Source organism: Lynx canadensis, chromosome D1, assembly GCF_007474595.2.
Source record: "Lynx canadensis isolate LIC74 chromosome D1, mLynCan4.pri.v2, whole genome shotgun sequence".
Lineage (NCBI taxonomy): Eukaryota > Metazoa > Chordata > Mammalia > Carnivora > Felidae > Lynx > Lynx canadensis.
Genome location: NC_044312.2, coordinates 76324271 through 76396131, shown reverse-complemented (window position 1 = coordinate 76396131; position 71861 = coordinate 76324271). Strand labels below are relative to the sequence as shown.

General features: G+C 47.6%; 1 protein-coding gene across 1 annotated transcript; it reads right to left on the bottom strand.

Annotated features, from left to right (window-relative positions):
* Nucleotides 1–11872: 11872 nt before the first annotated feature.
* Nucleotides 11873–65194, bottom strand: SLC6A5 (solute carrier family 6 member 5). Its single transcript, XM_030333768.1, has 16 exons — nucleotides 65174–65194; nucleotides 63612–64166; nucleotides 60625–60763; nucleotides 57791–57922; nucleotides 57271–57444; nucleotides 48779–48920; nucleotides 46142–46274; nucleotides 38226–38360; nucleotides 36392–36495; nucleotides 33360–33484; nucleotides 28344–28456; nucleotides 27464–27595; nucleotides 26416–26515; nucleotides 18911–19011; nucleotides 14229–14396; nucleotides 11873–12028 (listed from the first exon to the last, which is right to left on the bottom strand). Exons 1-16 carry the CDS (start codon nucleotides 65192–65194, stop codon nucleotides 11873–11875), a joined length of 2430 nt encoding a protein of 809 aa, XP_030189628.1.
* Nucleotides 65195–71861: the final 6667 nt, after the last annotated feature.

The window sequence follows — 71861 nt, the reverse complement described above, 5'->3', positions numbered from 1 at the left end:
CCCAAGCCCCTCTCCTTTGTCCAAACAGCTTTTCAACTACCTTCGCATTTATGGACCCATAACAAGCTTCCTTATAAAACTGGAGAAAATCAGAGGATATGGTGCTGTTACAGATTAGATCACATCCCCCAAAAGGGTATTTGAAATCCTAACCCCCGATACCTGTGAACGTGACCTTGTTTGGAAATTGTGTTTTTGCAGATGTAATTAAGTTACGATGAGGTCATCAGTGCGGGCCTTAATTTGCTATGGCCTTATAAGAAGTGGAAAATGCCATGTGAAGGAAGAGACACATAGGGACTCTGAAACACTGTGGGACAAAGGAGGCAAACAATAGAATGCTGGAGCTGGAAGCCAGGGAGTGCCTGCAGCCAGCAGAAGGCAGGGAGGCAAGGAAGGATCCTCTCCCAGAAGCTTTGGTGTGTATGTGGGGGGCGGGGGGGGGGGGGTGCCAACACCTCGATTTCAGACTTCGAAGCTCCAGAACTATGAGAGTCTAAGTTTCTGTTGTGTTGAGCTTGTTCTGTGTTCAGTTTGAATTGCTATGACATGGCTGCCCTAGAAACTAATACGAGGGGCGCCCAGGTGGCTCATTCAGTTGGGTGGCCAACTTCGGCTCAGGTCATGATCTTGCAGTCTGTGAGTTCCAGCCCTGCATGGGGCTCCGTGCTGACAGCTTGGAGCCTGGAGACTGCTTTGAATTCTGTGTCTCCCTCTCTCTGCCCCTTCCCCATTCACCCTCTGTCTCTGTCTTTCAAAAATGAATAAATGTTTAAAAAAAATTTTTTTTAAAGAAATGAGTACGAGTGCCAATGTGGTGGCAGAGCCTAGGAAAATGCAAAACCCCCCAGTCTCCTTCACAAACGTAGCAGCCCCAGTGCTCACTATGCAACCCTAACCTTTTCGTGGGCATTTTCATTTCCTGAAACATGCATGCAATCATAAAGAGGGGTTGAATGAGTACATCCATGCACATACTTCTGTTTCGACATAAATCTATGAATTCTACAGTCACTTCCAGTGACTACATTCAGACTTAACTGACATCCAAATTAGAGGGACTTTTATTTTCCTAAGTTAACTATTGTCCTTCAGCCTTGCAGCCACAAACACTTTTTAGAACAAAGCTAGATGTAGATGTGCAGGAAGACAGAGAAATCTTGAGAGAGACAGATAGATAAAGGCACCTTATAATTCTCTAGATGAAACCCTCCTAATCTATAACACCAATAATCTTGGATGCGTTTCAAATGTCTGATGACACGAACCAAGGTATGCACAGCCCCAGGTTTTGTTAACTGTTGTACAAGCACATGTTGTCCATTCCTATAGACCAGGGAAAAGCAGACAGTTTACCCTCAAACAGGATAGTTTCCCCCTAGAGGCAGACCTTGCCTGAACCCTGCCCAGTATGAAAATGGCTCCATTTATTACATGTAACTCTGGGTGGGGTCACTGCTCTAAGTGCTTTCCCTGGATTTACTCCTCAGAACAATCCAGTTAGGTAAGTGGGATGATTATACCCATTTCACAGGTGTGGAAACTGAGCCATTTGCCACATAAGTGGCTTAGCCATGCTTCAAACCCAAGCAGTATGCTTGCAGAATCTGTCCCCTGAACTGTTATGCTACACTTCGTCTCCTGGGATGACACCCGTGAATTTGGTCTCCTTGTTGAGGCCTGTGGGAAATGAATCAATAGCAGCTCTGTTCCCTGCATAAGTTTTGACCAGTCGATAAAATAAAAGAGTTAGCAGGAAGCAGAGCCTGACTTTCATGACGACAGAGACGATGCTGGAAGAGCATAGCCTGCCGTGGAACTCCAGATGGACTGACCATCTGCCCTCTCTCTAGGCTGGACCTTGGCATGGCCATCTGCTCCCGCTGCTATGGATAAAGCGAGAGAGTAGAAGAGAACCCATTGAGAAATGAGGACCAGTGGCTCCTACTCATCCTCTATAAGGAGTAGGAAGAACAGGGAGTGGAATAAAAGGCAAAAAGGGTTTGAGGACCATTTCTCACCATGGAGATGAAAAGTGGGGGGAAGAGATGACGCCCCTTGATCAACTTTCAAACTTGCCTCCATGAAGGTTCCTTCTACCATCCAGTGTCGCTGGGCTGCCCACAAAATCGTGTACCCAGTCTTCTTCTCCAGGCCTTAAAATGATACTTTATTCCGGGGAGAAGTCCCATGTGCTCAACACTGCAAGAAAGTTAGGAGGAAGGCATCCTGTGATACATGCTCATACGGAATTAGGAGAGATGGAGAAGTCCTCACTAAATTATGGCTGCCACCAGCAGGCCTGATGACCTAGAGCAGTGAATATCCACTGAAGGAATTTCGGGCCATGGGATGGCAGAGTGAGAGACTTTTGAACCAGGAGAGCCTGCTCTGGCTACTTTAGGCGACAACCTAGCACATCAATCCAGGACACTGGCTCTGCCAGCAACACGAAATGGAAATTGTCCTCTCCGATGCTTTTTAGACTGCTGGCCAGAGTCACAGGCCACAAAAATTCTCCTTGCCAACAAAGTAACATTAAACTCTCCCACATGTCCCGGTGGCCCCCTGGGTCTCTTTCTAGTCATCCTAGTTTATCTTATGACCTGTATCAGTAAGGATTCCATCTGGCTTCGTATGACAGAACAACTCCCAAATGGTAATAACTTCAATAAGAGATGTTTGATGCTCTCTAAGGTAAAAGAATTCTAGAGCTGGGCAATCCAGGTTTCATCTGGCGGTTCTATGAAGTCTTCAGGGAGTCAGGCTCCTTCCAGATCTCTGTTCCACCATCCCTAGATGTCGTTCTTATCCCTGTGATTCAATATAGCTGCTGTCACTCCACCCATTACATCCATACTCCAGATAGCAAACGTGGAATAAAGAGAAGAGCATACTTCAGTGTCCCACATATCACTTCTACTTATCTTTGCACAGAACCTAGTCATGTGGCCACTCTCCATATATCTGTTAGCTCTCACTGCATTCCAACCAACCACAAAGTTGCAATGGCATACAACACTAACTATTTATTCTCACGTATCTACAGGCTGGCTAGGGATCAGCTCATCTGGGCTGGTCTCAGCCAGGCACTTTTGCTTCAGGCCACAGGGGCTGAGCTGATTGAATTCTCACAGCAGTTCTGTGTGGCAGTTGAGTGGCTCTGTCCCACATGCCTTTCAACTGCCTTGGACCAGTGGGCTAGCCAGGACATGCTTTTCTCATGGCACAAAGGGTCACAAACGTGCAAGTGGCAATAGGCCAGGTCTCCCAAGGCCTACATTCAAAACTGGCACACTGTCACTACTGTTGGCATGCTATTTAATTCAAGGAGCAAGAAAGACAATCTACTTACAATGAGGACATGGCCCAGATGTGATTCAGGGTTGGATAGAGAAGTAGAGCCAGTAGCCAATCTACTGTACCTGGCTACAAGGGGACTGGGAAATGTCACATTTGGCTGAGCGACAAGCCTAAAGTTGAAGAAGTTGCTAGAAATCCAGAGAAATTCAGTCTCCACCAGTCTCTCTCGCATTCTACCAACTTTGCAAAATACCAATGCTGGCTTAATGCAAGTTCATCTTACCCCCACCTCAAGACACAGGGTGTATAGAGTTGGGAAACACTCCCAAGAAGGTAAGGGCAGGGAGGGAGTGCACGTCAAGACTATCGTGGGCTTGTGATTAGCGGTGCTCTCCACTTTTGAGCAGAGTGAGTTTTTTGTTTGATATGGTCTATGTCAAAGCTCTCAGCCAAAGGTCAAATTCATGCTACCTCAGAAGGTAGGGCCCAAAGCTCTCTCTTTGCACCTGTTCACAACACCAGCATGGGATGGACGTGGCAGGTAAGTCATGCAAATGAGTATCCCTCATAAATAACCACAGAATCCCTCAGCCTCCACCAGCTGAGAGGAGAAGGCGTGAAGAAACAAGTAGCGAGATAAAAATATCCAGGCTGTCCTGGGCCACCTGAGCCACCTGCCCTGGACTCCAGACTTCGCCAAGATCCAGCAACCAACATGGCAGCCCTCAGCAGGGCAAGAGTCTCCAGGACCATTCTCCAGCCCCACCACCATGTCTGTTCCTATTGGTTCATGCCATTTCCATGCTGATTACTCTTTTAAATGTAGCCTCTGGTGGCCCCAGTCATGTAAGTCAGGAAGGAGGTTACCTGCTAAAGACCCCCTATATTTCTAGAGTTATGACCTGGTTGGTGTCTCGGAGTTCACATGTGACATTTTTGAAAAGGCTGGTTTCTTGCAAAATCAAACCAGTGCTCTTGCCTCAAGTTTGTCCCCACTCTAATCCATCCTTGACACAGAGACCAGATCAATATTCCAAATGCACAAATCTAACAGTAAATACCCAACATTCATCTACAGTGTTAAATTTTCACATACAAACTTCGGTGGACTCCTCAGAGCAACTGTGTGAGATGAGTATAAATGTTGCAGTTTTACAAGAGAGAGAACGGAGACATTGTGAATAAGGAAAAGGAGCTGGCACTCGATTCCAAGACAATGCTTTGTCCCTGGCATCAGAGCTGCCTCTGCCAGGAAATCTCTCTCCGCTATTCAACAACCTTCCATGGCTCCCAGGGGCCTGTCAGACAGCATCTGGACTCTTTGTGTTGGCATTGAAGGACCTTGACTGTCAAAGCATACACTGCATTTTCAGCCTTCGTTCCCACTTCCCACACACATACACTATACTCCCAGTTTCATCCATCACTCTCTTGAAATGGTCTGTCTTATGCCCATGCCATCACTTACGTGCTTTCATTCACCCGGAGAGCTCATCTTAATACCCTCCTCACGAACAACATCCTCTCTAGGTCCCTATCTCATGAAATCTTGCCTGATCCTCTCAGCCAGAAGGAATTTCTTCCTCCATACCCCCTTGATATGTTCTTATCCTAAATCCTTTCATGGCACTTGGTACTTTCCACTATATATTATGGCAACGTGTATACCCATCTTTAAAGCCCCACTCACTCTGAGTAAACTGGAGGGAAGGATCTAGTCTTACTCATGTTTTCCTTGCACATTGTTACACAGAGCTCTGTTCCTTTGTACAGAGCCAATACTCAATATTTGCTCATTCCGTTAAAAAACCGCATTACTGAGTATCTACTATGTGTCACAAACTCTTAGGTCCTGGAAACATAAATAATTAAGACCCTCGGTAGAGTGTAAAAGTAAATTAATGAATGAATGAATGGATCGATGAATAACAAAAATGTGAGTCCGTTTCAGTGTGGATCCACACTATATACTAGTCATTATTTTCTCCTAATCCTACAAGTGTCTGGGGAAGTTTCCCAGAAAACAGGAATGGGGCTGAGCTAAATGACTCACAATATCACAATTCTCATAAAATCACAGTAAAACACAAGAAATGACTATCCCAAACCACACATGGTCTCTGTTTCACACAGTAGAATGTGTAAATCAGAGAAGTAAATCCAATCTTTGTAAAGTTCAAGTATCTTAGAAGTAAACTGGAGGCATTTCCTGTTGTAAAGAGCCCCCAAGGTGAATCTTCTAGGCAGTGACTACTCATCCCACATGGATCTCTTTGTAAATCCAGTTCCCACAAACAGGCGTTTGTAGAACTTGTGTGTCACAGAGACTGCAACGAATGGCCTTGGAACTCCTTGCAACTGTGGATTCTAAATCTCTGGTTCCAGGAGAGACATCTAGAGAGAAGGAGGAAGGAAGCATCAGCAAAAGCAGAGGGGTGTCAAAGGAAGGAGCTCAGTGAGAAAAGAGTTGCAAAGTCCAGGAGACAAATAGCTGTGAAACAAATGGCAACAATAAGATAGATTGGTCGGAGGAAGACAGAAGAGTTGTAAGAGCAAATGCCATATTAGCTCCTTCCAGGCAGAGCCCTGCAACACTCTGCAGCCCACAGTCAATCTGTCCTGCCATAGATGCATGAGCTCTGTGCTTCCCACATCTTGTCATTGTCCCCATTTAGGGAAAGACTATTTAAAAGGGGGTATACGAACACATCAGAGCATTTCCAAGTAAAATTCTAGGGTTTCGGGGATCTTTTGAAATGTTCCAAAGAAATACCACAAGGTCACAGTTCAGAGTGGTAACAGGGACAGGTGAAATAAACTTGAACATGAGTTGATAATTATTGAAACTGAATGACAGGGACATGGGAGTTCATTATTCCACAGCCCCCACTTTTGCATATGCTTGAGAATTTTCAAAACAAAAAGTCAAAAGAAAACACAACTGAGCAATGGGGTTTCGAGAAAGAAATCTAAGATGACAAGCCAGCACCAGACTCTGATCTCACCAGGCACTCTTCTTCATCTCTCAAGACAAGGTCTTACACTGAACTTGGGACTTGCCACCTGGTCTGCCCGCTGAAGTGCATGGTTATGGACAAGCCTGAGTGTGTAGGTCAATCTCATTACACAGGACGGACATGCATGCTCTCGGCAGGTTTTGAGTCAGCTTGTAAGGACATTTCTTTTCCCCCTACAGGTGGCCCAGCACCCCCCCACCCCCACCCCACCCCCTGCCCTGGAGCCTGCCAACACAGAAGCTAAGGATAGATCAAGCTTCTGGGGTGGCAGGATCAGATAGGAATGCCCAGCCACCAGTCTCTGCACATGACCCAGGAACTCAGGGCCCATCTCTGGGCAGGGAACATGGGGGCTCCACCCTCTTAAAAGGGGAGAATGGAATTCATTGATTTAACAGGAATAGTCTTTACACCGGGCTCTGAGTTCCTTGAGATCTGGGGCTGTTCTATTTCATATTCTGTTTTGCCTGGGGTCTAACTCAATGCAGAAGCTACGTAAATGTTTGCTGAGTTGAAATACAGTTGAAGACTGACAAAGTGGTCATTCAAATACACCCAAGGATTTAACTCGCCCCGTCCCTGTGTTCAGATGCACTCAGATTCTCTCGCTCCCTCCCTCTCCTTCCCTATGAGGGATAATTAATAATTCAGCAAACAATAGTGTGTTCTGATGATTAAGAATATAACAATTTAATTGATATTTGTTTCTGCAGCGGCGCAATATCTCATTTTCCCGGGAGGGCAGTTTTCCATTTCTGTTCCAGCTTTCTCCCAATAAAACAGATCAATCCTGGGGATACCTGAAGGCCATTTGTTAAGAAAGAAAAAATGTGGGTAATGGGTTTGAAATAAACACAATACTGTTATCATCATGTTTTAAACACTGACATTTATTTAGGGTTTGTGAACTCATACATTATTAAGATAAATTCTAATTTATATTAGTATATAATAGGCAAATATATAATACAATAAATTGCATTTGTAGACATAAATACAAAATTTGAGGTAGGGCCTCAAGAATAATGACTTTTTAAATGAATAATGCACAGTATATAATATGTACTCTGTAAGATATATATATATGATGCATCATTTGTAACATATTTTCTTCATGTACAGTTAATGAAAAAATATAAGGACCTGATTAGGGAACACATCTTTATTCATAGGCAACAGTACCACATACGATGCCTGCATTTAGGATATTAGCCAAGTACACAATTTCAGAATAAACCTATTCCATGATAGGTCCATAATAAAGTGCAAAAAAAAAAAAAAAAAAAAAAAGACAAAACAGTTCCTAGTCAATTACTAAGTATCATCCTAACAATAAAATACACCTATAAGGCAAATGGTTACCTGAAGATGTATTTAATCCATGGCAGGCAAATCAAACCTCTGCTCTCAGAGATGATTCATGCCCAATCTGAAAATACTTTCTCTTTGGCTGCAGGCTGCTCAGAGGTGATCCAAGCCAAGACCACAATTCAAAATTACTTGGCCTTTCTGTACAGTTGAAGCAAACTCTGGGAATGATAGGGAGCTTTGCTTTTAGAAATCCCAGGGACACTTCGTGGAGAAATTACTATTGAGATTAAACTCACCCAAGCCTTTGCTCCCAGCCTGGAAGTTTCGTGCATGACACCCACCCAGTGTGAAACAGAGGAAATGTTCCTTTGCTGGCCTTGGCCTTCAGTGCCTGCAGGACAACCTGCCATACAGCATGCTCCCACTGGAGTCAGCTGCCTCAAAGACGAGTGTCACAAACCCAAATCCAGGTACGGCAGCAGCAGTGTGATGTTGCCATCAAGCACACATTAAGCAACCGTTATTGTGCAAGTCTCTGGGAAGAGGACGATGACTGATGGCCAAGGGAACAAAGAGGAAAGAAAAATTCAAATTTTAGGCATGGGAAGACCATGCTGACAGGTGAAGGTTGTCAGGCAGCACTGAGGCACATGTAGATAACAAAATAAGGACTTAGTTAAGGAAAACTCAACTCTAATGCAATATTAGCGTAAAGACAACCCAAGTCTTAGCCATTTAAAGATCATTGTATTAAATTATTTTTAAAGTGCTGCTCACTGAAGTACAAGTTACATTTCTTACACATTAAAAACACATGGGAAATTTCAAAGACGTTGAGGTCCAGATTTTGCACTGACCACAACTTTCATGCAACAAATGAATATAAAAGCAACAAACAAAATAAAACCAAACTGGACACATCTGTACATGACAAACACACAGCCCTAAAGAGACTAAAAGTTACTAATACGCAAGACAAATATTTGCATAAGAAGCCACAACACCAACAGTTAAGAAACATACATTTTTTTTTTTCTCCTTTAAGGATATTACAAGGTTACTGCTTTTAACATATGGCTTTTGTTTTTCTCTGAATGGATTTCTGGCATTTGTCGGTGTTAGGAAATTATCTCACAAGTGGAAAATACCTCACCATTCTGCCCAGTAAAAACCAACGAAAATTCTTCCTCAGCAACTTGGTTTTTAACTCAGTTTGAAGGGGAATGCTCAAGGAGCCGTTTTTGACAATGCCCTTCATTTTCTTCTTACTCATTCATTTTTTTCTCATCCAATTGACTGTGGAAGAAAACACATAGCATGGAAACATCCACCTGGTTAGCATCCCAGCCAAGTGTGCGGGGGGGGGGGGGGGGGGGGGGGGGGGGGGGATGTGGCAAAGGTTGATACATGATGACGAAGCAGCTTGGATGCTGAACACCTGTCTGCCAGGGAAAGCCTCAAAGTTGAACATGGCTAGAGAAATGGGTAAAAACGGGGTTTACAAAGTCACCATTTCCAGATAAGTTCGGAACCTTTCACCTTTCAGCAAATTTTACATGAAAATTGGCAATTGTAGGGAAAAGGAAAAACACTCTGGCTGTTCAGGGAACAGCTACTGGGTCTCAGCCTGGACAAATCTCGACAAACACAAATGTAGCTGCCTCCAACTGTAACATTCACAGCAGAATGTAGCTAGCAAGGAGGCCCCTGCCCTCACAAGTCAACTTGCAGTTCAAGTTCATATGAGACAAACCTGGCAGCAGCCGTCGGGTACCCCCCCCCCTTCTTTTAATCACGACAGCAATAATCAGCAGAAATGGGGTTGGCATCCAGCATCGGACTCCAGTTTTAGCCAAGAGGCGAGAGAGGGAAGCCAAAATTATTCGCCCTGACACAAACACACCAGTCCCGTGAGAGAATGCTAATTGATTTCAGCTCTTTTCTTCAGGCTTCAAATTGGAAAAGCTAGAGATAATTTCCAAACCTAAGTTTTTCCTCCCTGCCTCTCCAGCTCCACCAGTTATCACCTGGAGACGCTAATTTTCGGTACCACTATGTGAAATCTGCTACAGTAAGGGGTGCTCTCATCAATATGGCTTTCCTGGGGAGACCAGTGTTCATGGCAGACAAGTCACTGTGGGAAACACGGGGGCATTTGAGGCCGCAGCTCAGGTTCCTAACACTGTGTCTAGAGGAAGCTCAGTTTAGTCTCTGTGATAGATTCTAGTAAGTTCTAGCTTTGGGAAATAGGCAGAAAAGGAGAACAAAGAGGGGAAGAACGAACAGGCACTGCAGACAAAAGAGATGAAAACCTACAGTTCAAAACCCATCTCTGTTTCCTTTTCTCCCATCCAAGTACTAACCAGGCCCGACCCTGCTTAGCTTCCAAGATCAGACGAGATCGGGCACGTTCAGGGTGGTATGGCCGTAGACTCTGTTTCCTTTTCTAAAGTTTCCACAGGCAGTTCTCAAAAACGGGAAAATCACGTCAGTGTTGGCAAATGACAATGATATTTGCCCTAGAAAAAGAAGAGCTCGGTAAAATGAGTTGAGACCTCTTTTTAAACCAATGAAGTCATTTAAAGTAAAACATGTTACATTAAGGTCTTTTGTTAGGGTTCACTGCTGTTGAACGGGATGAAAATGTCACATCAATATACAAGATTTAAACTGAAAACTTTGCCTGAGACCCTGTAACATGACGACAAACAAGTAAGAAAGTGATTGAGATGGTATCCCCTAAAGAAAACAATTTTAGGTTCAGATATTATTACTGTAAGGAAAAAAAAATCCGGACTACACTATTCTAAACTCACCATCTCTACAGTGATTCTTAAGATATTTATAAGGACAGAAATCACCACTACGCATACAGACTACATGAACACATATCACATTTAAAAATCTCATATATGCATGTTCAGGATACAAGAAGATAATAAAGGTCACGGCTTCGCCAATCTCTGCAGACGTATGATTCGCTCTCGTTAGAGCACAGTTAAGAGTATCGTGAATTGGGAAGTCTTAAAATTGAATCGGCTAAATGTAGTCTTAAAAGCTATAGTCTTAATTGGCTCACTTGCTACTTACCTAAGCTGTATTTACCAGAAATTTCTGTAAATACAGTGACCTAAAATGTACTACCAGCACATGGACTATCGTGGTTGCTTTCAACTAAACTCTCCGTTTCTTTGATTTCTCTATGACCACAGTTGGCATTTACTGTGAATGAAAAAGAGTAAAAATTGAGAAGTGTTCTGTCTTGTAGGAGGTTATGTCTTATATATAGAAAATAAATAGACACAAACGGGTAAGTCTTGTTTTCCCCGAGGTTGGAAGACCAGGGATCTACAGCTCATAGAAAGACATTTTGAGGAGAAGAAACATGGGATTGTGACACTGAACCACGGCGTTAAATGTCATGTAGAAACTAGAATGGAGCTCTGCTATGACCATACAGAGGCAAATTACAGGATGGCTCCTTGTGCACAGGCGGAGGAAATGATGAAGAGAATTCACAAATATAGTTACTTCAGAAAAAAGAAAAAGCAGAAGACAAGTGAAGGAAGAAAACTCTCCACTGAGATTCGCAGTGTGCAGAGACAAGTCTCTGAGTTCTTGGCACACTTGAGACAGTTGGCCCAAATGAGGGAAAACAGATCCCCAATTGTAAATGGAAATCTACAATTGGACACCCCAGCGGTGTCCGCATCCACTGGTTTGTCTTATCCTAAACCATTTTCAGACCCCTGCCGACCATCTAAATATACCCTCCTAAACTTCCTGCATCTGAATGAAATCACTACATTGCTCAGCTCAGCAACACTATGGAGCCCAAACAACAGTCTTGTAATTCTGCCATTTTATATAAGCCTCCGTGGCACCACCAAGGACAACACACAGTGGATACCCCCGCCCGACCGGGTCTCGCGTACCTACTCGTGACTTCACCGGAAAGTGCCCACTCACCTAGTTGATCCACTCCTGCCGGGTAAAGCCTGAGCTTCCAACCCCTCTGGAAACTGACCCCATGGACACAGGCAAAGCGCCTCAAGTGGTCTGTCTAGCTCCTCACTACAGCATGCGACACCGTGTCCTACTTTTCTATATAACCATTCTCATGCATGGACATGAACCAAGATGTGAGGAGAGAGAAGAAAATGGGAAGAAAGCCGGGGAAAACCTTAGGGGAGGCAGAGGGGAAAAACAGGATCAAGTCTGGGCCATCCCATGCCATTGGACTAGCACTGGGTACCCAGTTCCAAATCCTTCACTGGCAGTTTGAGTCCCAGGGAAGAGGTTCCCAAAGGGTCGATCATGTTCTTGTAACGCTCCCCACGGTGCTGAGCTAAGAACGGGCCCCAGTCCGGCTGTGGCGAGCACACCAACTTCAGCCTCTGCAAAGAAGCCAAAGACACACAGGGTCACAGAAGTAACACGCCACCCCTCCCCTAGGCACCACCCATCTATCCCCAAACTGCTTGACACCACTTTTGCCAGAACCTTCCTTAAGCCAAGAGGTCCCCGGCCAAGAGAAGCGGTTAGGAAGATAGCCCTCTTAATTAACGAGGTCAAGGGACGTTAAAGAGGAGACGTGCTTTGGTTCGCTTGAAGTTATTTACATCTCCCTGCAAGCAATATAACAATTGCTCAGAGTTTGCCTTGCACAAGATTAACAGAGGATAAAGGACCCAGATTTTAATTATACATTTTTTCCTTCCAAATGAAGAGAATTCGCAAGCTTCTCTCTCCACTGCCAGACGCAGTCTGTAAAAGACACGCGCTCAGTTACTTTTGTTCCATAGTCCCAACAGTAGGTTGTTACATCAAAATAATTGGATTTTGTTTAGCATATTTCCCCAAAGTATATAAATGGCCGGGAAAAAAAAAAAAACACAACCCCAAAAACACACTGCCAAGAGTGAGCAAAGATTTTAATTATCTGTTGACAAAAAATATATGCTCCTGACTCGGTTCAGCAGTGTAGGTGAGCCAGAAATAATGGGACTGTCTCTGATCCTTCAACTGAACTTTTTACAGAAAACATAATGTGATGGGAAAATTTTCTAGAAAAAAGTTAAGAAAACATATTTCAGACTCCATAAGGGGGAACAATTATATGTTTATTACCTATTAAAGTGAAGCTATTTCTTATAGCTGTTAGTTTAATCTCCCCTTAATCATCAGTTTGCAACCTTTGTGTCCCAAATCAACCATAATAAATTTATAGAACCAACTCATCAGTTTAGGGAATTTCAGCCTAAGACAAAAGTAGCAGAGGCTACACTAGCTTCTGTTCAAAGGGAATGAGATTTCTGGGTCAGTTGGTGGGAGGTTCATCTGGCGCAAGAGGGAGACAGCCCTGGGGGTAAAGGGGCCCACAGTAATTTACCTCAAGGGGATAGCAGACAATTTCCTGAGGATGCAAACTGGAATACCGCTTCAGTAAGGAGACTCCTACATTCCCTTTGTCAACTCTGTCTCCATTTTCAGTCCATTGAAAATAAAAGCCACCCCCTCTGTGGGATGTTCCGGAGACCTCTCTTCCTCTTCTCAATCTGACCAAGAGCCAAGCCCATACACCTGTTCTTCGCTGCCCTCTATTGGCAGGTGTTTCTTTGCCTTGGTCTATCCCAAGGCCTCTGAAACTTGAGTGTGCATCAGAATCACCTGGTGGGCTGGTTAAACTACAGACTGGGGGTGGGGGGGGGGTGATTCCCGTTCCCCACCTCTGGTTCAGTGGAGCCAGCTGGAGCCTGCTCATTTGCATTTCCAACAAGCTCCCAGGTGGTGCTGATGCTGCCGGTCCGGGGCCAAACCCTGAGGAGCACCGGTCTGGTCCAAAAGGTCCAACCTCTGGATTTTCAAGACAGAGGCAGTGCTGATCTATCCCTAGCACGCCTGAGCCAGCGACTTCTCATAAGTAACAAAAGCCTGACCACACTTCACTGGTGGCTGAACAAGTGGCAATGCGTTCCCAGACAGCCTGGAGTCAGGGTGGGGATTTTTTTTTTTTTCTTTAGAAATGAAGGAAGTATCCATCAAGGGATTAACAAGGACAGGTCTCACCTCACACCAGCCATGCCCCGGACCTCTCATTACATTGTATGGGGATGGTGACATGTTTGTGAGCTTGGACCCCTCAGCCATCCTAATACCAGTCCAACAGGAAGGGGTAGTGATTTAAAACGTAATGGGAATAGATGTTTGGAGGGAGAAGACTTGGACAGAGATGCACATCAGGAAAGCGGGAATCTGACGTGTGGTTAAAAACCAGATATCAGATGTAAACTGTGGGTAAGGGGAGAGGGGGAGGGGAACTCCAGGAAAAAGGAGACATGACCTCTTATTCCCCAGAGCTGCCAGGGCACTGAGGAAGAACATAACAGCTTGGCCTGTGGATCGGCTAAGTCTCTCCATTAGAGGAATAATACATAATAAAAACGGGTTTAGTAGAAACGGTGGCAACTGTGATCACTTAATCACCAAGTCTCCCTGGAGAATAAGTTTACCGAATCTGTTGTTTTTTAATGCACGGAGCTCTGAGAGCTTCTCCCTGGGGAGGGGATGGCAGGGAAAAGGAGCTGATGGAATTACCTCAATAAATCTGCCAGGGGCCAGATGCATTTTTATCACAAACATAATTGGAATCCAGATAACCGAACAGGCGAGCATCAGCCATCCGAGCACCATGGACCAGTTAGGGTAGCGATAAGAGCCATAGGTCATGGGCTCCCACTGGTAAAAGCTGAAGCAAAGGATAAACTAGGAAGAAAAGAGAAACACATGTGTTAGGCTGGTGATGCGAAGTGTTCATTCCTAACAGCCAGGTATTGAGCCCCTGCCATCAGTTTGCTGCTTTCCTATCTATGATCCCATGTTATATCCAGACCAACCCTGAAAGAGGTATTATTAATAATCCATTTTCCAAATGAAGAAACTGAATTTCAGGAGAAAGATGACACACACTTGGCCAGCTGCATTTGCCATCTCCCAGAACTGAGCAACGTGTATGGGTACACACACACACAGGCTGTGAAGACACTGTAAGGGCCTTACATCAAGGGGACTGATGCGTGGAGCTGGGCGTATTTAAAGGGTTGTCTGTACTTTCTATAGTGGATAATCAAGCTTTTGTTGTGAGAAAGAATCCATTCAATGTATGTATTTAAAATTTTTTTGTTAATGTTTATTTAGTTTTGAGAGACAGAGAAACAGAACCTGAGTGGGGGAGGAGCAGAGAGAGAGGGAGACACAGAATCTGAAGCAGGCTCCAGGCTCTGAGCTGTCAGCACAGAGCCCGACGTGGGGCTTGAACCCACGAACCGTGAGATCATGACCTGAGCTGAAGTCGGATGCTTAACCAACTGAGCCACCCAGGTGCCCCTAAATGTATGTATTTTAATATTTTTAGAAATGAGTTGATGGGGTCCCTGGGTGGCTCAGTCGTTTAAGTGTCCTACTTCGGCTCAGGTCATGATCTCATGGTCTGTGGGTTCGAGGCCCTCGTCAGGCTCTGTGCTGACAGCCCACTCATGCTCGCTCTCTCTCTCTCTCTCTCTCTCTCTCTCAATTTCTCTCAAAAATGAATAAACATTAAAAAATAAAAACAAAAATAAATAAATAAATGAGTTGAATCTACCTTGACTTCTCCTTGAATGGGGAATGGCCCGTATCCAGGCGCTGCCTTTAAAGCTGGCAGAGTGAGGCCAGGAGTGGTTGGCAAGCAGTGACTGAGCCTGAAGCTGAGTCCTATAATAAACCATGGGGCATAGAGTGGGTGCACAGCGCACTCTCAACCGACTCAAGATGAACGGGCCATGTCACCCAACAGTGGGCCAAGAGCCAAGAGGCCAGCAGGCTGATCTCGGTTCCACTGCTAACTAGAGGAGGGACCCTCATGTCTCAGACTTCTCTGCTATAAAATGGATATATTTCACACTGCGTACACAACACACAGGGGCTTTCTGGGAACAATGGTCTGATATTTACTCAAAAGTCCCCTCTCAATTTGAAGAGAGGTGATGAGTCATTTTCTGCCCATTATCTGCATCACTGCACACTTCGGCAGGAGCAATGAGCACCCTCTGAAAGCAAGTTTAGAGCAGCTGAGAAGGAACAAGGGAACACCCATGGGAACAAGGGAACACAAAGAGAGGCACTGGAAAAGACAGAACAGGGGTTCTAACTGTTCTTGCCACACCTTTGGGGAGCACTGACCTGAGAAACTGTGTTCTTGCCCATGTTCATAGTGGCAATATAGTGGCAGCCGAGAATAATGTACCTAATAACGATGACATAAGTCCTGCCTTCCCCCCCCCAACCGCCCCACACATCTCATTCTATCTTAAGCAGTAAAATAATGGCCCAAAAATGATTGGAGGGAATTATGTCAGCAAAGATGATATATGGAAGTGTTTTAGAAAAGCATGAAGCACTATACAAATGTAAGGCATATCTATATTATTGCTGCAAAGCCCAGGCTGCTGGGCCAAGTGATTATTTCAATGCAACAATAATTCAATGTATTGATCTGAAGCAACATGAGCCTGAAGACTGCTGTTGAAAACGCTGCTCCTACGGAAAGAGATGCCTTACTCTAGGCCCCTTTTTAAACATTTGCCCCTAGAGTTATAAACTTTATTAACCAGTCTATTGGAAGTATGGCCTAATGTAATTATGGTAAGTTACTCCATTTCATTTACTATATAAATAGCAATACATCTGCTTATGTGTGCACATAATTCAGTAACGTGATCTGACTATGTATACAATAATTGCATGGGGAATATTTATAGCTCTATAAATCCAAGAAGGCACATATAAAAATGATCAATTTCATTTCAGAGGTTTCTAAGTTATTTAAACCCATAATCTCAGTTCATTCCAGCATACCACAAATATTCGCTTTACAGAGGGCAAGTGGCAAAAAATAAGTGTTAGGCTTGGTCCTTTGGTACCCATTTCCAGTTGCACAAATTCCACATCAAACTTATGTGTGCACACCTGTTCTTGCCATAAATTTCCCTCTGCCTAGCTAACTTTGATAAAACCCTGCCTCAGACAAGCCTGGCCATGAGAGATAATAATTTAAGCACTGAGTCAGGCCCACCCTGACATTTTGCTGATGGCAGCCAAGGAAGGAGAGAGGTACATCAGTTGACAATGGATTTGACTGCTTCTACTTGTCCATAGCTCCCAAACACAGAAGGGGAATCTGGATCAGGAGCTTTTCTGGGATCTCTACAGGTTTCTGATGGGAGTTTCATAATTGAAATCAAGAAAGCACAGCATGGTTGAGAAACTTTCTCAAAAAACATAGCAAGTCCCTGCAATTTCTTTTCCCTGACTCTCTGCTCACAGAGATTAGCATTATTTTAATTCCAAACTGGCCAAACTCCACTTAGAAATGAAAGCACTGAGTTTCTAGAAATTTATTAGAGTGTGGGCTTGAGGCCTAGAAGCCCTGGATTCAAGTCTCAGCTCTGCCTCCTGAAAGCTTTGTGGCCTCGGTCAAGCTCCTTAGCCTCCCCGGGCCTCAGCTCACATAACTGTAAAATGGGGGGAAGAATCACCCACTAAGCAGAGTGGTCGGAAGCTTTAGGGGCAAAGTGCCTTCCTTCAAACAGACCTCCACAAATGGTGGTGCCGGTTCTTATATTTATGTGATATGTTTCTGCAAAATATAATAAAATTCTCTGAAGCTTAATCTCTTCCAAGACAGGAAGGAAAGTCAGGTCTTGATTTCACCCAAGAATAAATCATGTGGTGGTGACTGGGGGAAATGGTGAAGCTCAGGAGAGCCAGAGAATGCCCCCAGGCAGGAGAGTTTCAAAGTCCCCCCCCACCCCCCACCAATTAGGTAAATCTGAGCTCTTCATATACATTTCAGTCCTAAACTCAAGAAACTGGAAAATCCATTTTGATTCTTTTCACCCCTCGTGCCCCAGATCTAGTGGGACTTTTCTGACAAATTATCGCCTCTAAAATGTGAGCATTGATGTGGGCCTCTCAGTATGGTGTTCATGTCAGTGCAGAGGGAGATAAATGCTGAATGGTTTTTCTGTCTAAACTTATGTCTTTTCGGAAATCAGTTGAGGTGTTTTGATTAAAATTCACTCTGTGACAGTTAAAAAAAAAAAAAAGAGGGGCGCCTGGGTGGCTCAGTTGGTTAAGCGTCCGACTTCAGCTCAGGTCATGATCTCACGGTCTGGTCCGTGAGTTCAAGCCCCGCATCGGGCTGTGTGCTGACCGCTCAGAGCCTGGAGCCTGTTTCGGATTCTGTGTCTCCCTCTCTCTGACCCTCCCCCGTTCATGCTCTGTCTCTCTCTGTCTCAAAAATAAATGTTAAAAAAATTTTTTTTAAATAAATAAAAAATTAAAAAAAAAAAGGAAATACATATTTTCTTTACAATTTTACTTCTGGTGCTGAAGTTAAACAACGGTCTTAATCTGGTTTCCACTGCCACCTGCCGGCTGCAACCAGAACTACAGCCAGCTTCCTGCCGCCTTGCTTTGATAACACCCATCACAAGCCGGGGAAGCGGAGGAAAGGCAAGGTCGAGGTCAATTACTGTGCTTGGAGGGTGAATTAAGGCAAAGCCTTCAGCCTGTATCACAATAAAGGAAGGGACGGGATGTGCATGCAAGTCCCTATGCAGATTTACTGACACATGAAGGGCTCTGATCTTTAAAAAGATGAATGTCAGATGATCTCAAAATGTCATTGTCACACTTGAGGATGATGAGATAGTTCTCAAAAAACAATAAAAGTGAACCATAAAGGTCTAATTTATGCTATCTTGGTTGTAGAGCAGCTCTACTGAGTAGTGGTTAAGAGCAAGAGTCCTGGAGCCTTTTGCCTGGGCTCGAACCCAGGCGGTGGTTGCTAATTATTAGGTGTGCAGTGCTAGGTAAGTCACATAGCCTCTGGGTGTCAGCTTCCTCATCTGTGAAATGGAGGCGACTGCAACGCCAGCCCCGCAAGGCTGCTGTGAGGGAGAGATGTGGTGACACACATAAAGTTCTCTGAACAGAGCCCGGACCGTGGGTAGCATGTGGGAAATGTGACTGTAATCTGCTAACAGTACATGAGGAAATGTTCTGTAAGGTTGCTCCAAACTGCATGAGTCACCGCTAAGCACCTTCAGGTGGGCCACTAGATCTCTCTGAACCTCAGTTTCCTCTTCTGGAAGGCAAGAATAATACACCTTGTTCAAACGTAAAGCACCACATACATAGGCGAGATCCAACTACATGATAAAGCGTGCAATCCTTACCGTTAAAATGGTTGGAGTTACAAATGCCCAGCAGACTTTCCAGAAAATGTTTGGCTGGAATCCAATCATCATTTCTATATCTTCACAGAATCTTTGCAAGCCTGCAAATAGACAAGTGGAGACAGCATGAGGTGCAGTGGCAGGGGGTTGGGGGAAGGGAGGGTAGAGGACAGGGTCTAGAGGCCCTCACTCAAGTAAGTGCCATTGGCTAGGGATGGCCCCAGACTGGTGTCAGCATGACCCCTATTATGCAAGAAACCATCAGACAAATGATTCGCTGCCAGGAAGATTAGGGCAAACTGAACATTTAAATAGATATTAAATATGCTCTGCAGTGAGGGTCAAAAATGTCATCCCAAGGTAACATCTAAAAAGCTCAGTTGCAGTCTAGCCCAGGCGTCTCAGCACTGCCACAGCCAGGCATAGTCACCCGTGCGGCTGTTTTCACAGATGGCCTTATGTGCTTAGCAACAACTTCGGCAAAATCCATTACGATCGTGGTCAATAAGCACAGTGTATTACGAAAGCCTTGGGATTTAGAGTGAGAGTCACTACATATTAGTTTCTGTCCACACCCTCCCAAGGACACTCTTCCATGAGCCAATTTATCTTCACTCTGTGTAAGATGGCAACGGCCATTGCCCACTCTGTTGGAGCTCAAAGGACTGCTGTCCTGGTCACCGATCAACTTCACTGAAGTATCAAGCAGAGGAGATGGTCATTCTCATGGCCACACATAACTACCATCCCCACACACTCACAGTTTACCAAGACCTTTAAGCTACTCCTTGGACGGAGGGGCCACTGAGTAAGGTTTTGGAAAGGGACAGCTTCTCACATTGTTTCCTGAGCTCATCAGAAGCATGGCTTTCCCCCAAGTGTGGGTCGCCATGCTGATGGGACAGGAAAGCTCCCTGAATTCAAGCTTCAGTGAGTCAGTAGTTCTGACCAGGGGCCCAGGAGCCTCAGCTTAAATCTCCCCATTCCTTTATCCTCTGGTCATTTATGTGAAAAGTAGGTACCCTGCAAGTCAAGAGGAGCAGAGGCACTCCTCGGGGAAAGCCCCCATTTCCACTATGCCTCCTCCTTTCAGGAATAATCCCTTGCACATCTTGAGACCTTCTTGTTTGAGACATTGGCCACTTGTTCCTCCAGTTCCCGGGCTCTCCCAACCTCCTTAGGTTTCTGGGTCCTCTGCCCTTAGCCCCATGCGGAGCAGGGGGATTCAGTTTCTGGGGGTTCCCCTTCCAGTCCTCACTTGCTATCTCTTACCCTTGGCCATCCCCTCCCTGTGTAGCACCTGTACGAGCTGCCTTCACCTGACCTGTGCCCCTGTCCCCACCTCAGCCCAGAGTTATCCTCTAGCCTTGTCCCCTCAATGCCTGCTCTGTGCTGCATGGCAGCAGGAAAGAATAATGTGATATGAAAAAGCAATCTCTTGCTGGGGTAGAAAGCAGACACTGGTATTCCTTCAAGGAACAAAATAGTTCATCTCAACCCCTTTTTTAAAAATGACCCTGATAATATTCTATATCTTGATCTGGATGCTGGTTACCTGGGGGTAAAAATTCATTCAGCTGTACACTCGGTTTTGTGTTCCTTCCTGTGTACACGATGTTATACTTCAATATTAAAGTTTACCCTCAAAAGTCCACTCTAGCCATCATCCTCAAAATAATGGATCCTGAGACCTTCCATAGTCCTCAGCTCCTGTTATTTGCTTCTACTCCATGCCAAGCCCAGACCCAGAATGTCAGCTAACTCTCGTGATCATGAATCACCAGGCCCTGCTGACAGCAGCCATGAAGGAGGACAGCCAAGCCTGAGGTTAGCTATAGAGCAGCCTGCTCTGGGAACGGTGTGGGAGGTTCACCAAAGACAGCTGTTCTCAACTCACTCTAAAGTTTCTCAGGTGGCAGCTGAGCTTCCTATTCTATCTTAAACCCTGATCAGGGTCAATCACAATGTGGTACAAGGGAAAGAGTGCTGGATGGGGAGTTAGGATCTAAGAATTGAACCCCTGTTCCGCCTCTAATTCACGGTGTGATCTCAGGAAAGGTATTCTGTTTCTGAGCCTTTGTTGGTTTGCTGGGGGGACTGGAGAGGTCAATCCATGACACAAAGAGGCCCAGGTTGCTTCCTTATATTCACAGGCAAGAACTTCATGCCATGAGCAGCTGACCTGACCCTCTTTGGATTTGTTATTTGTGCATGTTCTTTAGTGTTATCAAATGCCTTCAAATGAGTGGCCTCTCCGAGCAGTGAGGGGAGAAACTCAAAGGAATAGAAATCAAAGCTAAGGCCCAGAAAAATAGACATAAGACACTGAAGGAAGCCTGAGTGTTTAAAAAAAAGATTCTAGAAGTTTCTGCTATTGTTTTCAATTCTGTTACCAGATTATTCCTCTCCAATAGACCATCCCCAAGAGATGATGATGTACAGCTTGACTGGGAAACTGATTTGATGGAGCACAGGGTTAGACACGAGGAAGACACAGAGATGGCCTCCTATAGGAGGAGAGGGATGGTGGTAAAGAGCACTCCAGCTTTCTCAGAGGGGTAAAGGAGCTAGACGCAGAACTGTAGGAAGGGGCAGATGGGGGCTGCTCAGATTCAGCAAGAGGCAGAGTTTGATGCAGAGAGCATGGTGCTGGGATGGTGAGGGAGGAGGCTTGGGTTCCAGGGCCAGCTCAGTGTCTGGAAAGTCATGTCCCTCTCTGGGACTCACATGAGGGCTCTGGACACCTGGCCTTGGCCTCCCACTAGCTCCAGGTCCCATGATGGGTCTGCCCCTTCTGCCAACTTGTGGGCTGGCCCTGCAGGTATAGTGCAGGAGAACAGGCTGAGAGCCACCAGGCATTCGTCCTCCTGCCTCCCACTCATTCCTGATCAGGCTCTCCAACCCTTCTACCCTCTGCTGGCTCTAAACCCAGTCCAGTGATACCCATCCCATGGCCAACTCACCCAAGTCTCCACCTGGGTCCCTTACTGTGTCAATGGCTACCTTCCTCTCAGGCCGTTGTTTATGTGGCTTCCTCTTCCTGCTCTGTTCTTTCCATTGACCCAAATCCCCCTCACCCTCAAGGCCTAACTCTTCTTTTTTAAAAATTTATTTGTTATTTTAGAGAGAGAGAGAGAGAGAGAGAGAAAGGGAGACAGTGCATGCGAGGGGCAGAGAAAGAAAGAGAGAGAGAATCCCAAGCAGGCTCCATACTGTGAGTGCAGAGCCCAATGCAGGGCTTGATCTCAAGACTCTGAGATCATGACCTGAGCTGAAACCAGGAATCAGATGCTTACCCGACTGAGCCACCCAGTCACCAAAGCCTAACTCTTGATAAAAGAATTGTTCATGGAGCCTGGGGCATATGCATAGGGACTTGCCTGCTGCATGATCTCGAGTCTGGAGGGGTAAGATAGGCTCCAAAAGGGATCTGAGCAACTGCTTGTTACTGAGTTAGCAGGAAAACAGCAGGAAAAATGTGGTAAATCATGGCTACTATTCTAGACTCAACAAACAGATTTGGGGCTCAGAAATTGGTTCCCACAAGCTCCTTATAACCAACTAACCCTAAACTGAGAAATAAAAAACTTGTTTCAACCAACCAATCATTTTCACCCATGCAGCTTTGTGGCTTCTGTGTTTATAAACCATACCCTTGCCCTTGGTCTAAACATGATCTTCAGGGGGCTGCTCTCCCTCCTGTGCCACAGCCATAGCTGGCCTCCAGGCAAGTGAGCTGTGCACTTGTACTGGGCCCCACACTCAGAAGGGTGCTGCCCCTGGATTAATGGTCTTTGGTTGCCATCTTGAAATTCTTAGTACATTTTTAATGAGGGGTTCCACATTTTCACTTTGTACTAGGTCCCACAAGTTAGGTCTCTGGCACTGTGTGTACCTCAAATTACTCCTTTATAATGAAGGCCCCATCTCTAAAAGCCAAAACCCTATGTGTTAGCTCATATTTTTCCCACCTTGGTTACCAATAAGCTCAACACTCACTAAATCTCAGTCTTTATTTTCTTTTATATCTTTTTCTCTCTCAGACAGTACCTTCTTGAGATTTTTCCTGGCTACTCTGGCCCTCCTTTATCTTTGGGCAGCAAAAGCTCCTGACCGGGGATGTGCAGCTTAGTCCTGACCTTACTCTCAATGTTAAGTGTGAAGTGGCCTTAGTCTTCCTGGAGCTAGCTGGCAAGTCACTGAATATCCCTCCCCACCTTCCTAGGAGCACACAGGACATACAGTAAGCACCTAATAAATACCTGTTCATTTACTCACACATTTACCTGTGTGAGTTATTAATGGACTGCAGCCTGTCTTTCCTGTTTACTGAGCCCCAGCAAATGTTGCTGGGGGAATTTGCACTCTGAATGAGAGGCAGACAGTGACATTTCAGTCAACAATGTTCTTAAAGAAGGTGGAGTCATGAGGAACAAAGTTAAGCTTGCATGCGTAGAATTCTGGAGAGACTTGGTTGTTTTGTTTTGTACTACAAAACCCTCGATGAGTTCGGCCTGCAGGATGGGTAACAAGAATTGAAGAAGGACATATTCCATCACGTAAAAGCCACTGTTTGGTGTGAATCTAACATCCCTCATGAGGATGTGGAGAAAGACAGTCTGGGGGCTGAGATATGGAACAAGTAACTGACCAAAGTTGAAAACACAGCAAGATAATTTAACATGTTGCAACTTAGAGGAAACACACAATGTAGAGTCTAGCAGATAGCAGACAGGAGGTCTTTGTGATAGCAGTTCAGGCACAAGGTCCCCCAGACAGAAGTCTCCTGAATTGATGAGCTCCAGGAAGGTACAAATCATTTTTTCCAAGTGACTCTATTTATTTAAAAATCTCTTAAAGGGATCAACCTGGATCCCGCAAACCCAGATATTGGCCTTTGAGGAATCCTGACTGCAGAACCTGAATCAGCTACTCAAATCCAAAGATAAGACTTGCAAAGTACACCCACCATATTTTATGTGTTCAAATGACCTCTTCCTCCTCTGGAATCTTGAGTCTAGAGACTATTAGAACCAAAAAGAAAACACAAATCTCTGCCATTCACTTGCTTAGTCAGGAAGGGAGAGCCTCACATCAGGCAGGTTCATTTTCATTCTTCACAGGTCTATGTTAAATGGCCTAAGACTAACTTTGCATTAGTCTGGCCTCATCATCTGAGTAAAGAACATACCACTTTCTGGAGTATAAATTATATACATGTTCAGGCTTTTCCTTTCTTCTAAGATTCACTTCTTAATATTCTATCCAGATCTAGGGCACCTGGGTGGCCCAGTCAGTAAAGTGTCTGATTCTTGGTTTCAGCTCTAGTCATGATCTCATGATCTCACAGTTTCGTGAGTTCGAGCCCTGCATCGGGCTCCATGCTGACAGTGCAGAGCCTGCTTGGGATTCTCTGTCTCCCTCTCCCTCTGTCCCTCCCTGACTCAAAATAAATAAATAAACTTAAAAAAAAATCTTAAAATTCTATCCAGGTCCAAATCAGAGGTTCATGCCCACTTACTGCGCTCACCCTGAGCTCAACACAGAGTCAGCCTGGTTCTGGAGGCTGCTGAGCGCCAGCTCTCTTAGAGTCCAGATAATTTTCTTGATGGTCCCAGAAAAATTAGCACAGCTCAGGGACTAAGGCACTCAGGGTTTATTTTTCCTTCCGGACCAAGAAATCTACTATCAGATTTATAATGGGGAGGGGGCGCAATTTCACTTCTAAAAACAGAAAATTTTAAAGGCCTCTATCTTCATGATGTATGTAATCCACACTGGGAAGCACTGTTTTATAGAATCGAATTGTGTAAGCGTGCCTTTTGTGGCAGTTGGCAGTAAGGACACAGAGTAGAGGAGGTCGAGACAGCTCTCTGCACTTGGTCCAAGGTTGCAAATGAAGTTCCGTCCTGACTCTGCCAGCGGACCACCATGAGGGGCTGAGTCTCCAAAAGGGGGCCTCTGGGCCTCTTCTTGCCTCTCCGTGGCAAAGCCTTTGGTGTCTGGGCACAGAGCTAAGATTCACAGTGGTACATTGACTGGGTTCCTGCCAGTGTCTGCTTAGGTAGAAGGCTCTCTGACACTTCACCCTGACTCAACGGCAGGTCCTCAATCAGCCTTCACTGCGGACTCCAGGCTATCTTTTCCGCCCAAAGTGCTGGCCCCGTGTCTCTGGCCAGCAGAAACTAAACTCTCCCGGCAACGGGGATGTGATTTCTAGACTGAGACCAATGTCCCTTCCACCAACACCCAAATGACTGTAGTATCTTCCTGTTTCTGGGGCACCCAAGTTTTGCACCCAAGACGTTTCCTTTTCACATCGTGATCATCACCACCACCCCTCCATTTTAATGAAGTTTTCAGGAGAGCAAGAAGCTGTTGAGCACCTGTTGGGCAGGAAGTTAACAACTGCGTTAAAAGCAAGATGCTCCTACCAACGATAGATACCTGGCTGTACAGTGAAGTTTTCTGGGCCCCCAGCTTTAATTGAAAGGGGGAGTTCTGCAGAGTTGTCTGGCCTGACCCCTCTTCCTCCAGACATTTGTCCTTTATGTGTATCGTGTGTTCCAAGTGATACCCTGCATTTCTTTTTAGTTTAGAGCATGCTCCTATGTCTTTTTGGTTTTAATATACAAATAGTCTCTACTGGCATTGTTCACATTCCGGGTTCTGGTGACCTTATCTATGTTAGGGAGGCCTTAGTCTGTGGATGGTTCTAAGACTTCCAGGTACGGAGAAGTCATTAGTGCCTTGAACCCAGTAGGGCTTGCTTGTGTGACTGGCAGTGCACACAAGGGGGCCAGGAGATCCCCTGGTGAGACACCCCCCCACCAAGCACAAGCACCTCCACACAAAAGGCAAAGATGGCATTTGCTGCCCTACCTTCCTATTGTTCTTGATAAGAGCCCCCATTAATTACGGGATGCAGGTTGCCATGGTGATAACATGGCACAGACTTTAGGACAGACTAAACTGTAAGGAAACTGGAAGTTCATTCCTGGGAAAAGCTCGGATTGAGTTCTTGCATCACAGACTTCCATTATGTTAATAAAGTTTCCTAAGACCAGCGAGCCTGGTGGTCTCTTTTCTCATTGTGGTATCTGAGGCCCAGCCTTGAAGCTACTTCTTGCCTCAAGCTCGATGAGGATTGCAAGACCAGGAAATAATTTCACACCTGCAAAGCAGCTTTCCTCCTCCCTAATCTGGCCACGTCCACAGATCCTAACTCATCACGTGTCAGACCATACCCAAAGGCATGGTCTTAGGAGTTTCTGAAACAAAGAGGGATTTCTGAGTTTCACCATCAGCCACCTTTTGCTTCTCAGTTAAATTCGGATCACGGTGGTCCCGAGGCAAATTTGGAAATAAAGGTGCAGCCCTCTTATGTTTCCCAAAGAGCCGCAATTAAACCTGTCATTATCTTATTAAATATGGAAAACCCACTTGCCACGGATGCCTTATGACACTAAGTCCTCCCTTGGCAGTCAGCATGGCGATCTCCTTACCGTACACGTAGGAGATCCCCACAAGCTCAAAAATGGCAATGATGACGAGGGCGTAGGACGCGGCATACGTGTCCACAAGCTGAAACATGTAAATTCCGCCCTGGTAGGTAAAAGAAAACGATCAACACCAGTGGGCTTGGATCCTGGCTCTTCCCACTTAGAACAGCCAATCCTTGCCTTGTGGGGAGGAGAGTCAGATACAAGCAGGAGTCAAAGGCTCTCCCCTCCCCTCCACAGTGGTAACCTAATCCCAGTCTAGTATGCAGGCTGGGGGCCTTGCCATGTGAGCAAAGCAATTCCTCGAGAGACTCTGAGCCAATCAATAAAACAAGCACAGAAAAGTGATCTAACATCTCACTCTTAAAAGGCAAAGGTCAACATCTGAAGACGTATATGTGAAAGCAGGCAGATGGTTTCATTTTTGCCTTAAGCAATAGACAGCTCTACCCCTAAATCTGCACTCCCCTGACCTTCATATGACCTTTAGGTGTCATTGGGCACTCCTCACACATCCCCCTGCACCTTTACCTTGCTCTTTATGCCTCTCCATAACAGATGAAGCTTAGAGACAATCTTATGCCAATTCATCATTTTACAGATGAAGAAACTAAGGCCCAAAGTAGTGACTTGCTCAAGGTCACAGAGAGAGAGAGAGAGAGAGAGAGAGAGAGCAAAAGCAATACGTATACTGAGCGAGCTAACGTGCAGGACTAGAAGGAATCCAGTAGCTGTTTGACTCCTGTGTGTAAGGAGTAACCAACTGGGAATTTCTCTGGTCAGTAAATTTGGATTTTCATGTATTCTCTTTTCTTAAAAGTAGGACACACCTGCCTTGTTGGCTCAGGGAAGCGACATCTCAATTATGAAGATGCTACAAGTAACACTAGTAGCCAAGGTGACGGGTTTTTATCTGTGGCCAGAATCCCTCATGACTGGGTGCTGTCCACACTGGAATGGCAGTGACTCGGCTACTACTAAGAGTCTCGAGCAGATAGCCATCGGGCCCCCACGTGCCCCACCCCAAGCCTGTGGCCAGCAGGCAGCTCACCTGAGTGATCATCGGGAAGCCCATGATGAAGAAACAAATGCAGCAGCCCAGAGTGAAGACCGGCTTGTGTGTGCGCAGGTACTTGGGGAACTCATCTGAGATGGAGGTCACGATCGTCTCGATGGTGGCAAACTGGAACGGTGCCAGGAGAGGGGCATCTGAGACAAACCACCCAACCCAAAAGGTTCCCAAGGTCCTTTGTGTTTCCCACCAGGGAAAGAGGTATTTGCATGAGGTTTGGTTCCTAGGACTGCATTCCCCTGATGGATCTAAAAGGCTTTGTTGGGGTCCAACCCACAAGGCCAGCAAGGGGAATCCAAAAGGATGTGAGCTCTAGAAACTGCATATCCAGCCCCGAGAGACTGCATACACTCATCCGTCAGGACATGTGAAGCTTCACTTGGTATTCATGAGATGTAAATTCCTTTCCTCCAGTTTACCTCGAATTTGATCTTCAACTTGAGGAAAACCCCTCTTTGTGCCAACCACTAAAGTCTGAGCCCCTGCCAGCAAGATTTGTGGCAGTCTCAGCCCCACGGCAATCTCCCTAAAATCGGCTTCATATTATTCCCCCTTATCCAGCCCCACAGAATTTGCATTGGCAAAGTGACACCAAAGATGGAAGTCCACAGGCTAAAACTTGCATGGAGAGTGGAGGGAAGGAGAGGGAACGGCTTCTTTGCACGACCCCACGAGTCACCCATGAATACAAAGTTGTCCTGAGCCCTGGACAGGTACCTCACCATCCTACATTGCTCGGGGAAACATTCAGAGACCACCAAGGCCAGCCTGGCCACAGGCTGCACAGAGGAAGCAGGCGAGGGGGTCTTCAGGAAGGGCCTCGGGCAGGCTCTTCCTTTGATAAGGGGACGCGGCTCACCATAGTGTCAAGTCCAAGAGTGAGGAGCATCAGGAAAAAGATGATGGCCCAGAACGGAGAGAGGGGCAGCCTGGTTAAGGCTTCTGGGTAAACCACAAATGCGATGCCTGGTCCTGAAAAGGAACAAGACAGATGACTGCACACAGGCCCAGCTCCAGACCCCCTCCTCCTGGAAGGAAGCCCACAGGGGCCTCTCCATAGACATATTATATGCTGCTTCCACTGGTTTTTTTTCTTCATCTCCTTTCATTTCCCCAGTTAGACGTCAAACTCCTTGAAGGGAAGGACTAAGGGAATCAGACCCACACTTCAGTGAACTCAGAGGTGAGGCTAAAAATAGTGCCACAGCAGAAACTCAGACTCCAAGGCCAGGCTGTATCCCACACATATGCCACAAAATCCCCCATCTCTGTGTTGATGAGTTGGGGGAGCATATATAATAATTACCCTGTAGAACAGTGATTCTCAACCAAGGGTGAGTTTAGGCCCCCACCCCTGACCCAGGGGACGTTTGGCAATATCTGGAGACAATTTTGACTCTCACTACTGGGGTGGGGATGATTATTGACACCTCGAGGGCAGAGGCCAGGGATGCTGCTAAAGATCCCTCAATGCACAGGACAGTCCCCATGACAAAGAATTATGCAACCCAAATGTCAGTAATGCTGAGGTTGAGAAACCCAGCACTAGGTTAGACCACACCAAGAATGACATCATTTCCTGCCTTTCACAGTCTTTCCTCCTAGTCACTCCTCCAGGAGAAATCTTTTGCATAAATCATGAATCCATCTACTGCTTTTATTATCTTGCCTTCAAAGGCTTGGTAGAGACAGGGCTACATCAATCCACAGGTAATTAGTTGGGGAAAGGGAGCTGTGAGACACAGTGTAAAGGTTAAAGGAAATTGGACTCTAATGGTCAGACAGATCCAGGTCCAAATTCAGACTCTAGGACTCCAGCTATGCAACTCAAGACAAGCCATTTCATTTCTATAAGCCTTAATTTTGCCCATCTGTCAAATGGGAATAACAAAAATACCTCACAGGGTGTTTACGAGGAACAAATGAGACAGCACAGGCACAGCACTGAGACCAATGCCTCGCACATCATCAGAACCCACAGATTATTCACTGTGATTATGAGTGGACAAGGAACTTGGAAACTAGCGGTTCTGATTCAGGGTTTTCAGCAAATACAACACGTGGCCTTGGCAGAGGAGGTCTGAGCTGCCATTTCTCTGCTCTCACAAAGACTGCCAGACATTCCTACCTGCCTCGCAGCCTCACTGGGAAGATTACTGTGACCCACGATCGCTAAAGACCCAGCAGTTACAGATTTCCTTGTAAATAGAAAACTAAATCATAGTGGCAGAGACAAGCGAATGCCAGGTTAATCCACAGCCACCGCACGTTTGGAAATCAGATATTGTAGCACCTGGAGTTTTTATAACTCAAGCATAACAGCACTTTTTTAAACTGGAATTTATCAGGTTGTTAGTTCCTAATGTTGCCGAGGGCCTTGGGGTATTTAAAATATAAAGCCTTGAATGCTTAAGATACCCCCACTTTATGCATTTATTGAACAGACGGCACAGCCAGCCTCCGAAGGCTTCCTATGTGAACCATAAAAGTCTGTATTAAACTACAGTTCAAAATAGGTCTCAAATGCAGAACACCAAGGAATCCAGTTTAGTGCTCTGGCGACAGCCGGGCCCATAAAGCGGACAAGAAGGTCTTGAAACGGCCACAACACGAGGACCTGGTTGATTGCTTTAACAGGATTTGGCCCTTTGGGCTTTACTGCTTTTTCAGGGGGCAGGAAATGATTTCAAAATATTCGGCCTGCTTCTATTACATCTGCCTCCCTGAAGTGCACAGGTGAAGGCATCACTTTCAGCAAACTCAGTGTATCTAAGGTGGCTGGGAAGTCGATTTTTTTTAAATACATCTTTATATTACTTTGTAGAGTTCAGGGTTTTTTTTCTCCCCCACTGGAAAAATGGATTGACTGAGCCCCGGCAGAGTTTTCCCCAAAGAGGCCCTTATGTCCCATAGAGTCCAAGTCCTGTTCCTCTCCTCTCCCACTGGGAGGCAGTATAGCCCAGTGGCTGGAGGGCATACTCCATTTCCCTTGTGCACTGAAAAACTGGCTCTTCCTCTTGCCAGCTGTGGGACTTTAGATGAGGCTTGTTCTCTCTGGACAGATGTCAGTTTCCTTACCAATGTGGATAATAGTACCCACACTGGGCTCAGAACAATGCCTGGACATAGTGAGAACTCAGTACGCAAAGATCGTCAATACTCTTCCCATGAGAGGGGATCAAAGAGGTTCTGCATGTCAGCAACTTGGACAGGAGGTCTCTGTCTTGCTTTATCCTAGAGAGTCTCTAAAAACACAACCAGGGCTCTGGTCAATGCAATGCAACCGATCACAACACACCGGGTATGGCCACTCTGCTGGGAAGCCTATTACGAATGGAAAAGTTCTCAGAGGATACACTGCCTGAACTGTGCCTTTGGAAGGAAGGACTGGCATCCAGGTGATAGACAGTTGGATGGATGGTCAGTCCTGTTTGAGAGTATTCATTTTGATCCGCAGTGTCTCTGAATGATTAGGGACCTAGATCTGGGAACTCTAAATCCAATATGCACATCTGTGTTCATCTACTCTGGTCTAACCCAGTCTATCTGAGGGTAGATGAGCATTTCTGCTGCTGATAGAGCTTCTGGTTGGATTCTGACCATGAGTTTCAGCTCCACAGGCAGCAAAGAAAGTGGTTGGCAGGTGATCCTAAAGGTTGACTTCCCAGGAAGGTGCTTTACTGAGGTAGATGACTGAGAACATGCCCCCTTCCCTATGCTCATCGTAAAAGCAGAGGACAGCTGGTGTCATCACTAATCCCATCCTCAGTTCCCCCCAAACCGATATGGCTGAGATGTACAGCAATGACTTTGACAAAAATGCCTCCCTAAGAAGGGAGTGGTAAACAAAATAGAATATTGTTAGGTCACTAAAGATAACTTGTTTTGGAGTAAAGACCAAAACACAGTTACTAGTGTTGGGTCAGCAAAAATGTACCCGATGTCTGCATGCCAACATGGCCCAGCTAGGAGGGGGTGGGGCTGACATTGACTGCGGGCCCGACCCCAGATGTCTCTCCTGGATTCTGCATAGCATCCATCATACCTGAGAAAATCGCACATCCTGCCAATCACATTTAAGAATGTGTGTAAACTCAGATGAAGGGATAGCTGCCCCAGGGGGTCTGAGAGGAGGCCTTATGAGCCAGTGCCCACTCCCTCATGCGGAATGAGGCACTCTGTCCCTGTGCCAGTGACAACCAGAGATTTAACACATTAGAACCTGTAAGAAGTGCTCTTCGCCCCATTTAAATCAGAGGAAGTGAAAAAAATCTGGAAAGGGGAAGTTTTCAGAAAGAAACATGGGCAATTGTCTTAGTCTTTCTTTATAAAGGAAAAACAAAATTCTGTTTGGGTTTTAGCAACAGGTGCCTCCAAATCCTTTTCCTGGGGCAGGAAAGAGCTCAGAAGAGTTAGCTAAGGTGGCCACACATCTCAGGAATCATAACCCTGCAACATGGCCACTGGCTCACGATGAGCTCAGGAATGTCACAAAACTCATAGACACTTCAGATCTGCTAAAAAGTGGGCCAGAACCTCCCTGCTCCAGCTACTCTGCTTAGAGGAAATGAGGACAGCTGGGGTGCACAGGCACCCCCCGCCAGGACAAGGCCTTCTCTCCCCTCCCTCCCCTCCCTGCTCCCCGGGGACTTGAGAGGTTTCAAGGAGGTCAGGTGGGTAGCATTCACTCAGCAACTCTAATTTAATGCAGTGCTGAAGAACCAAACACCCTGGGGGGTTAACATTGTCTCCTGGCAGAGGTAATTACCCCCCTGGAGTATGCCAGCTCTTTAACTCTTTGAGGCCCACTGTGCACCAGCAGCATCACTGAAGCCCTAATTAATTATCCTTGGGGAGCCAGCAGAGAGCCCAGCAGCAGCCCGAGGAGAAGGTGACATTTCTAGGGCTTAGTTCCCTCAAGTGCTCGCATTGGAGCATGATCTGGGAATGGCAGTGAGCTCCCTGAAGGAAGCCCTGTCCTGTCCCCACAGTCCCGGTGCAGTTCCAACACCAAGGCATCCCACGAACATCTGGTTAGAGAATGACTGAAATGACAGACAGTAGCCACAATGAAATCCCTTAATCACGGGATCCTTTGTGGAGTAAGGCTGGGAGGAAACAAAGAGTTAAATAAAAATATTAAACACTATCTACAAAAACGCTGTGCTGGAAATAACAGATTGAGATGAAAATGAAAGCTCTCTATAAACTCACGAGTACCCATTAATATGGGGATCACTTGGATGGAGAGTAAACATTTTTTTCTACATCCTTCCCACCACCACCATCCAACCTTTCCACTCACTGGGAAAAAAAAAAAAATTGCAGGTCTGCATTGCTAACTAAGCAGAAGGCCCTGAGAGCACACCTGACCTAACAAACAGAAAATGCTTTGTCAGGAAAAGCTGCTTTGAAGTCGGTGCTCCGGGTAGTAGGCATCAGCACTCGGTTTCCACAGACCCTCTGCGAGGGATGCCATCGTGCAGCGGGCTGTGTCCACATCAGCTCCAGGGTGCTGGAGAATCCTCTTTGGGCGCTGCCCAAAGAATCCTCCACCTGCCCCTGACAGGCATAACAGGCATAGACCTTACTTATTCAGGCTGGAGCTGCATTAAGAGAGGAAAGGGAAAACCAAAGAGAGGAGAGGAAGCAGGAACGGGGCTTCTCTACCAGCCCCTCTGGTTGGGAACTGGCCAGCTCTGACCCTGCATGAGCTTCCTACTCAAGCTTGTCTGAGTCTCTCCACAAGGTGGTGCTGGGCTGTCCCACCATCTCCTATTCCAGAAGGCCAGTTTCCCAGGGGAGCACAGGTCAGGAGCTCGTGAGGCGAGCCTGGAGCCTGTCCTGCACCAGCGGGGTGACAAACGCACCGTACCTTGGTCCGCCACGTTCTCAATGTTGACCTTGCGTTCATTGGCCATGAAGCCAATAACCGAGAAGATGACAAACCCGGCAAAGATGCTCGTGGCACTGTTGGTGCAGGTTACAATGAGAGTGTCCCTGGGGAAGAGATAAGAGTTTGCCATTAGGTGTGCTCTGTGAGCAGGAAGGGACAAGGAGAAGGGCACACAAATGTGTGCCCCTGAGTTTGAATGCACATGTGTATGTGTGTATGTGCCCATTTCTAAACATGTCTTCACTGTGGGCCGGAAAGGAACAACCAGTCTTGACCAAAGATTTCTCCTAACTGCCCTACTCCAGGGCCCCTGGGTCAAGACTCTAGTTCTACGTGCTCTCGAACCAGGGCTGCCCTCATCAAAGTAGCAGAGGCAAGACTGTCCATCAGAGCAAAAGCGGACGGGATGGAGCCTTTCAAGGACTCCAGGACAGGAATCATATATGAGAGAAGAGAAGGCGGTGGGACCATGAAACGCCACCAGGGTTTGAGGACACCTTGGGGTGGGGCACACAAAAGCTCAGGGGTTGAGGCAGGCTAGGAGACCAGCCCTCTGCCTTCACCCCGGCGCCCTCTACTGGCAATATAATTGCAGTTTCCCAGCCTGCCTGTCCAGCCAACCTGGCCAGACTCAAAAGAGAGGTCAAGCTAGATGGAACCTCAGAGAAAATTCAAATCCTGATTCTCCCACCTGTTGGTCACGTGACCTTGAGCAAATTATTTCCTTCCACAGTGATTTTAAATGGTGGCAATGACCCCACCTTTCTCATAGGTGGTTGTGAGGAGAGAACCATGTGATGTTCTGCACAGTGCAGAGCCTGGCACGGAGCAAGTGTTCAGTAAACAACCCACCTTATCTGGCCCCTTAGTTTACTGATAAGGAAACTGAGGCACAGGGAAAGAAATAGGCTAATTAATTGTGGGTCAGGATTTGAACCCAGACCTACTGCCTCAGCCCATGTTCTTTCTGCCACATCACAGAGCCTCCTTTCTACCAAAGCACAGAGCCATGCGTCCCCTTGGACAGTGTTCAGACTGATTCTTGGCTCATAAGTTCACGAGCAGCCGTGACCAGAGAAGTTCACATACCTTAGCTGGCATTCCGGCCATTATGGGCTGAATTGTGTGCCCTCAAATTCATATATTGAAGTTCTAATACCCCAGCTACTCAGAATGTGACTATATTTGGAGATAGGGTCTTCACGCAGGTAATTCGGTTAAAAGGAGGTGATTACGGTGAGACCTAATCAAAATGACTGGTGCCCTAACAGGAAGAGATTAAGACACAGATGCACACCCAGAGAGAGGGCCTCGTGAAGACCCAGGGAGTAGAAGGCCATCTACAGGCCAAAGAGAGGCCTCAGAAGAAATCAACCCTGCCGACACCTCAATCTTGAACTTCTAGTCTCCAGCACTGTGAGACAATTAATCTCTGTTGTTCAGGCCACGCACTCTGCAGTATTTGTTATGGAAGCCCTAGCAAGCTAGTACAAAAGCTGTCTCCAACCTGGCCTCCGCCCAGCTCAGGCCCATTTCCTTCTAGCCTCCTGCATACACACCTTCTGTTCCAGTCCCACAGACCCGCTCCCACCTCACATCTCCATCACATTCAGTCTCATTCCCACCTCTAGCTGTTCCTGCCACCTGAAATAAACTCCCACCTCCCCTGCACCTGCTGAAATTTGGCCCAGTAGAGATCTCACCTCCATGAAGCCATCCCAACCACCTCAGCTCACAGCTTAACTATAATCTTTTCCTCTTCATTCACAAAATACCTCATACATTATTAGAAAATAATAATAATGGCAGCTTCCATTGATTCAGTACCTACTATGTGTGAAATATTGTTCTACAAACTTTGCATACATCATCTCTTACCTCTCCATTTATATATATTATATACATATATAGATATATATATATATATGTAATCTGCATTTTATAGATGAGAGAAAAGTGGCTCAGAGACATGAGGTATTTTGCCCACGTCTCACGTGTTAGTAAATGAAGTCATAACTCAAATCCAATTCCATCTGACTCTAGCGCTGGCTGGCTTGCTTCCTTCCTCCCTTCCTCTCTTCCTTCCTTCCTTCCCTCCCTCCCTTCTTCTGCCTTCCTTCCTTCCTCTCTCCCTTCCTGTCTTCCTTCTTTTCTATTTTAGATCAGCTCACAATAGAATAGACTGTATTTTCTTATTGTTTGTCGTAGATGTATTTAACTTTCAGACGTCATCTCCTCCAGGAGCTCTCCAGGCTCTCCTGGGTGGAGGTCTTTGGGCTTCCCTAACATCACACCATCCAAATATTCTCAATGTCACTATGTATCAGAATCTCCTGAGGATCCTCTCTGGATATATAGATTCCTGGGCACACCCCACCTCCAAATATTCTGATTAATAGATCTGGAAAGGGACTCAAATCTTGCATTGTTTTTTCAGCTTTACTGAGGTATAACTGAAAAATACAATCTGTAATATATTTAAAGTATACAACCTGATGATTTGATGCACATGTACATTGTGAAAAGATGCCCACCACGTCTACTAACATTTCCGTGAATTAACATGCTCAATAGAGTTCTCTTTCCCCTGTACCTTGCTGCCTTTCTTACTGGGGTCTCTGGCAATGTATTTGCCAAGGGACAGTGACCATACTGCATCAGGGACCAGCATACAACTGTATCCATAGACTAGATAGCTCACAAATGACTATCCCGGGACACAGCCAGCTGCACAGCAACCTCTGGGGAGGCTCAACCCCATCACATAAAGAGCCACTGAGCTCATGTGTCAGAGTCGGCCCTGCAGGTTGGGGTCCAGGCCACCAGAAGCCGGCAGCTAGGACTTACCAGGTGGTTCCATCTATGCCGGAAGCAACCCTCTGGCTCTACCTCAGGTTACGTGTGAGGGTATGGTGTGGCCTTAGGTGTCTGATGAGTCAGTCCATTGATTTGTTCCCAGACCTTATTCCCACTCAGCAGCCACGTCTGGGTTGTCAAGTGCCTCCACGTACCTGTAGCAGTTGTTGTGGAATTTGTTGTAAGAAGAGAGAGTGATCAGGCCTCCCCATGCAGCAGACAAAGAGAAGAAAATCTGAGTGGCAGCATCCTTCCATACCTGGGAGGCAAAGGGGGAGAAGATCCAAGGTCACTGGAGGAGGGGAGGGGAGTCTCCCAAAGTCAGGGCCACATCATCTCCCCAGGGGGAAAGGCACACCAACACAAATGAGAAACATACATCATTTGTGCTGGCAGCCAAAAAGGGGCAGTAAATTCCCTGGGAGATTAAACCTCCATTCTAATCGAAGGAGAGGAAACCAGACTACACATACAGGTCATGCTTGTACGTCCTGCCACGTAGAACTGAACAGAAGGGGACAGCCCTCTCTCTAGCTGCGTACGTGCTGGATAAATAACCGGAACAGCAAATGTAGTCATGGGTACAAAAGAAATACCTTCTCAAACTGACGTCCTTACAGATTACAGCTGGTATTAAAACTCTAGAGTTCTACAGCTCCTCGCCTTAGTAAAACCATCTGGGCCTCAGCCCAGTGGATTGCATGGTGCCACAACCTCCTCGAACTTGGCTGACAATGCCTCTTGGTTCTCTTGGTGAACTCTCTTAATTGTCCCCATAAAACTCCAGATGGCCACTCAGGAGTCAGAGCTAGAGGTTTATGTGATTTGTACAATAGACCTCCCATCATTTTTATAAATTAAACCCAGTGTTTAAATTGTGCTTATAATGTGCAAACAGAAAGTTCAAGCCTGTGCTGGCAAGTGTGCACCTACCCCACCATCCACTGTCCCACATTCCTGAGTAACAAAGCTGTGGTCTCATGTAAAGACAGCCATTCATCGAGTGAAAGGACCCCCTCCCTGCACCAAAGGGGAAGTGCAGCTACGAGAAGATTATCCTATGATTTAGTTTCTGACCAATGATGTGAAAAACAAGTATCATGTGGAACTTCTGGGGTTTCTCCTTTATTTTAAGAGAGGGAGGGTACCTATTTCCACCTCTTACCGCACTCTCTTTGTGCTACCTGGAATGCTGGATATGATGGCAGGGGTTCTGGCAACTACACAGAAGTGAGTCACGTGAGGACAGAGCGAGAGGAGCCTGGGACTCTACGAAGCCACCCAGCCAGTGCTTAACTATGTACATTGGGCCACTTCCATGCATCAAAGGGAAAGAAAATTGTCTTGTTCACACTGTCATTACCTGGGGTTTTCTGTTACATGCAGCCAAACCCAATCCAAGCTATAGGTTCTTAATATACTGTGTATAAGCCGATTTTTCTTCAAGGTGAGGAAATTCACTTACCAGCCAATCACCCCCTCATTTGGAGGTTTTCGGGTTGGGAATGTGAGAATAGGATATGCCTGTATAGAATATGCAAAGAGGAAGTCCAAATGTGTGCTGGCTCCATGTGGGTGTGCCAGAAGTCTGCAAATGTGCCTGAGCCCTTTAAGTTATCATTGCTGTGGTTTGCCTAAGTGCTGGTATTTTCCACCCAGCAAAACTCCATTCCCAACACACTATAATTAGTACCCAATGAGTCGTGTGAGGTGGCCCAGTGCTATTACGGGCATTGCATTCTTCATTTTCGCCTGCACTTCAACCCCGGATACAGGACAGCTACGTAGGACAACCACTCCAGGGATCAGAAAAAACCCCCAGCTGCCCACTTCTCGTTAACGATTTCCCGAGGGCGTAATGGTCCTAGGTTATCAGGACCTTGTAAACACGGATAGCGAGATACCCTGGGGGAGGAAGTCTGACCCCTTTTGTCAAACTGTCCCAGAGCGAGACTCATCCCTGGGGTGTGAATGAAAGCATAAGCCCACCGTGGCATCCGTGAGTTTCTCCCACTTAGGTGTGATGAAGTACCAAATCCCAGCACCAGCTCCGGGCAGGGTGACTCCTCGGATGAGGAGGATCACAAGCACGACGTACGGGAACGTGGCCGTGAAGTACACCACCTGGAAGAACCACGCGAAAGAGTGACCAGAATGAGCATGCCTGCAAGACGTGTCCATGCCAAAGAGGCATCAACAGAAGTGGAGGGTGATCTGTCATCTGGACACAAGCACCTGACGGTGAGGGCGTCACGGTAGTTGTCCCCAAACTCTGCCAGGGCTGGGGACACAGGGAAGGCACCGGGACCCAAGATCAGAAAGGACCAGAAATAAAGTCTGTGAAGGGACAGTGAAGGCTGTGGGTGAGTCGGCTGCAGTGCGGAAGGTTGGGGCGACCTTACCCCGCCCAGCTGCTGAGGGGACACCTCTCTGAGGAACTACCGAGGGAGGAAGGCTAGGAGCCTCCCTCCTCCCTAATTCCAACCCCACCCTCTACTTGAGGACCCTAACTAAATCCACCGTTAGAGATGAGTCTTTTAGCTTCACCTTTCCATCCTTGTTTATACAGACACCCTAGGTGAGGCAGCCTGGCCAGGTGAAAAGAGCATGATCTTAGAAACATTTAGGTTCAAATGAAATCACACGTCTGGCACTGAGTAGCCTTCAACAAGCTCATAAGCTCTCTGAATCTGTTTCTGCAACTATAAAGTGGACACAATAACACCTTTCTTTAAAAAAAAAAATTACTTTGTGGATTAACTAGCATAGCCACTAGCATAGCCTGATTTAGAATGGATGGCCATTCAGTGCAGTGAAGCTCAACTAGTATTTATTGATGGCCTACTATGAACCAGGCACTGTGCCAGATGTTAGATGCATAAAGATGAAGGGACTCAGGACCTGCAAGACCCAGAGACAATGTCTGCACAGTGGGCCACACCATTTCACCTGGGACACTATGAATTCCGGGGGAAGCATTGTACTCAACCTGGGAGTTTACTAAAAGATTCACAGAGAGGCACCTGAGCCAGATCTAGAGGCCAAATACAACTTAAGGAGGTGAGATGAGGTGGAAGGTGGAGGGGGAAAGTGGGAAGGCAGTCGTGTGAGGGCAAAGGTCCAGTGACTCACTATTAAGACGGCACAGAGTGGGGGCTAAGAGTGACAGGGGCACTGGGAGGAGACCACACCATGGGAGGCCTTGAATGTCAGTCGAAGGACACTCCCGCATTCTGGATGAGAGGGAGGGACAGAGTGAAGAAACATTTAGAAGTAACATCAGCCGAACATGGGGACTGTGGTTTTGGATGGGGCTTATCTGTCAATCAAACATCTGGGTAAAGGAAGAGCTTGGGATCAGGATCCCATCCTACGAACCTGAGTTCAAATCCCAGCCCCAACACTTATGAGCTGAGCCAGCTGGAAAATGACTTAACCCCTTTGAGTCTCAGTGCCCACACTTGTGAAGTGGTGATAATGTCAGCATATTCCTCATGGGACTCTTGGAGGAGTACAATGGGATGATTCACACAAAGTCGTAGTGGAAACAGAAGCACCACTTCTGTCTTACTCGGGAATTATGCCAATCCTAAATTTAATAACACTGACAACCCTCTGCTCACAAGCCAGTTGAGTCCCCAGAATGCATCAAAAGATCTTACAAGGATGAGACTCCCCCCAAACCCTCTCTGACCCTTGACGTGGGTGCATACAGCCAGCTAGGCAAGCACTGTTGGTCCAGAGCCTCCTCATTCCCACATTCCCACCTGTAGCCCTCCCCCCAGGGTACCTGGGACCCCTGTGCCCTGGGAGAGAAACAGAGACACCACCACGCACTGGCTGCACAGACTCCAGGACCTGGCGGGGGGCTCCAGAATGGCAGGACCAGCAGGGTTTTCAGGGGATGAGGACTGATTAAGGGACTTGCAGAGGTGGGTTGAGGGAAGGTTAGGATTTTTTTTTTTTTAACATTTATTTATTTTCAAGAGACAGAGACAGAGTGCGAGTGGGGGAGGGGCAGAGAGAGAGGGACACAGAATCCGAAGCAGGTTCCAGGCTCTGAGCTGTCAGCACAGAGCCCGACGTGGGGCTCGAACCCACTAACCGTGAGATCGTGACCTGAGCTGAAGTTGGACACTTAACCGACTGAGCCACCCATGCACCCCAAGGGAGGGTTAGGATTGAGATTAAGATATAACTCTTGGGGTTGGGGCGCCTGAATGGCTCAGTCTCTTAAGCAGCCGACTTCCGCTCAGGTCATGATCTCACGGTTTGTGAGTTCTTACACTGACAGTGCAGAGGCTCCCTGGGATTCTCTTTCTCCCTCTCTCTCTGTCCCTCCTCTGCTCATGCTTTCTCTCTCTCTCTCAAGATAAATAAACTTAAATACACACACACACACACACACACACACACACCTCAGTCTATCTCAGGGTCATTTCATTAAGCATTTGGGTAGATCAGTAAATCCAGCAAAGACCCCTGGTCTCAAATAGCTTACATTCTAGCTAGGATCTCCCTAGCCAATAGTGGTCATAATCATATTATCTGTGGCAGGTTACAAGGTAGTGAGTGTACTGGAGAAAAGAGAAAGTAGAGCAGGGTAGAAGGAGGGCGGGGTGTGCTGGGGAGGACGGTTGGGAAGAGGGCCATATTGAAACGGGCAGGGAAGGCCTCATTGAGAGGTTGGCCAGGACTTGAAGGAAGTGAGAGTGACCCAAATGGATATGTGGGAGAGCATTCTAGACAGAGGGAACAGCTGCAGTAAGGAGTGTTTCTGACTTCTAGTAACAGCAAGGAGGCCAGTGTGGCTGGCAGGAGCACAAGTAGGAGAGGAAGTCAGAGAGGTGGGGGTAGGGAGTGGGGACAGGTCATGTAGAGCTTCGTGGGGCCTTTACTGTGGGAAATGGGGAGCTACTGCAGAGATTTGGATGGAGGGGTAACAGATCTAACATTTCCAGCAGCATCCAGTTGCTACACTTCGAGTATACAGCAGGGCGCAAGAGTAGATGCCTGGCCAGGAGCTAGGAGGCTGGGCTGTACTCCTTGTCCCGGGGACCGTGATGACTCCACCCAGGGTGTTTCAGTGCCGCTGGGAGAAATGCTCAGACACCAGATTTTATTTTGCTGGAAGAGCTACAGAATTTCCTGCTGATTCAGTGTGGACTGAGAAGAGAGAGAGGAGTCAGGGATGAGCCCAATGTTTCTGGCCTCAGGAGCTGAAAGGGTAGAGCTGCCACTGTCCAAAAGCTGCAGGTTAAGGAAACAGCAGAAGCGACTGCTTCCTCTAAACCCAACCTAGCATCAAGGTCAACTCTTTCCTTCTGGCTACAGACCAGGGACGGGTGTCCTTTTTCTGCACTGCTGCCTCCACTGACCAGGGGGCCTCTGCAGCCTCCCCGCTGCCCTTGCCTGTACAACATGATTACTAGGGGGCTATGGGGGAGGGCAGCCCACCTCCTCCCAACCCCACCAAACGCGCCTCTCTCTTTCCCCTGAAGCGAAATCCTTCCACACACAGACCATTGTGAAACCCAAAGGTATCTGACATCTCAGGAGAAAATCGCCTGCCTCAGGAGGGCTAGACTGTCCTCCAGGCTATGGGATGGGGCTGGGTGCAGGGATGATCCTGACCAGTCTGAACTCCCCACCCCACCAAGACAGTAGGGCAGTCCACAACTAAGGAATATCCGTTTCACCTCCTGACCACGGGGGCTAGTGGGAAGTAAGCATGGAAGGAGGCAGGGGAGAAGAGGTGATTTGGACAGCAGGGGCCGGCAGAAGAAAACCGCCAGACTGGCAGCAGTCTACCCAGCTGAGACACCTGCTCTCATCTGACTACGGGAGACTGCGTAGACGCGACTGTTTCTGGAGTTCCCTCTACAAATCAGCTGTTAGTAGTTCCATTTTGCAGAAGATGAAACTGAGACTCAGAGTCAGTACTTCACAAGGGGTTAAATATCTCACTTAAGGTCTCCCAGCTGGAGCCAAGATCCACACCTAAAGCTTTCTAATTCCAAAACCTTTGTTCTTCCCTCAAAGGCCACAAGATCACAAGTGGGTGGGGCAGAGCAGGGACTAAGGTGAGGCAAGAGAAAGCACTAAGGGTGTAATATTTAAGGAGGCACTCACTCTCAGGGGCCAATCCCACACACACAGGAGCCTAAGAGTGAGTGCCACCTTAAATTTTGCCACCCTAGGCACTTGCTGGCCTCACCCAGCTCCAGGCCCTGGTGTGTGGGAGGATGACGTCACTGCGGAGACGGTGATCAGGGTGAACTGAAAGGGCCCACAGTTTGGTTTATACATCCTGGGGATTTCGACCCAAGTGTGAGTCAGGTGTACATGGAGGCTTTATGCACAGCTTGTGTTGGGGGAAGGGGGCTCAGAACACACTTGTTTTCAGGATGTATTGTCAGAGGAATTAAGCTCCAACGGTAACGAGTTATATTTGGCAGGAGTGGCAATGACTAGTTGATCTGAGCCTGCCGCCCAGACACCTGGCAGCATCCGCCTCGCAGCAGGAGCCCCAACCAGGTGGTCAGGTAAGGTCCCACCAGCTAGCTAATTAGGCTACTTTGTGTTGTTGCCATAACTCTCACGCAGAGCGCAGAGCGGCCCAAGGTCAGATGGGATGCATTTGACCTTCTGGCTGCCTGCTGTCACCCCTGCCCCTCAAATTCTAGCTCCTCAATGGGAGACCCATTCCTAGGAGATATCCTAGGAAGCAGCAGGCCATTCTTGTCTCTGACGGCCCTGAACAAGAGGAACTGAGCTCCTCTTGCTGCGGGAGAAGGTGGACATCTCTGTTGCTTAGAAATGACAGTCTTCGTGGAATTTCAATCACAAAGGAGCCTGTCATAATGAGGAGCGTCAGCATTCACCTTGGCTTCCAAACGACGCTCCATGACCAATGTCTGCACACCCCAGAGCAGGGTAATAAATTGTGATTCATTATTTCTGGTGGCATTCCTCATTTTAAAAAAATGATCAGTGATCCTTAGTTGGCACCTGTTCTCCATGAAGCAGAATGATAAGTTAGAAGATCTAAAAGAAAAGCTTACCTGCTCAGGGCTCCTCAAAAATTCCCATTCCAGAAAACCTGTAAAATCTAGCACCAAGGACTAAATTCTAGCTATAACACTGTCCTAAAAAATCATGTACGACAAAGCTAACAGGGTCTTGGAGAATATTCAATCTGACCCTTGAGTTTGTAGATGTGGAAACTGAGGCCTGGATGCCTCTGTGACTTGCCCTCCTGGCAATGACAGCTGATGGTGGCAGAGATGGGGTGGGAGTACAAGGGTCCTGGCTCCCAGCAGGGGGACTTTTATCCCCTCTGTGCAAATGGATGGCTCCACAATTCTGCATTCCCATATCTTCCTAACATTGCCCCTCCTGGGGAAATGATGTTGTGTAGTGGAAAGAGTCCAGGCTTTAAAGGGAAACGGAGGTAGGTTCAAATCCCACCACTGCCACTTAAAAGCTGTGTGACCTCAGGCAATTTCCTCTACCTTGATGTGCCTCACCTTCTCTATACATAAAATGGGAATACATGTCCTTATTTATTCAATCTGCTGTTGTGCAGATCGAATGAACTAATGCGTGTGTAGCAGTTAGCATAGTGCCTGGCACACAGTGTTCCACAAAGCTCCCTTTCTCTTCCCATTTCCCCACCACAGCTACCAGGATGTCAGAGTGCTGCAGTGGCCCCTCAAGACATCAGTCATTCATAATAACAAAGATGAGAAAAGCTAATGCTAGTGAAGAGCTGACCAGATACCAGGTATTATACATATATGATCTCATTTAATCCTTGCAACAGTCCTATGCGGTAAGTACTGTTTTTCCCAATTTACAGATGCAGAAACTGAGGTTCCATGGGCCAAACAGTTGGTCCAGAATTACACAATGAGAAAGCAATAGGGGCAGGATTTGAACTCAGACTGATCTGACTCTAGAGCCAGCAGGCCATCCTTCCCCAGGTCACCAACAGGGCCACTGTTCTCCCTCCTCACCCGTCACCTCTTCTCCTGCAGTCACCCCTTCTAGCTTATCCTGCTAGAGACTGTCTGCTAGAGACCTGTCTGGCCACTTCAACCAAGCTGAGGTTGTCCTGTCTCGAGTTGTAAGTGACAATCCTGCCAGTGAGATTTTGTTTGAAAAATACTTGGCCTCTCTTGCTAAGCAGTCACTTGGCTTGGTTCCAAGCCACAGAAGGCAAGGAGTTCGGGAACCTCAGGACACGCTGGCCATTGTTGTGAGGGTCATGTCAACATTTCCCCCATCTTCCTGCTGCCCTAGAAGAACAATCTAGTCTAACCCAGCAGGCTCCTTGGGAGTCATCTGATCCTAACTCTCATTTTACAGAAGGGAACACTGAGGTCAGAGGGGAAAACTGAGGTCAGCTCACCTAGCAAGTGTTCAGACAGATGTCTTAGACATCACCCAGCCTGATTGCCTTTACTCTAAAAATGGGGAAACTAAGGACTTCTGCAATAGTTAAGTTTCTACTCTTCATTTTAGCAGAAAAACAAATAAAAGCTAAGAGCAAATCAGAACCTCAGCCAGAGCCCAAGCAGAGATGTTCCTATACAGCAAACACCATGAGAAGTTCCAAAGGACTAGAACCCAGGTCTCCTCACCCCCAGTCTGCTTCTCCCCCAACCTTATGTGATTTTAGGTGTACCAATTACCTCCTGTAATCCTGACAATCCTGTGGGGGTCTACAGTTCAAGTTCCTGTGGTCCCAGATTACAGGGAGGGCAGCAGAAAGAGGTGTTATCAAAAGGTACCTATGAGCACGACCATGCACCCAGGAAGAAGACAGACTCCCCTCTGTACTGATGGGTGCCAAGTTTGGGTGCCTGGTGGGGGGTGTGAGGCCTGCCTGGGAGGTGGGAGGTGACAAAGACTCATGTGCCCTTGAGGCCTGATCCTTCCAAAGTGGGTTGTTTGGATATCACCACCGTAAGCCCTGGCTGGGACACCCAGACCAAATCAACTCCACAACCTATGGTCTGAGCCCACCACCACATTCTCATTCCTTGGGCCTTAAAGACACATCAGGTTTCATCCCAAGCCACACAAATGGACTCTGAGGATGATTAAGTATCATTGGTTATCACTGAGTGACTGGTTAACTGTTTAATGGGGTTCTTCCCAAAGTGGCAGGAAAATGAGGGAAAATAACATGACCCTTACAAGAACGTCCAGTGTGTCCTGAGGTTTCCTGGACTCCTTGCCTTCTGTGCCTTGGAACTGAGCTCGGGGTGGGAATTCCAATGTCTCCAAAGGGCTGGCCAAGCCACTAATCAGCAAGAGCTGCCAAGGATTCGCTCAACCAAAATCTCACCGTCAGGACTGTCCCCATTTAGTGCTCTGGGCACGCGGAGTGGAAGAGTGTTGGGCTGAGGGTCGCAAAAAGGGCGTGAAAAGTCCAGAATATGCTGGTGGGAGTGAGGAGAGGGAATCCACTTCACAATTTTGATCTTTTTCCAGCTTCTCAGCAGAAGCAATAACTGACCAGGCAGCCAGGCCAAGAAGCAAAAAGCCAGCGGCACTAATTCTGGAGTTTAGGGAGAGTGACTCAATCATGCGAGGTAGATCCCATCTGGTGAACAAAGTGGCAGCCCCCGACAGGAGAGGAAGGAAACTAATCAGCAACCACACCATCACTCAGGAGCTCTGTGTGTATTTGTCTCATTTGATCCTTAAAACAGCCCTGAAAGAAACATGCTATTTATCCCATTTTAAAGGCAAGGGTGAAGTCACTTGCCCAAGGTCCCAGAGCCACTCAGGGCCAAAGTCAGAATTTATCCCCACGTCTCCTGGCTCTTTTGCGGCTCCATAACACAACCACCCCTGGGAGTCCCAGACTTTTTAAGATAAATACAAGTTCTCACTTTTCCTGAAGTCTTGATTCCTTTTGCCAGGGACGCATACACAATCACCCAAGCCAGGAAGAGGCAGAAGGCTAGTGGCCACCTGATCTCCCCAGGATATTCAATTCCAGCAGAAATCTTCAGCACAAAGTACCTAAGAGGTGGAAAGAGAGATCAGGGAGGGGAAGGAGGAGGGAGGGAGGTGAGAGTCTGCAGGCTTTTATCTCCCAGCAGAGCCAGGAGCCTTGAATAAACCCCAGCCACTCTCACCGTCCTGGTTAGAGACCTGATGAGATCAGGGTGAGGGATGTGCCGATCTGGGTTCAAGCCCATACATTAGCACAGAGGCCAGTTGGATTTACTGGGTTTCTAATTATGTTGTGGGAAGCCCATTATGGCCCTGGCAGCCTCTGAGCAAGGCTAAGTCAGCTCTACTGCCATCGGGAGCTGCCCCAGTACAAGTGCAAGTCCAAGGGCCTTGGGGGTTCTGGCACAAGCAGTACCCTCCCCCCTCCTGGTGACACGAGGTAGCTGTAGGGACACTGAGTCATGACTCAGACAATCCCTTCAGCTCTGCAACGATCAATTCCTGCACCTTGGATGAAGCTGCTGCGCTTGTAGCTTTCTGTGACCTGAACAAAGGGCCAGCCAGAATCCAGACTCGGCGGGACTGCAGAAATGTCGACCCAGAGTGTCCTGACCTGCACAGGGACGTGAAGGTGGTGGCTCCACTCCTGGCCTAGCTGGCAGCGGTGCCCTCTGGCAGCTAGCGGGTATGCACTTGGGAGGCTATTTGGCAGCGCATAGCCCTGCTTTTGGGAACAGAGATGGCCATACTCCATGGTGGCACAGCCCCAGCCTCTTTCGGTCTCAACCCCTGGGGCAACCTGGGCTCAAGAGCTTGGTAAAAGTGGCCAAGTGTGGAACTGGCCTAGGCCCCCCCAAACTTAGGGACCATGTCTCCCAAGCAATAAAAAGTCCTCCCCCATGTCCCCACTCCCCAGATGGGTAAACCATCGAGGCAACTGTTCCACAGCATCTTGGCCATGTCAAGTAGCCCATGCTTTAACGAGGGACCTCCCAAATGGTTCCTGATATCAAATCCTCTTGGAAATAAAGACTAGTCCCAGAGAATAAGTAAAGACCACCAAAAACATATTCACAAATCATTGTACCATATACCTAACCACATGGATTATGTGATCAGATTTCACCTAACCACCAAGTCAAGACCCAGTTTCCCAGTGATCGGGGTGACCCACTCTCTCTGCTCCTACATTATCTTCAAAAGGGATTAGGTTATCATTCAGTCTAACTCTCACTTCTGTTCTGCAGGAAACAACCATGACGCCTCTGGGTGCACACAGGAGAGAGAACCTGGAATCTGAATTAATGGCTGTTGGGAGAGGTAGTGGAGACCACTTCTTACTATCTAAGTAAAGGCCACAAACCAGGGGCCCACTGATATGGGGATTTCATTTGGCCCCAGTGTTTTATGTGAATGAATTTGCTAACCTCTAAAATGGGAGAGACACGTAAGAAATTCAGATTTTATTTCCAACTTGTCTTACAGAATGCAAGCTCTAGCAGCACCGGCCTGCCTTTCCAAATGACACTGTCACCTGGAGCGGAGCAGCCTCCCTCTCACATGGCAGACGGGCTCTCCAGTTTGCCACTGTCCCCACCATTCTCCATCATCTAGTTTGTATTTTAAAACCTCCCTGCCAAGCCTCAGGGCACATCCGTGTTTACAACCCCGACATAAAGCTTAACTGGAGAACATTCCTTATTTACCCTCCACTGAACCCTGTCTACATTTATCTCCTTTAATAAATGATTCCATAAATTTTATTAAATCCTCCTATGGTGGCTAAGGATTTCCTACTATTCCTTAACTTCAATCCTCAAAGACTGAAAAAAAAAAAAAGAATGTAAAAAGTACAAAAGTAAGGCAAAACTGTTTTTAAAAAGAGAGAGTGTTCTTCTTTAAACTAAATTATGACTTGTTTTCTTACTTTTTGCCTCCCTTCCCAAGTTTAGATGGAAGGAAAAAAAAAACAAATAAACAAGGGAGGCAAACAATAAGAGAGTCTTAAATACAGAAAACAAACTGAGGGTTTGTGCAGGGGAGAGGGGAAAATGGGTGGTGGGCATTGAGGAGAGCACTTGTTGGGATGAGCACTGGGTGTTGTATGTAAGCAATGAATCACAGGAATCTACCCCCAAAACCATGAGCACACTGTATACACTGTATGTTAGCCAATTTGGCAATAGATTATATTTAAAAATAAATAAAAATAATAGATAATAAAATAATAAAGTAAAATAAACAAAACCTAGTTCAGTGAAGGTCTGCTTCAGTCACGTTGGCTGAAGGTTTTGCAGTGTTCTGTCACCAACACCAGGAGTGACAGCAATACCAGTTCTGTTCCCAAGACATGCAATCACGTCCCCTCTCCAAAGCCAAGAAACACAACAATTTGCTCGCAGAAGTCCAACCAGGGAAGGAGACTCCTTCCCAGATCACTCGAGTAGGTACGGAGGGCGCAGACGGAGGCAGCTCATCCCTTGGACCACCCACACCTTGGACCACAACTTGAAAATTCATTAATTCACTGGGTTTCCCTTAGAAAGTTTATTTAAAAAAAAAAATCTTACTTGAAGTATTCTTCACTTCCACTAACAAATGTCTTATTGGCCTGGCTGGTGAAGTTAACCATTGTCAAGTTGGGATAGGCAGTCATGCAGAAAGTGGAGTTCTTGATCTGTATTTTGGGATGGTCGCTGATGACACAGGAATCTGTTTAGAAGAAGATGGGATGGAAACACAGTGAAATCTGTACAGAAATTACACACATCTCTCTCCTCTCTCTAGCAACTGAAGAATAAGAGCCAAAAGTATTTGCCAAATGCTAGAGACTAACCTGGAAAGTGTTACCTGAACAAAGGTGCATCTGTCAGGTGCAGATGAACCCCAGGATTATGTTTTAGTCATCCCAGAGCCCCCAGGACCCCCAGCAGTGCCCTGTGCTAACAAAGCTTGTCATTTACGGAGAACTCCCTACGTGGCAGGAGCCATGCTACACATTTTGCATGGTTATCTCATTAATGTTCACAACAGCCTAAGGGTAAGTGCTATTACCTCCGTTTTTTCCTAATGTTTATTTTTATTTTCGAGACACACACAAACACACACTCACTCTCTCTCTCACACACATACACACACACACACACACACACACACAGCGTGAGTTGGGGAAGGCAGAGAGAGCAGGAGACACAGAATCTGAAGCAAGCTCCAGGCTCTGAGCTGTCAGCACAGAGCCTGACGTCGGGCTTAAACTCACAAACCACAGGATCATGACCTGAGCCAAAGTCAGAGGCTTAACCGACTGAGCCACCCAGGAACCCCTATTACCTCCATTTTTAAAGTGAGGAAAAAGGCTCAGAGGAGTTAAGTAACTCTACTCAAATCACACAGCCAATAAGGAAGAGCATCGGGATTCAAACCCAGATCCTAGGACTCCATAAGAAACAAATGGCTTGCAGAAACGAATCTGTAACTGAAGTTTGAAAATTCAAATCTGCAATCTGAAATTGAATCAGACATAAGCAAACCTTCTGAAGGACTACCACAGGAGGCTTACTAATGAGTTCACCTTGAACCCGCCGCCTGGCACATGGCTGACAGACGGTAAGTGCCTTAAGATACATGCTGCATCTGCCTCCCACACACACACATGGGTTTGAGGAGGCAGAGACCATGCCATGTGCTTGTAAGCCTGCAACAAGACCTAACACGGTGCTTCTCAACTGGGGATGAATTTGTCCCCCACGGGGCAGTTGGCAATGTCTGGAGACGTGTTTAGTTGCCATATCTAGGGAAGAGGATACTATAGGCATCTAGCGGGGACAGGCTACTGATACTGCTAAATATCTTACAATGTACAGGCCAGCCCCCCACAACAGAGAATTATCCAGTCAAAATGTCCAGGGTTTCGAGGCTGAGAAGGCCTGACCTAGGGTGGGATGGGGAGGGGGGACTCACCAAGTGGATCATAGTAGGTCAGGCACTCCGCTGGACACTTTAACAAGGACTATCCCATGAAATCCTCATCAACCTTGGGAGGTGTATATTAGTATGCTCATTTCAAATAGGAAGAAGCTGAAGTCTTTCTGACTATATTACAATGCCTCTCTGACAGCCTTATAAATACCCATCACTTGGCAGTTTAAATAGAGTCCACCAGGATACTGTTTTATCCCCAAAGATACTATTTTACAAAGGAGTGAAAAGTAACGATAACAATGGCTAACACAGGGCACATACCATGTACCTTTGTAAGTGCTTTATATGCACGGACTGATTCAAGCCTCACATCACCCCTATGAGGTAGGTATTGTCATTGTCTATGCTGCAGATAAAGAAACGGGCACAGAGAAGAGCAGGTGCTTGCCAAGCTCATACAGCAAAACCAGGAGGCAAACAAGCATTCTTTCTTTGGGGGCCATGCTCTTAACCATTGTACTATGAAGCAGAGAGCAGGGATCATAGATTCGAACACCTTCATAAACCAGGCTGGTGACACAAATGATGAAGGCATAAAATAGAGGGTGATAAGGAGAGGTGGGGACTCTGGCAAACCAGACGGTGCTCCAGACAAACGGGGCCATGCCTTTTCCTTGTGTTCTGGCAAAAGATGCAGAAAATTTGCATATTTACATGAAATCTCTCCACTTTATTTTATTTTTTTTACATTTATTTATTTATTTTGAGAGAGAGATAGAGAGTGGGCGGGGGGGGAGGGTGCTGGTGCAGAGTGAGAGAGAGAATCCTAAGCAGGTTCGGCACTGACAGTGCCTGATGTAGAGCTTGAACTCACGAACTGTGAGATCACGACCTGAGTGGAAACCAAGAGTCAGACGCTCAGCTGACTGAACCACCCAGGTGCCCTGAAATCTCTCCATTTTAAAATGTTGGAAATAAGGTCAAATTATTTTTAGATATCGTGGACCAAACTACAACAAAAAAAAGAGGACAGGGCCACCTGAATCCGGTGCATGGGCTCCTAATGCATGCTACCTGTGGAACAGTAAAGTGGATAAGACTATGGGTTCAGAGGCTCCTCTGCCCTGAGAGTTTAGAGGAGTTAGAGGAGTCCCTTTATCTGTCCAAGCCTCTGTTGTCTGATAATTGTTATATCTAGCTTACAAGATTGTTGCAATAACCAAAGTAAGTGATATCAGGAATGAAAAAAAAAATCTCACAATGCCTTGAGCGCTGCTGGACTCAATAAATTTTAGCCATAACTCAGTCATCATTGTCATACATTTTTATGGGGTGGGCATCTCTAGTCCTCAGTGACATCTCCCACAATCTCACTGGCCAGCCATAAATCACCTACCACCTCCCGCTTGTTCCTCCAGAATATCTCATTATATCATATAAAAACTTTTAAATAACAATTATAAGACTCTCTTCCCTCTGATTAGTTATTTTTTCTTTAACGTTTATTTATTTGTGTGTGTGTGTGTGTGTGAGAGAGAGAGAGAGAGAGAGAGCATGAGCGGAGGAAGGGCAGAGAGAGAGGGAGACACAGAGTCAGAAGCAGGCTCCAGGCTCTAAGCTGCCAGCACAGAGTCCGATGCAGGCCTCGAACTCACGGACTGTGAGATCATGACTTGAGCAGAAGTCAGACACTTAACTGACTGAGCCACCCAGGCGCCCCTCTTCCCTCTGATTAGTTCTTTAAACCAGAGTTTTCAACAGCAGTGCTACTGATTTTTTGGACCAGATAATTAATTCTCTGTTGCCGGGAGCTCTCCTGTGCATTGCAGGATAAACAGCATCGCTGACCTCTGCCCACTAGATGGCAGGAGCATGTCCGCCCCTCCATCAACACCCCACTACCCTCGTTGTGATAACCCAAAATATCTATAAACATTATCAAATGTCTCCTGAAAAATCTCCCGGAGTTGAGAACCGCTGATTTTAGAGTCCTCAAAATACCTTTTAATTCAATATTATCTTTAGTCTAATCAAATAACAGAGTTCCGGAGGGATTCTGACCTAATTATCAAATATTTACAAAGGGAGCATTTGTTTCCCCCAGCAGCAATCTGAATGAAGACAACAAAGAACCATCCACAGCCCTTTTCTGTAAGTAAGCGCAGAAGTTATCTCCTGTCCTCCTGCCAAAAAGTACGTCCATCCCCTAAGACCGAAGAAACCGCTAACACACGGGCAAATGCCAAATCGCTTGCTTCCAGAACTGCCATTGTGAATCATGCGGGCAGCTTCCCTAGAGAGCTTCCCTGGACGTCTCTGGATCCCTACTCATAGGGGCAGTGCAAAGTCACGCCCTTCCTGCGTCACTGCAGAGGGCTCCTTGCGGCCTCCAGCCTCCTGCAATGTCCCTTCCCACCATTGGGCGGCAGAAGCGTGCTTCCCAGCGCGCAGCGCCTTCAGGTGGGCCAGTGGAGGAAGGATGGGCCGTGTCATCAGACCTCCGCGGCCCAGCAACCCTGAACAAAGAACAGCGATAACGATCGTGCTAAATTGGAAGCTGTTCGAATGGGATTCTCTTTACTCGGGCAATTATTAATAAATGAAAGCACACGAAAGACCAGGGAGAAAAGGGATCATTTAATTAAAGTTCTAATGAAAATTAAGCCATTCCAGGAATAGAAATGGTATTTTTGTTGTTCCCATTTTAAATGACCCAGTCGGCTCCTAATTTCACAGAACAGTCGCTGGTCTCAGTTGACAGGGCATGGATTAGCTATTCTCCATTAGACATCTGAAAGGTTGAGTCCTCCTAAGGAAGACAGTCTTACAACCCACACCTTAGAAACATGCTGCAAGCCCAGCCTCTAACAATGGACAGAGCCAGGGCTGGGGGGCTGGGGTACAGGGCCCTGGCATCCCGGTGGTGAGTCAGGCTCCTGGACCGATATGACCCTAGCAATGCTGAGCCGGCCATGGGATAAACACTTACTCGCTATGACTGAAAGTCATAACTGTGAGCTATCCAATTCCTCCTCTGAGACCAGTGGCCCGCTATCACATGGTAGGGCAGTTATAGGACAGAGGCTGAGCCTGGAGGTTATTTGTGGAACACTGCGCTAGGGGAAGGGATTTTTCCATCTTCTAAACATTTCTCAGAATGGCCATTTGGGAAAGGGTCTGGGATATCCACCATCTGAACTCATGACTTGTCCATCAGAGCAGCCTGACTGCTGCAAGTCAGTCCACCACCGCCCTTTCTAAGTCACCCCAGGACTCCAAAGGACCAATACTTCCACAAGGGAGACCCTGGCCTCAGTAATGGAACACAGTCATGTGCAGACAGTACAGCGAACAGATGGAGGGACTGTACAGAGAAAGAGTGAAGATTGGAAACTTGCTTTAAAAAAAGTGGGGGATTGGGGCTCCTGGGTGGCTCAGTCGGTTAAGCGTCTGACTTCGGCTCACGTCATGATCTCACGGTCCATGAGTTTGAGCCCCGTGTCGGACTCTGTGCTGACACCTCACAGCCTGGAGCTTGTTTCAGATTCTGTGTCTCCCTCTCTCTCTGACCCTCCCCCGTTCATGCTCTGTCTGTCTCTGTCTCAAAAATAAATAAACGTCAAAAAAAATTTAAAAAAGTGGGGGATTGGGGTGCCTGGGTGGCTCAGTCAGTTAGGTGTCTGACTTCAGATCAGGTCATGATTTAGTGGTCCATGAGTTCAAGCCCCACGTCAGGCTCTGCACTGACAACTCAGAGCCTGGAGCCTGCTTCAGATTCTGTGTCTCCCTCTGTCTCTGTTCTTCCACCACTTGTGCTCTGTTTCTATCTCTCAAAAATAAACGTTAAAAAAAATTGTTTTCAATGGGAGTGGAATTTAAAGCACTTGCTAAGAATAAGATAAAAATCTGTCCAGCCTGTTCATATGCTCCCAGGGAATAATCAGAGTGAAAAATGTCCATTGTCTCTCTCTGCTCAGAGCTTGCATAGTTTTTATGGTTTGTACCAGTCAACTAGGAGCTTAGCTGTAAAATGCCATTACTCTGCCTTTAATGTTATCATCCGCCAGACTGGAAACTTCACAAATCCAGGAGCACCCTTTCCCACATTCCTGGTCTAGATAACATGCTCAGCTTGCTTCAAAAAAAAAAAACAACACACAAACGAATATAAGTGTGTATATATACACACAGACACACACTCTGGCTATAAAATAAATGTGTCCATGATAGAAAAGGTAGAAAAGAAAATATGGTCGCAAATCTGTCAGTAAACATTTTGTGTATTTGGGGGAGGATTTCCCCATGTTTTATGAATATTCATGTTTAATGACTACAGAATACTTCATTCTATGGATGCACTACAGTTTATTTGAACTATGGGATTATTCAAGAATTATTTGCATTTTGGTCACACATTTCAGTGTTTCTAGTGTTTTCCAAGACTGTAAATGTGGCTACAATGAATAATCATGTATAAGTCTTATCTGGGTCTTTGATTTCCCCCCTTAAGATTGATCCCCAGAAGTGGATCTACTAAGTCAAACGACTGTTCGGACAAGCTTTCTTTTTAGCCCAGGGAATCTCAGTCCCTAACAGACAGTTAGGGAACACATGGACTGATGTCACTCTGCCAGGACTGATGGGGCAGAACCTGATGGACCAAGGAGCCTTTGGGAATCCTGGATGAGCAGGCAATCAGGAGTCATGACATCTAAATCTCGGTGCTGGTTCTACCTTTCGATTTACAGCCTGACCCTTCCACTCTCTTCAAGTTCACTTTCTCAACTGCAAAATGGTAGTCATGTCACCTGCCCCTTGGAACTCTTAGGGCTCTTATTAGGAAGAGCAGGGACATCTTTTATAAAGCTGCTTTGTAGACTGGGGAGCATTTGGCATGATGCTTTAGAACCGTGGCCTTGGGAGGAAGGCAAACTTGGGTTCAAATCCCAGGTCTACCACAGAGTTAGCTCTATGACCTTGAGCTCCAGCTTTTTCATCTGTAAAATGGGAATAATAATAGAAGCCATGTGTTGACTTGTTGTGTGTTGGTAATACAAGTAAAAGTGTTCCCATAGTGCTTGGCATGTCGAAAGTGGTGCTAGCTGTTATTTAAGTGTGAAGGTGCCACACAAATATTAGTGGATATGTTTGTTGAAGAGAATGTTGTTTCTGAACTACTGCCCCTCCTGGAGGACAGCTGTGGGACACTGATCACCATGACATCTATGGTTCCTGATGGAAGTCCCCAGGCAAACTTCCCATGGAGCCTGATTCAAGCCAGTAGTCCTCCTCCAGCAGGTTCTCCCTTGAAAAGTGACCTCCCTCCCGGGCACAATCTGGGAAGGACAGGCAAGTCTGGGGAATGACCTTGAGGTATTTCTGCATTCTAGACTCTACATCCTAGAAAATGTTCCAGGAGGGCACTCCAGCAGCTAATTGTTAGTTGTGAATCCATGAACAGCTTTTGAGTGGAATTCTCCCAGAGAGCAGCTTTGTAGAGGTGACCACTGGGATGGCAGAAATGCAGGCAAGGAGAGGGGGCATTCCATTCCAAAAATGGTTAAGGGCATCTAAATCAATAAGAGGTGTGATCAAACTCCAACCTAGTGGTTCTTTGGTTCCTGGGGCACTTTAAAACTACGGATCCTTGACTCTATCCCTAAATTGTCTGATTTAATTAGTCTTATGTGGACCCTAAGGGATGTCTTGATTTGTCAGTTCCCCAGGTGATTTGATGTATAGCAGCTTGGGCTGAGAACTGCTGCCCTAAGCCAAGAATCCACCAACACTGAGACTGTGAGAACACTGAGGCAAAGAGAGTTTAATGGACGCTTCTCGTCGAGCCACCCACCTGGGAACCTCCACACACCCCATCCCGCATTCCTGAATACTTCCAGGTGCACAGGGTTTGACTTCCATGGGCACATGTCTTTAGTTTTAGCTCTTTTTCAGTCTTTGTCAAAGCCACTCTAGGTGGAGGTTGGTCATGGCATGTATGTATATGCACAATGTGTGTAAAAATACTCCAGTGTGAATTACTGCCTTTAGGTATGTGCATGTCTACAAGGATATGGCAGGGAAGAATTCATCTTTCTCTCATAACACACTCAAAGGGTTAAATAATGCCCTCATTCTGCAATGTGCTGGCTGTGAGGGCAAAGGAGCTGATTTGGGGGCCTACACTAAGAGCCAATCATGTAGAGATCACAGATTCTGACCTCAGCACAGATTGAGCTTAAGGGGAATAACAGATCTGCTGGAAAAAGAAGAAATTACTTGCTTATTGGTGCCCACTGAAATGACAGAGAGGTTTCAAAGGTGACAAAGGTGACTGAGGCACCTTCTATTTGTAGAAGGCTATACATACATATGTAGAAGGCTATACATATATTTGTAGAAGGCTGCTCCCATATCCTTTGTTTCTGGCTTCCTTACAGCAATCCCGTGAGGTAGGTAGGATAAAGAACACTATTATTCCTACTTTACAAGTGACAAAAATGCAGATCCAGAGAGAAAGGTTACCTGCCCAAGACCCATGTACCGTCAAGGGCAAAGATGTCATTTAGGCCAGACAGCCTTGCTGACAAGTCTGCCCTGCTCCTCCTCACTTCCACCCACCTGCCTTTGACCCAGCAAGCTGACAGCTCCCCACAAGCCCTCACGTCCTAGGGGATTTCAGGTTTGAACCGTCAGGAACTCTCCCTGACTCCCCAGGCAGACTTCCCCATTTCTAGGTACTACATTATGCACGTTTCTAATCTCTATCAGAGGTCTGCCACTCAAGTATCTGTTCTCCTAGTTACCTCATGCACTGAGCAGTATTTTGTGAAGTGTGATCCAGGATCACAGGCATCACTCTCCTACACTCTAGGACCCCATTGCATTCAAATTGTACAGTACATATGAGTCACCTGAAGACCTTGCTAAAATGCGAATTTCCCAACCCCATCCAAATCTAATATATCAGACTACTCAGTGGGCCTCTAAGTCTGCATTTTTAACAAACACTCCAGTTAGTCATGGACAAACAAAAATGTCATCACCCCTCCTCTGAGCCATGAGCTCCTTAAATGTTAGAATTAAGTATATTTGGTTGTTTTCATCTCTGCCCACCACTTAACGTAGGGATATCCAAACTTACCTAATAAAAGTTTGGTTTTATCTTTGCATTCTGGCGTGTTCCAAGGGTTGTTGCAGGAGCCCCAGGGCAGCACAGACACAAAGGAGGCAAACAGGTAGAAAAGTGTGTAGCAAATAATCACATTGTAGTATATGGCTATTAAGACGGAGATGATCAGCATTGCGATGCCACAGCCTGTGGAAGCAAGATTTCCAGGGACTCATTCCAGTCCAAGTCCTAGGGAATTCTTACAGTTGGGCACAGGGAGGGGACCTAGGTCTTGGCTCTCTTTCACAGATGGATACACAAATAGTGGAGTGGATTCTGTGTCCATCAGGGAGACTGAGGCATTCTGCGAGGAACGGACCAATGCCAGAGGCAATCTTGGGCCATTCTTCAGAGGGTCCCAGAGGTAGAATGGATCAAATAAAGGAAAATGTGAGTTATCCTGTTCACAAAAGCAGGTCTCCCTCCTGGGGGCTGCATGGTGCCAGAGAGAGCAGAAGAGGGCTGAGGAGGCTGGGAGGCAGGGCGGACTCACCTTGTAGGGCCGGGATGGCCTTCCACACAGACACTGGCCCCTGGCTGGCAAACTGGCCCAGTGACACTTCTAGGAAGAAGATGGGTAACCCAGCCAGAGCCAGCATCATCAGGTAGGGGATGAGGAAAGCACCTTGGAAAGACAGAGTGAGAAGTGAGAAGCCCTCAGAGGCCAAGGCCACCTTGGCCCACATTCACCCTCTGAGGTGGGAGCTGGCTCCCCCTCATTTTCCAAGAAACTTTTGACATTCCAGCTCAACCACAGGGACCCCGGGACATTTAACAGCCTTCCTGTACCAAGTTCAGTCCAGAGTACCCAACAAACACACTACTTTTCCCAATTCCCTCCTGGATGGGTTGCTAGGGGTTGTGTCATGGTGGGGTTTTATTCTTTTCTCTTCTTTTCCTTTTCTTATTACAGCATTTCAACGTCCTCCAAATTAAGCTCTTCCAGCATTCAATAAATCCACACCTGTGACTCACTACTAGAGTCATATTTGGTGAAATCGTCTCAGCATCTCCACCCTCCAAGGACCCGATATCTACTAAGGTAGACTCCAGGAGCCCTCCTGTGCAATACCCTGAGTCACCTGCACACCTCCTGCCACTCAGTGCTGGGTCTGCTCTGCCAGACAAGTGGCTAGAAAATCCCTCTCTCCGCCACCCCAGCCACCACACACTTCTCAACTTTCTTCTCCACATGAAAATCCCTTCCATCCTTCAAGGTCAACTCAAATGCTTCCTCCTTCAAGAAGCCTCCCTTCTCTGTCCTCCCACAATACTTCCCTAGGCACTGAGCACCTCCCAATATTTACATAGTGTCTTACCTAGACTGGAGCCCCCAGAGGTTGTCAGCCCTTCATCTCTTTATTCCCTGGAATGTCCCCCCCCCTCCCGCTCCCTGCAAACAGGACAGTAGTAGTAGGGAGGCTGCCTCAACTGATGGGGGTTCTCTGGGGTTCATTCCCTTCAAGAATTAAGATCGTTTGGGAGGGCCTTAGGGAAGAGCCATGATCTTTGAAATGACTTGGACCAGTAAGCACTGTTGCATGGGTCAGAGCCAATTCAGGCACTAGGGATGCCAGAACCCAGAACGCTGTGCTCCAGGAAAGGAAAGCTGATTTTTCTCTGTTCTACTCTTTTTGGTCACCCTTCTTCCAACTTCCTGTCTGGGCTGAAACGCCTTTCCTGCCTGGGCCCCTCCAGGTAAGGAAAGCCCAGCAGGGGCCTCAAGCTCTTGGGGAGTAAAACGGGGGGGGGGGGGGGTCCTGCTCTAGCCTCTCCAGATGGGGTTTTGGAGAAGGGTGGATTATGCAATCCTTCCCCTGCTCCCGAGAAGGAGGAGGCCAGCTCTCCACCCAGTGCTGTGGGCTGCGGGGCTGGGAGCCGCAGTGTAGAAAAGTCTGCCTCCCCCTCCCCGTGCATGGCTACGTGAGGAGCTCCTGGAACCGGGAGCAGGAACCTGGCCGCTGGGCCAGACGCAGACCCACACTTCGCGGATCCCCAGGGGAGCAAAACATGGGTACTTCTGGCATGCCAAACTGCCCTGGCTGAAAGGCCCTCCCTAGCTCCTCCCCCACCTCCCACCACTACCTGTCACTGGAAGCCTTATTATAGCATCTCCGGCCCACTTCTTGCACCCTGGACTGGGATTCTTACAGAAAACCAAGCGGAAACCCAGCTAGGGTTCCTATTTTTGTGTGGCCAGCACATGTTCTTCTGTTTCCAGGGCACCTCCGTTTGCAAATGATCGGCCATCCTCATAAGTACTTGTCAATGTGTCCTAATTTGGAATTGGAGGGGAGAAGGCATATTTTTCCGTTTTAATCATCTGGTGGTGCAGCACCTGTCTGCTGTCTGGAGCCCACCCAAGAGAAAACAAAAAACAAAAAAACCCTAACTTGGTGGGGAGGAGGTCTCTTTGGTCCTAGGAGGAGGTCCTAGTTGCAAATTCCTATTCCTAGAGGGGGACTTGTCAGTTTAGGCAATGTGGGGGCGAGGCCCTGGCCAAGGTGCCTCAAGGTGGAGAGCGCCAGCAAAGAGGACCTTGAATGGGCGGGCTCTCTCCTCCTCAGTGTGTACATAAGAGGTACACTGGATCCAAGGGGCCTGGCAGCTGGTATGTACCTAACTGGCATCCTCACCATTTCAGAAATGGTTTTCCTTCAAAAGCAGCTTCTTCCACCCAGTGAAGACAAACAAAACGAAAACCATTTTTTGCCAAACAACTTGGCTAAAGTCAAAATATGTCCTGCTTGTGCCCAAGGGGATGTATGTGTGCGGGTACTTCTGAGAGGTTCTGGAGAGTACAGACCCCGGCCCCTCTGCACTCCCCCCTCCTGGGTCACCAGCACCCTGCATTCTGCACAACTCAAACACCCATTTGCAAGGTCTCCTATGTAGGCTCGGATTTCCAGGTTATAATCTTAAACCGTCCTTAATTTGGTGTCCAGGACCACACAGCTACTGCCATTTAAGTGCACAGAGTGCGCTGCTACAAGAATATCTCTTGGCTAAATCAGAGTTTGAATTCTGAATGCGGCCATGCCTGCTTGGCTCGGGACCCAGTCCCCCAAGCTGGACCAGTGGGGGATCATGGAGGCCCCCCTCTCTCCTGAGCTCCATCTTCAGACAAAAGCCTCCTGGATCTAGTGCCAAACCGTTAAGGTGGCCCCTGCCCTCTGGCTTAGCACCGATGCCTACGGGGGATGGAGCCGGAGCGAGGAGGCTGCTCCCAGCCTCCCCTCCCTGCCCTTTCCGAGGCTCCTGGTGCCTCCCCAACCCGCAAGTGCCCGCCCCGCCCCTCCGCAGGCGGAAAGACCGGAAAAGCCATACCTCCCCCGTTCTGGAAGGCCAGGTAGGGAAACCTCCAGACATTGCCCAGCCCCACTGCGTACCCCACCATGGACAGGATGAAGTCCAGTTTGCTGGACCAGTTCCCTCGGGCCTTATTCTCATCCCCTTGCTCGTCCTCCTGGGGGCGGAAAAGCACATTGTCGGATAACAGCCCCGGGGCCACCGGCAAGCAGGCCCCATTCCGCCCATCCCCCCTGCTGAGGGTCTTTCCCAGCAAGCAGGCCCCCATTTTCCAACTGAGGATGCATTGGCAAGCAGGACCCCAGTTTTGAAGAGAGAGGATGCATCTACAAGCAGAGCCTTTACCCCTCACCCCTGCACTGAAAGTCTTTCAGCAAGCAGGCCCCCAATTCTGATATGAAGATTCATCTTCAACACACCCTTAGACCCCTCCTTCCCAAATCCTGCAGTCAGGGCATACCAGCAAGCAGCTTTCCCCAAACCTTGAATCTGTTGGTTGATTGCAAGCAAGTCCCTCCATCCCCAACCCCTGACCAAGAGTTCAGTTGGCAAGCAGTTCCCCAATATCATGCCTAGAATCCCCAGCAAGCAGATCCCTAACCAACCCCTCTCTCCCCAAAACCCTCAACACACTCCTTCCTCAGCCCTTTCTCCCTCTGGAGTCTGCAAGGTCAGAAATAGAGCCGCAATGCCTGAAGCCAGCCAGAGCCCCTGCCTCATGTTCTCTGCCAAAGCCTATAGGCAGAACCTACCTGATTTGCTAGTGTAAGGTGGGGGGGGGGGCACCTTTCAACACCAGGGCAAGGGAAATGGGCTGGAGAGAGGTGTGGGTGTGAAACAAGAGGCAGAACAGAGAGGTAGATATGGCAAGAGACGAGACATCTAAAGCTTTGAGTTCTGGTCTAAACTTTACCACTAACCATCTGGATAATCCCAGGCAAGCCACATGCTCTCTGAGCCTCTGTGCTCCCATCTATAAAATGAGGGGCTGAGAAGAACTATCCCTTGAGGCGCTTTCCAGTTCCAACCATCTATGGACCTTTGAGGCTTGCCTCTCCAAGTTCACACTAAGATGCTCTCTTAGGGGCGGTATCTCCTTCTGGAATGCCTCACTACTAAGCAGAAAAGGAAGAAGATGAAACCACCTCAACAAATTCTAAATGTTCAGGACGCCTGGACACCACACCAAGGTTCCAAGGACCCAAGCCACTGCCCGGCCTCTACTTCCTCCGTCACACTCCATTTGCTATTCTAGCACTCTGGTATGTCTCACACTGTTCCACAGGCTGTGGAGAGTAAAGGAGCTGTCAGGAGAAGAGGAAGTCTCTGGAAGGGAGGAGGGCTGAGGTAGGTGTCAGGAAGGCAAGAACAGAAAAATGGGCAGAGCTGAGAATAGGCAAATGCAGGGCTTAATCTACTCTGAACATCTTCAGCATCCCCTCCACAGTCCTTTGCCAGGCACACCACCTCCAGCCCCACCCACCCTCCAATTCTTCTCAGGCTAAAAGGGTGGGAGTTTCAGCCGTTTTTGCGCTTTTGCCGCAGTGCGGAGGTTAAGCAAGGTATTTGAAACAATCTTCTGCCTCCATCTGGGGTCACACTGTTGGGCACATGCTGTCAGAGGCAGTTAATATATACAGACAAACGCTCCAGAAGTGGACACCAAAAACAGGGGCAAGTGGGAAGGTCTAAGTGTATGTTCATTTCTAGTTATTATTCCAACAGCTGGGTTCTTGAGGTGTGGGCCTGTGGATGTGTGTGTGTGTGTGTGTGTGTGTAAATACTAGAGTGTCACCGAACAGAAGGGCTGTATAAACTGGAAATCTGGGGCGCCTGGGTGGCGCAGTCGGTTAAGCGTCCGACTTCAGCCAGGTCACGATCTCGCGGTCCGTGAGTTCGAGCCCCGCGTCGGGCTCTGGGCTGCCGGCTCAGAGCCTGGAGCCCGTTTCCGATTCTGTGTCTCCCTCTCTCTCTGCCCCTCCCCCGTTCATGCTCTGTCTCTCTCTGTCCCAAAAATAAATAAACGTTGAAAAAAAAATTTAAACTGGAAATCTCACATAGGCAGATGTTTAGATTCAGGTGCTCAACACATGCCTAGCCCCCCAGACAGGGGAAGGACAGGAGACAGCAGAAAGGCAGGGGATGGAAAAGGAAGAGCTCAAGTAGGTGAGACAGGACAGAGAAAGGAAGAGATCAGAGGAAGCAGAGAGACTGGAGGGAAATGGAAGACAAGAGCCTGTATGGGAGAGGGTAATAATAAGCAGTAGTAGTTGCCTTATCCTGAACCCAGGATTGGGATTTGCTCTGTGAGTTTTTCATGCCTCTCATTGAGTGTAAAGGATCAAATGTAGAGGCAGGTCCAGGCATGGAGCTAAAGAGATAGATTCTCTTTAAGAAAACAACAACAACAACAACAACAACAACAACATATACAAAGTTATGATGAAAAACTAGGTACTGGGTTTTGGAAGAGCCCTGAAGCTTAAGCTTCAGTAGTAGCTTCATGTACACCCACCTCTCCTCAATGAGTTCTCATGTGATAATTTCACTCTAAGCGAAAGGTACTACTGCACTTAAACTGTTATTCCCTGCAGGGGGAGGGGAAGAGGGTTCCTCTGCATTTCTTAATTTTTCTAATTAAGGAAAAATATTTTAAAGAAAAGACTCACTCATAGACAAAAGGGGGAGTCTTGTTTTCATAATCTATCTGTCTCAACCGCTTCATGAGCCTGCATGAATTTGCGCGACTACTGAGGTTGGGAAGAGACAGGTCGTGGCGGCTCCTGAGATCGTGATTCCTCTGGCAGGGTCACAACAGCCCTTGAGCCCTGAACTGGGGACCCCAGCGCAGCGCGAGCTTCCAAAGCCCCAAAGCTGCCTCCCGCGTCCATTACCTGGCACTGCCAACCGGTCTCCCCATCAGCACACGTGCACCCACCACGGCCCGGCTCGCCTCGCACACCTAGGGGGCGGGAGGCGGCGCGGACCGAGCACGACCTGCTTACCTGGGCGGCAGCGGTGGCCACGCTGCCCGGGAGCACGGACGTGATTCCATCCGTGCCCAGCACCACGGTGCTCTGGCTCATATTCACCCAGCCCACGGCCGGGGTATTGTTCCGCTCCAGGGTGCCCTTGCCCACACTCACGTTAGCATCCCCCTCGGGGCCGCGCAGGGCCGGAATCTTACAATGCAGAGCGTTGCCGGGCCCGGCGGCCCCAGAAGGAGCTGCGGCCTGCGCGCCGCGCGCCTCGCTCAAGTCCCTCGGAGCTGCCGAGGCCGCAGGCGCCCGCGGGCTACTGAGTTTGCAAGCCCCCACGCCCTGCCGCTCCGCCTCACAGGCTCGCGCGTCAGGGGACTGGAAAGTTTGGGCGCCGGTGGAAGCGGACCTGGGCACACGCGGCGTCGGCGCCACGGCGGCGGCGGCGGCGGCGGCGGCGGGGGGAAGCTCCTGCTCCGGGCTCGTCCTGGGCGCGCACGGGCCAGCATGGTGGCCCAGCGCCATCGCCGCCCCCAGGCTGTTGGCTGGTTGTTTATTCATTTCCTTGGGAGCACCGCAATCCTGCAAATACAACGTGAAGTTCGTGCACACACAAACATACACGCACGCACAGAAAGTCACGGTAGCTCTAAAAATACCTGTATCTACATGTAAAGACGTTCACCACTCAGGTTCAGACACCACTCAGGTCCGTTCACCACTCAGGTCCCAATATCTCGGGAATAAACTGGCATCTGGATTTTTTTTTCCTTCTCCAAGAAAAACTGTATTTCTCAATTTGCCTGTCTTGTCAATAACCAGATGGCATAAAGCAGTTAATATTCTCCTCCCTGATGGTGGGAGAACTAAGAAAATAGGCAGAAATGTGTTTTTGTAGGGGGTAGCAAAGGAAGGTAGAAATAACCCTACAGCCATGAGCTCCCCGCCCTCTTTGGATTTCACATCACGGCTGTAGGGTGCCCACCTCCCCATCACCATAGTAGAAAGATTCTTTAATTTTCCGCCCCATTTCCTTTGTCATTCAATAATGCACATTGCTTTTTTTTTTTTTTTTAAATAAGCTATAGGCAAGCTGCGGCCACAAAGCTGATGCCCTGGCACCTACGAGTGTTTCAGGCCAAATGGGTTGAACGAATCCCAGCATTTCCAACCCCATCTTCGCCCTCCAGGTAGCAAAGGCAGGAATAATGATCCCGAGCAAAACAAGAACAACAACGACCACACAATAACCATAACAAACCAGATGTACAACACAAGACAGTAACCAGGTTTGTTATCTTACACAACCTACATTCACTCCCAGATTTCCAGATATGTAAAAGAACATGCAAAGTTTTTGGTTCTCTTTCCCCCTCCAGTAACTAGTTACAAGAGTGTCCAATGCCCTTCATGCTTGGGGACCAAAACTCAGGACTAATTTTCATTTCCTTTTTCTCAACTGAGTTTCAAACTAAAAGATCTGCAAGTGATGGTTTTTCTATCTGCTTTCTCCACTCGTGTAATCTTTCAGGGCTTCCTGAATATTAGCACCAATATTTACTATTACACTGTAAGAATGACCATATTACCTTCACCTCAACCTCGTGCATCTCGTCTAACCATCTTTCATAAATGCACAGGTCGGAACTCATTAATTTGCACCAAATCTAAACACCTTGTCTCCAGCAAGCATTGTTATCTCAAAAGCCTCTAGGACTCAGCGACTAGCCTCAGTACCGGCACCTGGCTTTTCAGCACCGAGGACAGTGCCTGGGATCACAGTTAGAAGATAGGGATCTCCGTTCTACAGAGCTTCAGAAACCTCTTTCCGACCTCAGGTGATGCTCACAAGAACAAATACCTACGGCTGTGAAGATTGCCCTCCCTTCCTCTTCCAAAATGCATAGAACACTTCAAAAAGAAGTACTCTAAACGAATCTGCCCTTCCTCCACCCGCAGCTCCCTTTCCTCTAAAAAGAACAAAAGCAAACACTCACCATGTCTGACACGGGCAACAGATTGAACGGGCAGAGAGTGAAACCAGCTATTGAGAAGACTGGGTTTGACTCCAACAAGAGAGGCGCTTTCTATATCTCCTTGGGAAAGGCCAGGTTTGCGTCAGTGCAAAGCAAGGTGCCCTTCGTTTGACATTTTCTTGATAATACAAGTTTGATAAATCATTACCCCCTTGGATTCGAGTTTTAAAGGGACAACAGCAGAGAGTACGCTGGCCAGTTGTCCCTCGGGCAGGAGGGGGCTGCGTGTTTGGCGTGACTCATATGGGTCTGATTACTAAACCGAAGCCGGCGGGAGGGGATGACAGAAGTTTGCCTCCTCCTAATTAAGGGAAACATGGGAGGGACACGTCCCACTGCACCCAAGGCGAGGCGCAGCCGCCAACAGAGCGGATTGGGCTATGAGGTGGGCGAGGGGGAAGGAATTAAATTACTGTCATATTTCTGTCTTTCTCTTCCTCTGGTTCCCTTGGCTGTCTCTCTGAATCTGCAGGCAGCGGGTTCCGCAATATTACCCTGAGATCGAGGGTCTGCATGTAACGGCACAGCTCTGCAATGGCCAGTGCTCACAGGTCCTGCATTTATAACATTTATAATGGTGTACCTGCCTGAGTGTATGTGGGCTTCAGATCCTCACAGCTCTACTCGCAGACAACCACTGTTAGAGGGCTGTTAGACAGCCCTTCCAGAAAACTAGGAGTTTCGCTTATACATTGAGGTCTAGTATTTGCATTCCTATTGTATCTCTATTAACACAAAAGAAATTCTGAGTAAAATTATGACTGTTCTCATTGTATTTTTTAGACACCTCTGAAAATACTTTCGACAAAGAGGACATTATTTCCAACAGTGATCTCGTTCTTAGGTCACTTTCAAAGTCAAACGGAAACCCATTCTTTTTTCATAGCCCTCTCAATAAAAACCCACCACAGCCAGGCCAGATGTGGAAGGCAAGGTCTGAGAGATCCTCCAGACAGCGATCTTCAAGAGCCAGGCGGCAGGATGGCCAACCGGGAAGCCACAGGAGGACGTTCTACTGTACTGCGGCGCAAGTGAGGGGTGGCCCTAAAGATAAAAAGATGGATTTTCTTGGTATAAAGCAATGGCTACAATCAGAAGAAAGGGAAAACACCTTTGCAAAGAAGGGTTGGTTTGGAGACTCCAAGGGGATTGGTAACGAAACACCTCCCCTGTCTCCTTTCTGGCCAGCTTCATTCGGGGAACGCCTCGCCCCGGAGGTGGGGAGCCAAGGAGGGCACTTTGTCCCCTCCCTGACGCTCGCAGCCCGGCCCACAGCCTCGGGGTCGGCTCCGTTGCACTTGGCTGGGCCGTCCCCACGCGGCAGGAGGACAAAGCCGCGGAGGCCGCAGGCGGAGGCTGCGGCGGCAGATTGCGGTGAGCGCCCGGGGCACTGCGGGGGGGCCCTCTCCCGCCTCCTTCCGAACTGCTCGAGAGAGCTCGGGTGCCGCCGCTCACCGGCTCGCCAGTCTGCCCCTTCCGAGGGCAGCCACCTGGGGACCCGCGATCTGCACTAGGATGGAACGATGCGTAGGTTTTCTTGATAAAGCCTTCCTGGCGAGCCGCCTTGCGGGGTTCAGGCCGCTTTTTATTGTACTTTCGAGTTAACATTTATTAAGCTCTCAATATTGAACCATTGTGCAAGAGCTTTCCATGAATTATCCCATTTAGCTTTGGTAACAACCGTTGAGAAATTCCTAGTTCTAAAGCCCGGGAAACTGGGGTTTAGAAAGTCGCTTTCAAACCCGGGAAATTTTCCCCACCATAGGGAAATTTTCCCTGCTCATAGGGACGTCGCGGGGGCCCAGTTGCACTGTCTCCGGAGGCCCGCTCCGAGGGAAGTCAGGCGGGGTCGGGGAGGAGGAGTAAGGGAGACTGGTGTGGGATCGGGCTGGGCTCTGGCTGGAAAAGGGTCAGCACAACAGGCGGGGCCGAGAAGCCCGCAGGGGCGCGTGTCTTGGTGGGCGCTGGGAAGCATCCTAGACTCTGGGAACCACCGGGAAAGCCGAGGGAGCCTGCTGGGCGCTTCTTCCGAAACAGACCCGTTTCCAACGAGACAAACGAGGATAGGAGAAGGAGGGTAAGGGCAGGCCTGACAGCCCCCACTTCCGCGCCAAGAGATGCGCCCCTGGGTCGGATTAGGCTCCCCCCTGCAGGCCCTGGGCAGACTTCCACCGTGGACAGTCACGACTTGGAAAGGCTCTGGCCTTTCTTCGTGCGTCTGAGCCACCCCCGCCAAGTGCGGAAGCGGGTGGAGCGTCCACCTGCACCCCCAACATTCCGGGGCTCACTGACGTTCCAGGCTGGAGGGGGTGGGGGGGAGCCAGGTGAACTGCAGCCCTGAGCATAAGTGACGCTCCCGCCCCCGATCGGTCCCCAGGCCTGACGTGTCGCCTGTGGGCCCTCCCTGGCCTAGTGCGCACTTGAGTTCCAGCGTGGCGCCCGTCACGCGTCAGGCAGTTCAGAGGAGGTTGACGCGCAGGGAAAGCTGCGGGGTGGGGGCGTAATGGTGGTGGAGACGCTGCTTGAGCTTCCCACCTCACCCCACTTCTAGACGCAAGATTCTAGAAAGGAGAGGCTACGTTCCGAGTGGAGGCGGGGGGGTCTCGGGCGGGGAGGCCAAGAGGGGTAGCTCCTAAGCCGACGGGGGGTCGGGCACCGTCGGGCAGCAGAGTGGGGGTGGCAGGGCGGGAGAGAGCCAGCCTTCAGAGCCTGGTGGCCCGGGGCAGCTCGTCGTGCGTACAGCTGTGTGTCAACGCTTGGAAGCGCCGGGATGGAGCCGCAGCATTAAAAAAGAATTAGAATAAAAAGCGCAAGTCTTCCGGACTTGGGTCTCCGCCCCCGCCCTCCGCGGCCGCCTGTTTGGAGTGATAATCCGGCCCGCGCGCGGCCGCCGAAGAGGCCGTAAATCCGCATCCATCACCGCGCAGCCATTCGGTCGGAATTAACCAGTCACTGTGGCCTTAATTACTTTGTCAAAGATGAAAAATAGTAATTGATTTCGCCCTCGATCACTTTGCCCCCGCTCCTTGCAGATAAGCAAATAAATAGCTGTTTTTGAAAACCCATGTCTCTCCGGCATTTGCTGGATGAGGGTGGGGAGTCTACTGAAGAAGAGGTCATCCCGTGGCAGTCCTGACCCAGTGTTTGAGCCACGACATTTGGGGGGCAAACTGGAACCCAAGAGGGAGAGAGCCTGGAGGTGGCCCTGCGCATTCCAGGTGCCGCCCTCCACAGCACTAGGGAGCGGGGCTGGAGGGAGAGGAGCCGGCCCTTTACACGCGTCTGGGGTTAGCCTGGCTGGCGGTACCCTACAGCCTCCTCGCCTCCCCAGGGCAGCAGGTGAGAAAGAGCTGAGGGACTAATTTGAGAGAGGAAGAAACTTGCCCAAGGCCAGCGGGCAGAGCCAGGACTTGAGCCCAAATCTGTGTTGCCTCTGGTCCACCCCACCACTCCGGATATAATTATAGCGAGCGCCTGTGTCGGTGTTCAGCTGATTTTGAGCCGTGAACACATTAAACTTCTATAGACGGTGGATGTGAGGGCTCTCAGTGTTGGGTTTCAGGTGACATTAACAAGATAGTTAAGAAGCCCCGTGCAGTAATTTTGTCCCACTTGCCCACTACTGCTGAGTTCCCCTGCAGTGTTGTTTTGTGCTAAGAATATGGATTCTGCAGACAGACTACACCACCTCCTAGCCTCTGTGACCTTGCAGGGGGAAGGGGGGGATCCTCGATCTGTAGAATGAGGATAATAAGAATATTAACCTACCTCACGGGTTGGGGATTGAGAGTAGGCATGTGAAGTGCCTAGAGTGAGGTCAGCTGCCTGGTTTGCTATCAATAAGCAATTATTATTATTCAGTCTGGAAAAATGATCTGTGTGAAGTCCCTCAGATTTAGCAAGTAAAATCGTTGTTTCTCCCTGGTCTGGATGGTTTAAAATGGATAGACATGCACGGAGCAGAAAGCCTTACAGAGTAGATCATCATTTTGCAACATTTCCCCTTCTCATTCAGTAGTTTGGTCACACAATAATCCAGTATTTATCTTCATTAAAGGAAAATTGGGAGCATTCTGAAAAAGTGCTCAAACACAGAGGCTGCTATGGATGTGTCCTGAGACACCTTTTGTTTAGATCAAGGTAAATCTCAACAAAAATGACAGAAGCTTAGAGCTGTGTAATCAGCTTTGCTGTCCAGCTCTCATTTGGACCTTGGGTGTCAGGGAGAACCCAACTAATCAAAGGCAGCTTCCCTTACGAAGGCATTTCAGCAGAGTCTGAACTTGGAAATCAAGGGCTCAGTGAAGTGACTAGTCTGTGTGCAAAATGTAGGTCTCAAATCCTGAGAATCAGACAGGCAGGGCGTTTGTTCCTGAGTCAGCAGTAGTGATGATTCTCACTACACTGCAGCAAAACACAGGGCAGTGGGCGCAGGCGCAGAAGCAGACAAGTTTAGAACAAGCTGCAAAGGACATTCAAGGTCATCTATAGTCCCACACGTCTCCTTTTGCAGCAAGGAAACAGAGGTCAAGGGAGGAAAAGTGAGTGCTCAAGGTTACTTGCAAATTAGAAACAAATAGTAGCATCTATTCTTTAAAAGGGAGAGAAAAAGAAAAAAAAAAAAAACTACGCTACCCTTTGATTCAGCAATCTCGCACTTGGCAACTCACCCAAAAGAAACAACAGCATGGTGCAAGAATGTTTATTATAGCATGGTTGATAAACCAAGGACTAGGGGAGAAATATCCACATTAGATCAATAGTATAGCTAAAATATGGAATGATTTCCAGCTGTTAAAAAGAGTGATTTAGAGCCACACAGTTGGCTCGGATTTTTATGAGGTGTGAGAAATTTTCATTGTGTGAGAAAAGCCAGATGCATTAAAGTGTGTATAATATGATCCCAGTGTGTGTGTGTGTGTGTGTGTGTGTGTGTGTGTGTGTGACAGAGAGAGAGAGAGAGAGAGAGAGAGAGAGAGAGAGAGAAAGGCACACAGACTGGCGATCAGTGTTGTAATTGTCATGTTTATAAATTTATGTAAAAAATGTATAAACAATTTTTTTAATTCAGTGCTAGAAACTACTAGTTTAATTAATGAGGATATTCACCAAACAGGCTACTTTTATTAGGAAGTACTCAGCCTCCATCTATTTTACTGTCTTCCTCTGAGGAGCAGAGCTCAGAAAAAGGAATTCAGTTAATTAAGGACCTGAGCCACTAATATTTGGCTAGTCTTCCTCCTAAAGTCCTGGCATTTCTATCTCCTAGCTCTGTTGGGTAGAACCTTTAAAGAACATGGTCTTGGGGAATACGAAGATGATCTTCAGCCTCCCACCCCCATCCTTGTAGAGTACATTAAACTATGAAATAAACTAAAATTACACTAAACTAGGGGCGCCTGGGTGGCGCAGTCGGTTAAGCGTCCGACTTCAGCCAGGTCACGATCTCGCGGTCCGTGAGTTCGAGCCCCGCGTCAGGCTCTGGGCTGATGGCTCAGAGCCTGGAGCCTGTTTCCGGTTCTGTGTCTCCCTCTCTCTCTGCCCCTCCCCCGTTCATGCTCTGTCTCTCTCTGTCCCAAAAATAAATAAACGTTGAAAAAAAAAATTTAAAATTACACTAAACTAAATCAGAAAATTTGATTTCTAATCCTTCCATAATGACAACATAGATGGTTTTCTGGTAAACAACATCTTTATTTCTTTCCTCTGTCCCTTTTTCTGGTCATTCTTTGGCTGGTCCTTTATACAACTGCTTTACTAGTTGTATACATTTACTAATTAGTATTCTCCTTCCAGGTTCAAGTCTTCTATGTTTATTCATCTGCTCAAATTTCTCAAACCCCAAAATGGGAGATATCAGCCTTGCAGCCGAGGTCAACTCTCACATTACTGGAAATAAGAAATTTCTAATATATGAAGTACAAGAAAATTGCTATTTTATGTTTACAGTGTTAGTAAAGAAGATTCTTTTTTCTCTTGAATGTTCCTTTTTCCCCTAGTCTTCTGTTGCTGTCCTAGTTAGTGAGATTAAAAAAAATTGAGTTCAACGTCATGCAAACCTAGCAGGAATTCCCACAAGTAGAGCGGAACAGATGTTGGGAAGCATCACCATAAAAGCAGTTGATGGAGTTAACCAAGGCTATTGAGTCGAATCTGAACAAGGTTCAGAAAGGCGAAATGGTGAAGAGAATGGTCCAGGATGTGGGACTTTGAAAACTCAAGACTCTTTATACACCAGTAG

What these genes read in the sequence shown, in the direction of transcription:
- SLC6A5 (XM_030333768.1), bottom strand. Translation starts at nt 65,194, where the DNA reads ATGCACGAGGTTGAGGTGAAG. An exon ending in TGAGAACGTGGCGGACCAAG is followed by an intron (nt 28,457 to 33,359) that starts GTACGGTGCGTT and finishes GTTCCTTTTCAG; the next exon opens with GACCAGGCATCGCATTTGTG. An exon ending in CCCCTGGCAGATTTATTGAG is followed by an intron (nt 12,029 to 14,228) that starts GTAATTCCATCA and finishes GCTTCTTTGCAG; the next exon opens with AGGCTGAAGTTGGTGTGCTC.